The 71,417-nt window shown below is 48.5% G+C and overlaps 1 long non-coding RNA gene across 3 annotated transcripts; it reads left to right on the top strand.

Moving 5' to 3' along the window:
• The first annotated feature begins 14,907 nt into the window (after nt 1-14,907).
• LOC106006858 lies at nt 14,908-28,450 on the top strand. 3 transcript variants are annotated; one of them, XR_006606360.1, is made up of 3 exons: nt 14,908-15,054; nt 20,337-20,515; nt 28,012-28,450. It is a non-coding gene; the product is annotated as an uncharacterized LOC106006858 (long non-coding RNA). The 3 variants fall into 3 exon arrangements; XR_001181168.2 differs by having other exon boundaries at nt 28,296-28,443; XR_001181167.2 differs by having other exon boundaries at nt 28,292-28,436.
• The last annotated feature ends 42,967 nt before the right edge of the window (nt 28,451-71,417 follow it).

Here is a 71,417-nt window from a genome sequence, read left to right on the forward strand (position 1 = left end):
TTAGAAGAAGAGGAAGAGACGTGGGAGGACATGGGGATGAGGCAGCCATCTTTGTCAGTTTCTCCACTATCAAGTTACTCTTTTTTTTTTTGATGTAGTCTTTTTTTTTTTTTTAAGATTTTATTTATTTATTTAACAGACAAGTAGGCAAAGAGGCAGGCAGAGTCAGGGAGAGGAGGAAACAGGCTCCCCACTGAGCAGAGAGCCCGATGCGGGGCTCTATCCCAGGACCCTGAGATCATGACCTGAGCTGAAGGCAGAGGCTTTAACCCACTGAGCCACGCAGGCGCCTCTGTCAAGTTACTCTTTTCCCCCATTTGGGTTGCTGCGCTCTCTGGAAGGAAGTCACTATGCATAGCCCATACTTAGAAAGTGGCGGGGGGGTTATGTTCCCCTCTTCTTGAGAGAGAATTGTCTGTATAAATCACTTGGAATTCTTCTTTAAGAGAGATTTTTCTCTTTTTCCCCATTTATGTATTTATTCATGTATTTATATCATATATATTTATGTCTGTGTGGATTCATGGCGATTTTACATTTTGGAGTAGAAAGCATTACTGCTTTACTTCATGGCTCAAATTTTTCCAGCTTTGTCCATTGGGAGCTCTTTTAGTTGGTTCCTGTGTCCCTTTGACATACCCCTATTAATGCGGGTTTAAAAAAATATTTTAGAAATATATTTTTAATACTTCCTTATTTTTTGGCCTTATAAGATGTTCCAGGTTCATAATATGTGTGTGTGTGTGTGTGTGGTGTGTGTGTATTGCTGCAGTCCTAGAATTAGCAAGTTATCCAAGGAGCCCAGCTTCCTTGTGTTGGAGAATGATACTAGAAATCAAGATCTGGGTGTTAGGTGTGCTTGTGGCCACTAGTGTGTCAAGAAGGACTTTTAATTCACTGAAAGCATTCAAGATGCCTATATTTTCATTCTCTTCCTCTTAACCCTGATAATGCCTGTCAAAGACAACTGGTGACCTCACAGTTTCCTCAAAAGATCTTGGGGACTCCTCCTCGCTCTTCCTTCCCTCCTCCCTCCCTCTTTTCCTCCCTTTCTTTCTTCATTTATTTATTTATTTTTAAAGAATTTTTTTTCTTTAAAGATTTTATTTATTTGACAGAGAGAGATCACAAGTAGGCAGAGAGGCAGGCAGAGAGAGAGAGAGGAGGGAGCAGGCTCCCTGCTGAGCAGAGAGCCCGATGCGGGACTCGATCCCAGGATCCTGAGATCATGACCTGAGCCGAAGGCAGAGGCTTAACCCACTGAGCCACCCAGGCACCCCAAGCATTTATTTTTGAGTAATCTTTACACCCAATACGTGGCTCAATCTCACCAGCCCAAGATCAAGAATCACACTCTCTACTAACTGAGCCAGCCAGGAGGACCTCTTTCTTCATTTGAATTGTGACCGACGCTTTGCCTAAATCCTTCCCATCCTTCATGCCTTAGTCCTCCCTTGGCCACCCCAGCTTCCTTTCTGACATGCCTGTCTTGTTTCCTGTTGCAGGAGGCTTGGAAAACTCAAATTCAACAGAAGCCCAAATTACTCTTGGAAAGCAAATTCCACGGAACCCAGGCAGGTTTAACTTAGTTTTGTGGTTTGTACCCATATAGCTCAGCTGTCTGTGCTTTATTTGGGTTTCTCTGCCTTTCTGAGGTTCTGATACAGGCATCAGGGTTGAGTTTTGTGATTCAGAGGCTGAGCTGCCTAGTGCAGCACTGGTGCCAAAGCAGTGAAGGTAAGCGGGGCTTCGAGATCACTTCTTCCAGCTTCTCCAGGGGAGACAGGGAAACTGAGACTCAGGGAGGAAAAAAATCTCACCCAGGGCTATAAAACTCATTAAAAGGGAGAGCTGCGTCTAGAACAAGTTTTGATCACTGGTCCAATGACCTTCCTGTTGTTGCGTATGGGCTCAGTTAAGATTTTTCTTCATGGAGTGGCTGGGTGGCTCAGTTGGTAAAGCTGCTGACTCTTGATTTTGGCTCAGGTCATGATCACAGGGTCGTGAGATCGAGTCCTGTGTCAAGCTCTGTGCTGGGCATGGAACCTGTCTCTGGTTCTGTCTCCCTTCCCCACTCCCCACCCCCCGCTTTCCCTTTCCCCCTAGAGAAGATTTTTGTTCTCTAAGAATTATGTCCTAACATCCTAACATCCCCATCCTGCATCCATTGAGACTGCCAACTGCCCTCTGTTGGAGGGGGGCAGCCCTGTTCTTTGAAGCTACTCAGGTTTTGGAACCAGTAAGATCTGCGCTGAAAGCCTGACCTCACCTCTTAACAGCTGCTTAATCTCAGGCCTCCTCTCAGACTATCGGTTTCCTTAACTGGAAAATGCGTCTAAGGATGCTTGGTCCACAGGAGTGTGTAAGTAAAAGCATGGGTACCAAAGCACCTGGAACATGCCAGAGAGATAATGGGCTCTCAGCATTTGCCCAAGGTGTCTGAATTTGCTGGACTGTTCTATACCTTCCCAACTAATACATTTTGTATCCTGAAACAAATGGAAAGCTTCTCTGTTACTTTTACTTCCTCTATGCCCTACAGAACTGGACACATGATGCTCAAAAATTCTTGCTGAATGAAGGAATGTCATAGAGAGCAAAATCTGCTCTTTGGAACTCATCCCTCAGGGGAAAACGGAAGGACAAATGGTGTCGCAGAATTTTCTGGAGTGTTTATGCATTCTGAAGGGGAGGGCCTGCTTCCTGCAGATGTGTGGGGCAGGTGGGAAAGAGAGCAGCCCAGATACCCTGTCATCTTACAGGTGTGGAGACTGAGGTCCAGGGCAGGAGGGAATTGCCTGAGGTCCCCCCGGGAGGGCTCTACGGATGGGCATCTGCCGGCTGGCCAGGCGGGAGGCCTGATGAAGCATCGTGGGGAATGGGGCCCTTGTGCTTTCATGCGTTCTAGCCTGCCTGTCCCTGCTTGGGGCCCGGGCATGTTCATCGCCAAACAAGATGTGGCAGGAAACCATGAATCAAGGGGAGGGGGTGTGTGTGAAGGCATTAATGACGTCGAGCTGACTTCTGGGTCTAAATCCCTTTCCCTCTCCTTCAAGCTTGCTCTGACCTGTCCTTGCCTGGTGGAGTCTGGAGGCTGTCCTCAGCGCTGCCTTGCAAATCGCACCCCAAGCCAAGCGATGGCTGTGAGACCCCACAGCTGGCTTAGGATGCACAGGGGAAGTCAGAATCCGAGACCAAGCTGGACTGTTGCAGGGATGGGTGCCTTTCTGGAGCACAACTCTTACGAAAGGGGCATTTCCTTTGCAGGAAGTTTATCTGTAAGAGGCAGCATGGCATTGAGCAGGGCTCGGCAAACTTCTTCTGTAAAGAGCCGGGTAGTAAATATGTTAGGCTTTGAGGGCCACACAATCCCTCCTGCAAATATTGCAACTCTTCTGTTACAGTGCAAACGTGGCCGGACAAGACACACATGAACAGACGTAGCTGCCTTCCAGTAAAGCTTTATTTATAGATGCTGAAATTTGAGTTTCACCTAATTTTTGCACATCACAAACTCTTAGTTTCCCTTTGATGTTTTTCTCCCAACTATTTAAGAGTGTAAAAACCCTTCTTAGCTTGATGGCCCATACAGAAACAGGCACCAGGCAAACGATGAGGGAGTTTTCGGAGTCTATGGACTTGGGAGTCAGACAGCACGAGGTCTGAACCCCAGCTCCGTGGCACACTTGACATCTGCTCTCTTGCCGGGTGACAGGCTCTCTGAGCCTCAGTGCCCCCATTCGTAAATAGGGATAACAGTGTCTATCTCATAGGGTTTTCGTAGGCATCAAAAGAGACTGCGAGAGAAAGAACCTGACATGCGCGATGTGAGGTCCTTGAGAGATGGAGGTGGCTCGTGCTGCCTTGGTCAGCGGTGGGAGAACTTGTAATGGGGCCGACAGTGATTCCCTGCGCTCTATTTCTACTCCGAGCCTCTGAGATCTACTGGGAAAGGCAGTCACCACATGCCTTTTACAAAGGCGGTAACCCTCTTCTCCTGCTTGCATCAAAATCCCGTTTGTGTGCAACTGAACACACGCTCACGAGGCACTTGCTTCGTGTGGGGCTTAGGGTGCAGGGATGTGGAAAGACGAACATGGCCCAGTTCCTGCCAACAAGATAGGTACCTCCTCTGGAGGGGCGGTCAGATGCAAACCCAAATAGCCATAAATCGGAACAGCACGCAGAAGAAGCCCTCCCAGGGAATTGATCCGGGCTCCCATTTATGGAGTGCCAGGCGCTGTGCTAAATTCTTAATGTCCATATGTTAATCTCATTTATATAACCCCGAAAGGAGACAGTGATGATGAACCTCATTTGATAAGTGGGAAAATGGTGACAGGGAGACCATGAAGGTACTCGTGTGGAGATTTATAGCCAGGCTGACTGGTGTGGGAGCCAGGGCTTATCCGTGGGAGCCCGGACAGCCATTCTGGCTGCGATGGTCCGGTCGCGTCACAGAGAGGAGCTGGGAAGGTTTCTCCAGGTGTTGATTGGGGAGCAAGGGCGGGGATGGGGAAGGATTCAGGCAGAGAGAACAGCAGCGCAAATGTCCATTGCCGGGACTATGGAATGCTCTAGGCATGTTTGGGGAACAGCAAGTGGCCTGTTGAACCTGGGGAGAGCATTCCGTACAAGGGTCCTGTCCCCTCATGGATCTCTCTGTGCCTTCAAGCGGTGCTGGGGAAGGAGCAAGGCCACTCGGACTGCCCTGGGTTCAGAGAAATAGGAACTTCCTTGCAACAAAGGAAGACCTTCTCACGGTAAAACACCTGCCATGCAATGTGTTCAGTTCTTCACACTTGCTTTTTCACCCATCGTTCCCCTGCCCCTGTCCAGACATAACTATCCTAGGGTGAAGAAGAGGCGAATAGGGACTCCAGCGCTGGCCTGGACTCAGGTGTCTCAGCGGATGCCACATGACCCTGGGGGGTGGTCACAAGCCTGCTCCTGTCTCAATTCCCTCAAACATGACATTAAGGGTTAGGTGATCTCTAGGTCCTTTCCAGTTCTAACCTTCCACACTACAGCACAGTATCCCTGCACCAGTAAGGGAAGTAAGTAGCTTTGGGGGCTGGGGTGGTGTAGGTGGGGTTTTGGGGGGCAACGTGAGGTGACTGACAGCAGCTGCTCCCTGGGCAACAGGGGGCACTCCCAGCCTTCGTGTCGTCCCTGTGCCGCTTAGTTAACCCACCCCTACTGAATTCATGTCACTCCGTCTGGACTTCTGGAGGTTTCCATATCCCTGTCCTTCATCCATCTGTCCACCAGTACATCAGCTTTTTAATTTATTTAATTTATTCATTTATTCACAACTAGCCTCTGGAGCCGGAGTTGCAATCCAGATCTGCCAGCTCCCGGACCCGGGGTGCGTTACAAAACTTCCCTGTGCCTTAGTGTCCTCCTCTGTGAAGATAATGGTGGAATTTGCCTTACGGGGTGGTGAAGGATTAAATTAGTCATCCACACGAGGTGCTGAAAATCATCCTGGCAACCTTTACGTGCTCACGATCATCATCATTATTATTTTAACTAAGCGCTACGCCCAATATGGGGCTTGAACTCACAACCCTGAGACGGAACGTTGCGTGCTCCACCGACGGAGCCAGCCAGGTGACACTACTCTTTGTATTATTATTTAAACCATCTCTCGAGTGGATATTGTGTGCCAGGAAGGGTGTTAGGAGCTTTTCCTCTGTGACATGTTCACCTCCCCTACAGCCCTACAAAGGAGGCATTACTGAGCCTTCTTTCCCCAGGAAGGAACCAGGGTCTAAAGAGGACGTGACTTGCCCACAATGGGCTTCTGCCCCGCAGGGCAGCAGAGGACACGTCAGTGGGGCTGAGAAAGAGACGGCAGGGAAGGGCGGGCAGGTCACCTCCTGCCCCTTTCCCTGAACACCCATCTCAGGGTGCCTCCCCCTACACGGTGTGGTTCTTTGCTCAGACCTGGACTCCTGCTGCTGTCTTGTCTTGAACTGTACAACCTGTCAACACCTGAGAATCATTTGCAGTGACTGGGGGGTAAATGTGATTTAGGAGCCAGAGGGGCCGGGGGTGGGGGAGAGCGGGAGACAGGGAGAGGCTCCAGGAGATTGGTTCACACTGGAGCTGCCTCCCGGCCAGAGCAAACGGGAAACCTCCAGCCTGGGACCAGTCAGGATGTTAATACTTAGGTGAGTGAAGACACACGTCTCAGCTCTTATCCCAGGCATATCAGACTGATCCTGCTGCGCCACAGAGCAGCTTCCTCTCAGGTCTTCTTTCTCTGGCCCGATGCTGGGCAGATGGTGTGCTCTGCTTACTGGAACTAAGTGTGGAAATGATAAAATAGAAACACGAGACATGTGAATGTCGCTGGAACGGAAACTCGACACTATAGGTCTGATTGAAAATCCAGCAGGCCTCTCTCCTGACCCTTTGTCCCTGCTCCCCCTTCCCATGGCCGAGGCTTGCAGGCGACACCCCCAGCCCCAGCTCTCCCCAAATCCCACTGTTGTTAGCTCTGGCTTCATTAGCCCTACTCCTCACAGATATCTGGTGAGGTAACCCCCTCATGCAAGTCCATGACCCCCGCAGGTGTGCACACGAACACACACCCCACTCCTGTGCCACTGGGGCTCCCCTCCCAGCTTTAAAATTTCATTGAAGACTTCCTGCCTGCTGTCCACTGAACCTTCTGGAGTTTCTCTCTTACACTTTTCATGGGGAAAAGCAGCTTCCTCGCTGCTTTGGGGTCCATCTCCTTCCCCCTTCGGGGCCCAGCTTATGTAGCACCTGCTTCAGAGAGTCTCAGACCCCTGTCTTTAGCCTTTGGCTAGCCTTCTCTTTGTTCCTGTAACCTGAACCTATTTCAAAGTCTGCTCTCCACACAGAAGTCCAGCTGTCTTAAAGTTTTAGGATGCCCCCTCTGCGTGCCCCCGTTTCCAGACCCCACTGTTGGCAACCTGGAGCCCACACTCATCTGTACTTCTGGTGATTTCCATGTGGACTTCAGATTCTAGGGGTGACTTGGGTCTCCACAGGACCCACATCAGGGGCTGACCGGAACTCTCGAAACTCTCTTTCCCCTCCAATCTCTGACTAGACCAGTTTTGATTGCCCATGACTTCAGACTCCATTTTTGCCTTTTCCTTTAAAGTCTTTATTAAAGATTTTATTTATTTATTTGACACAAAGAGAGAGATCACCAGTAGGCAAAGAGGCAGGCAGAGAAAGAGGGGGAAGCAGATTCCCTGCTGAGCAGAGAGCCTGATGTGGGACTCGATCCCAGGACCCTGAGATCATGACCTGAGCTGAAGACAGAGGCTTAACCCACTGAGCCACCCAGGCATCCTAAAGATTTTTTTTTTTAAAGATTTTTTAAATTCATTTGTCAGAGAAAGAGAGAGAGAGAGCGCGAAAGCAAGCACAGGCAGACAGAGTGGCAGGCTGAGGCAGAGGGAGAAGCAGGCTCCCTGCCGAGCAAGGAGCCCGATGTGGGACTTGATCCCAGGACGCTGGGACCATGACCTGAGCCGAAGGCAGCTGCTTAACAACTGAGGCACCCAGGCATCCCTAAAGATTTTTTTTAAAGGAATTTCTACCCTCAACATGAAGCTCAAACCCACAACCCCGAGATCAAGGGTCACATGCTCCACTGGCTGAGCCTGCCAGGTGCCCCATTGCCTTTTCCTTTAATGATGAACTTGCTTTGAGGAATCCAGGAGCCTGGATGTATTGACGACAGACCCAGTTACTGACCCATCCTAAAGATGTCTCTCATGAGGTCCATCCTTCAGGCTCCAACACACTTCATGTTTTGGGCACCAGTTTTCCTTCTCAACCCCAGTCCAAGTACTGATCTGCCTCCTTGACCCCACAATCTCACAGAGGTTTGCTGTATAAAGGCCTCTAGAGTGGAAAGATTATGATGGCTTTGCTTTGTTACAGGTTTCATGTTTTATTTTAATCTCTTCAGACCCCCGTTTTGGGTCCTATTGATGCCAAGCCCTCATCCTGGGAAGGGAGAAGCCATCAATTGCCCTACTCTGCACAGCTCCAAACCATCTGGGCACGCCCAGAGCCGGGGAGGCTGAAGGGTCCTCAGGTTCCCCACAGCCAAGGATGAGGCAACAGTGGTGAGTTCCTCTGTGTGAGCACGCCACATGCCTGTCCCCGACTTGCTTCTCCCAGCTTCTCCGAGGCGCTTCTGGGCCACTGCTCCCCGAGTCAGTCCCTCCGGGCCATCATAATAGTGCCATAGCTCTGGGGACTCAAGCAACAGAAATCCCTGGCTTTCAGTTCCAGAAGCTGGAACCCCAAGTTTAAAGTGTTGGCTTCTTTTGAAGATTCTTGCCTGGGCTTCTCCCTGAGTCTTCCTATGGTTCTCCTCTGCACCTGTCTGCAACCAATTTTTCTCTTATTAGGACCCAGGAATGTTGGATTAAGCCCACCCGAATGACCTCATTGTAACTTAATACCCTCTTTACACTCTGTCTCCAAATACGGCCACATTCTGAGCTACCCGGAGTTAGAACTTCAGCTTACGAATTTTTTCAGGAGCCTAAATGAAGGTCCAAGAGGTCCTAAAACCAGGCAGTGGGTATTTAAAAATGGAAAGTGTTAGGGGCTGATAATTCAGCCCCTACCACTTTATTATTTATTTGTTTGAGAGAGAACACTCCAACAGGAGGAGAGCCAGAGGGAGAGGGAAAGAAGCGAACTCCTCCCGAGCACGGAGCCCTACCTGGGGCTCAATCTCATGACCTTGAGATCCCAACCTGAGCCGAAACCAAGAGTCTGTTGATTAGCCAACCGAGCCACCCAGGGGCCCCTATTTTGCTCATTTCTTTGCAAAAGAGGCTGCCCGGTGGCTGCTCAGCTCCCCAAGTTCAGGCCCAAGGCACTCTGCACTCCTACTCTGAGGACCTTGAAGTGTTCCAGCAGGAGGAGACACCAGGCCTGCCCCAGCTCTCCCATCTCCTGGGTAACCTGGAGGCCCTGGGGCTCCCTTCACCACAGCTCACTCCGGTGTCTGTTTTTGACCTTGGCACCTTCCCCTGAGCTGTGCCAGGTGCCTGGGTGCCTGCCAGCTCTCCCAGCCTGACAAGCTGACTCTCTTCTATCACTCAAGTTACCTGGGAAATCCCAGCTCCCCTCCAGCAATCCAGCAAGAGCAATCCCAGGGAAGGGGCTCCCGTGTGAGGACTCGGGCCTACCACCCTCCCCTACACACGCGAGGCTTGGCTTGCACTCCCAGTCCCTGCTCAGAAAGGCTTTCTGCTCAAGACTTTCTGTTTACATGCCTTCTAGCGTCCATCTCTCTCAATGGTTTTTTTTTTTTTTTTAAATCTTGAATTGGAGCGCTGGGTCTCATTTCGTTCTCTGTCCGAGGTATCAGGCATGCATGGACATGCTGGTTAGGGAGGCAAGGTCTCCCCAGTTTACAGAGCAGTCACACGTGAGCTCTTGTTCCTCTCTCCACCCTGCTTCTGGCTCCTGTGCTTTAGTCTCTGCTAGTTCCCCTCTGCCTGGAAGCATGTCCTCTGCCTTGTACCCTAGTGGCTGCCTGTCTTCAGTCAGGCCCGGGGCAAGGCTTTGGAGATGCATCGCTGACCTTCCCCAGCAGAGCCGAGGCCCCATCCCAGGTGGCTCCAAGGGACCTCTGGTGGCTTCTTGGCCATACTTGCCATCCTGTACTGGGATGGGCTCTTTGTGCAGCCTCCCCAACTGGACCGGTGGCTCCACGAGGGCAGGCATGACAATTTACTGGACTCGGCAGCCCCAGTGCCCAGCACGGTGCCTGGATGCGGATGAATGGAGCCTGCGAGGAGGGTTCTAAGCCCTGGCAGTGCTGGGCAGGGCCTTTCATGGCATTTTCCGTTTGGCCTCACCTCTTCCTTTGTCCTGTTTTTAGCCTAATTCCTTTCAAGGAGCTGGCATGGGACTCTGAGCTCATTTTCATGATTGCTTTAAATATTTGGGGCTGTTGGCATGCCAACACGAGGACCCACGCTAAGGAGGGAGAGGAATTCTCCAGCTCTCTGGGTTCTGCCCAAACACAAGGAATGTGCCAGAGACAGGGGAGGATCTAAGAAAGTGCCAGATAGGCTCGAACTAAACCGATTTTCTACCTGACTGAAGGAGCCAGGAATTTTGGCAGGAGATAAAAAGTAAGAGGACACAGAGATCGGGGGAGGGGGGCGGCAAGGGAGGGACAGCATTCCCGGAAGCCCAGGGAGAGCCCTAGATGGCAGTGAAGGAAGGGGTGGCAGCAGCACCCATCTGGAGATGGAGTGTCCATGCCCCGAAACAGGGAGGACCCCCCTGGAGCAAATGCGTGGACGCCCGAACTGTCCCAGGAGCCTGTTTTGAAAATCAGAAGATAGGAGGAGATGGAAGGAAAGTCTTCTCATGGAAGAACTTGAGAGCCCCCCAAAAGAAGCTCACGAACATCAGCATGAGAAGGGGCCTCCGAGCACAGCCCTAATGCCATATGGATCAGGAAACGGAAGCTCAGAGAGGAATGGGATGACGGAGAGTACACGGTTTAGGGTAGAAGTGCTAGTACTGGGACCCAGATCTCCTCCTTCTCTTTCCAAGACTCCCACCTGCTCAAGGGCTGATGGGGAGTTGGAATTAGGTTCTTCAGGTTTTCCCTAATAATTGTTACATATAGGCTAGAAAGCCTCGATTCTGTCTGGCGAGCTCTTGTTACCTGCCAGGCATCGTCCTAATTGGGTCCCATGTTTGATCAGAGCAGCCTGACAGACATTCATAACTCCATTTTAAAGATGGGGAAACCAGGTGTAGAGGCTAAGGGATTTGCATAGATTAACCAGCTACTGAGCATCGAAGTCCAGGTTTTAACCCAGAGACTGCCTGATTCTGGAAGGTGTGCTTTTAATAGCTACTCTCTAACACCTTCCCCGCCCAACTCTGACAGATGCCAAGAGACTGGGTCAAAGGAAAGCTAGCCTAGAGCTTCTGGATGAAAATGCGACATCACAGCCCTCCTGAAAGTGAGATTTGAGGTGGATAGATGTGGGCATCTGAAGGAGTCTTTCCTAAGGACACCTCAGTCCAAATGGAATATTATGCAGCCACGAAGAGGACGAGACCTTGCCATTTGAAACAACATGGATGGATCTAGAGGGTATCATGCAAAGTGATATAAGTCAGAAAAGACAGATTTCATATGAGTTCACTTACATGTGGAGTTTTAAAAAACAAAACAAACGAATGAACAAATCAGCAGATAAAAAGCTACATCAGACCTATAATCCAGAGGGAAAATGGATGGTTGCTAGAGGGGGAAGGGAGTGGGGAAGACCCAGGCTTCCAGTTATGGAATGAGCGAGTCATGGGAATACAAGGTTGAGCATGGGGAGCACAGTCAATGGTCTAAGAGTGCTGTGTGAGGTGCCTGGGTGGCTCAATGGGTTAAAGCCTCTGCCTTCAGTTCAGGTCATGATCCCAGGGTTCTGGGATGGAGCCCCGCATCGGGCTCTCTGCTCAACAGGGAGCCTGCTTCCTCCTCTCTCTCTCTCTGCCTGCCTCTCTGCCTACTTGTGATTTCTGTCTGTCAAATAAATAAATAAAATCTTTAAAAAAAATTTAAAAATTAAAAATTATGAGTGCTGTGTGGTGACACATGAGCGCAGCATAACATACAGGCTTGCTGAATCACATTGTTGTACCCCAAAACTAATGTGTCACCATGTGTCAACGATACTCAAACATGTCTTTCAAAAAGAAAGAGAACTAAAACAAAGACTCCTCAAAGAGCCCTGCCACCACAAAGGTAGAGATGGACAGAGGGCCCCCAGTGGGGCTACTGATCCAGGAGCAAGAGGGGGGAATGAGACAAGAGAGCCCAACAGAGCAGCTGTGTGGATGGAGACCGATTCCTGACTCACTTCCCAAGTTGGCTGCTGAATCCATGCCTCAGAGCGTGGATTTGTCAAAGAGGACAACAGCCCTCTGGAATTCACTCACTTCCCATTGCTAGAGCAACTTCAAGCTCACGAAGTGCTCTCTCTCACAGATTCTCATTGGATTCTTACAACAAGGCAGAGTAATTATTTCCACTTTAAAGATGAACACACTGGCCCAGAGAAGTTCAGTGACTTTCTCAGAATCACCAGCTAGCTAACAGCAGTGCACAGACCAGAACCCCAGGTCTTTTGAACTCTACGTGGAAATCCTTTATTTTGGGACCACTTCTGGTGGACTAAGGAGCCAGTAGAGATACCGCTGGAAGCTGCGCTGTTGTCTCAGAGGACGATGACTCCATTCCCATCTCTACGCTTGCCCTGATCAGGCTACAGAAAATCCTCTTTCTTTTGCCGTTAGTAGCTTCAAGGATGGTCACGTGACATGACTCTAGCTCATGAGGCAGGAATGGGGCTCTGCCAGGAGCCTATGGGAAAACTTCTCTTGCTCCTACAGGCCATGGGAAGGGGCAGCTTCTTTATGCCTCTGGTTGCTGTTATGCCTTGTAACATGATGGCTGGGACCAACTTGCTGCTTGGAAGCAGCCAGCACATGGAAGAGGAATGAGAAAGAGAGGAGAGAGCCTGGTCCTTGATGACATCATTCAGTCAACACTGAAGCCCACTGGCCTCGGGCTGCACATCCCAGATATCAGACTTTGGATATGGCACACTGGAGAAAATCAGAGTCCAGAAACTTTTTGTTTCCTTCTGAAGGGTTAGCATAATCTCCCAGAAGGTCCCTAGCAGCCTGCCCTCATGACTTTTTGACAAATGCTCTGGGAATGGCATGACTGTCTTATGAGTTGGGGTAAAAATAGCAAGCTCTCTACAATATAACTTTTATCGTGTACCAGGCACGCTCCTAAGTGCTGTATCAAAATGCCCGAGAAGAGATATTATTATTATTCTCATTTTAGATAGGAAGAAATGAAATAAAGAGTTCAGATAATTTCCCCAGGGACCACATAGCTAGGAAGTAGCAGAGCTAAGTTTTGAACTCAGGGAACAGCACTTGTGTCCCTAACCATTAACTCAAGTTGCGAATGTGGGCAGCCTCCCTGGAGCACGTGGTTGTGTGAAGCAGAGGTGAGATTTGAAAAAATTTAAGTTCTGTTGGGAAAGAGGGACAGACAAATAGATGTTGGTTAGCAAGAGTGTTTGCTACCGTTGACCCTGTTGGCTACTCTTCCTATAGGTTTCCTTTGAAAGGAGCCTGCAAATATCCTTGTGGTTGAAACTACTTTGAGTGTTTCTCAAACCATTACCTGTAGCTCAGCTGTCCTGACTAAGATGAGTTATCATTGTAGGCTCGAACGGAAAAGCTGAGAATGATTTAAGGATGGATAGGATTTAAAGCAAATGGACATTCCAGGCAAAGAGAATTGCAAAGGAAAATGTGTAGAGGACACAGCTGTAAGTATACAGTACGGTGAGGTCTTTGAAGTCCTTGAATGCCAAGTGGAGGAGCGTGGGCTTTATTCAGGCCGTGAGGACTGCAGGGGATGTTTGAGCAGGGATGCAGCTGGGCATCTAGAGAGATCCATTCCAAGGCTGGGCAAAGGAAGGAGTGTGGAGAGGAGAGAGTTGGTTGACAAGAGGACCTGCCTTATAACAAAAGTTTGAATGAGAGAGAAAGTGTTGGAAATGGCAAGGGAGAGACACTCTAGGAGCACTAAACAATGGTTTGATCTGATGGCTGGTTAGGTGTTTGAGGAGGAGGAATCCACGGTATCTTTGAAGCTTCAAGCTTTGGAGGCAGGAAGAAGGAAATCAAGAACTTGCCTGGCAGAGGGGGATGACAGGCAGCAGGATGGGGCAGATTTGGTGTTGGGCTTGGAGATTTTGAGACGATGGACACCCCCATGGCAATGTGGGATTGGGACATTCATGATGAGTGAGAACAAGACATGTCAGTTAGCACGCTGAGGGCGTGGGTGGAGGGAACGAGAGCTCCAAGGAAGAGCGTGTGGAGAGTGAAGTGAGGGCCCGGACCTGAGGAAACCCCCAGCACTGCCTGGTCCCAGGGGAGTGCACACAACAACAAACATGGAGGCAGATCAGAGGCCTTGAAGGAAGACCCAGCAAGCCTAGAGAGAGAAGTGGGCATTAGAGGGCTTTGGGAAAGAGTGGTCAGTAGTGCTCAATCCTAGAGCTACAGAGAAGTCCAGGTTGGTGGAGCAAACATCTTAGGTAAATCAAAAGAAGAGATTCGGAAGACCGTGGACAATCCAACTTCTTTACAAGCTGCCGGTGGGGATATAAATTGGTAGAATCCTTCAGAAGGCCCATTAGGCAAGATGTTTTAAAAATCACAAAAGGGCTTTAAAAATGTATAAAATTGCTGATCCAGAAATTCTTCTTCAAGGAACATAACCCCAACGGCATTAACGATTAAAGCTTGAGTACCTTCTCAACCCATGACACTGTGTCAAGGAGGGCATTGTTTTCAGGCCTTTATATTTAATAACTAACTTAATGATCAGGACAACCCCGTAAAGTAAGTAGTATTCGTACTTTTCGTGGGCGAATCGTCATTTTGCAAACAAAGGAGGCCAAGAGAGGTTATGTGATTTGAGCTAAGGGGTCGAGATCCGGGGTGAACAGCTGCAAGGCCCTTGGTCTTCACCACCAGTCCATCCTACTTCTTGAGAAGAAGAGGAATGAGCACCGCACTGCACCCCAAGCGTGTTCCGCTTAGTATTATAACAGGAAACACTGACTGCTTAACAGCTTGAGGTTGGCTAAATAAAGTCTGACTTCCAAACGAGAGCACGGCGCTATATAGATGTGAAAAATCATGTTGTAAAAGAACACTCAGTGACATGGGGAAAAGGTTGATGATACATTTTTAAGTGAGAAAAGCTGTTTTCAAAACAGTATGATCTCAAAGTTGAAGAAAGGAAGATGTTTGTTATCACTCACAGGTGTGTACGTGGCAGACGGATCTGGCCTGTGCCCCCACCAGGTGCCTTCCTTCACCCACCCTGCCCGGCCCAAGAGCCCGGACCCACGCTCCAGTCACTGGGCGGGGTCATCCTCATGCCTCTGGATTGGAGCGCTGTGTATTTTAACAAAGGTAAGAGGGATGCGTGGCAGAGTTTGATGCCCCGCAATGTCATTGTTTCCCCTCGGGTCACTCCTGGGATACTTTTTCGATGAGGCAGGATCCCCGGGAGTGTTGACCATTGGAGATGGTTGAGTGGAGCTCACAGGAAGAATATTTCAGATCTATGGGACCTCTTTGAAGTGGTGTAGAGGAGAAGATATGTCCCTCCAACGTAAGAGATGCTGGAAAGTACCTGAGAATAGGGTGTCCTGATTCTTGGACTAGGGAAGGTGGGCCCATCCCCTACCCCTGGAGTCACCAGCTTTCTGTTGTGGGCAACTGAGCTCCAAGATGATTCAGAAACCCCACTCAGAGTCCTCTTGGCTTTCTGTCCTCTGCTTCACCTCAGCCCCACAGCCATGTTCAAGCAAAGCCCAGAACTGACAGCTTAGAAAAATATTTAATTGAGATTCCTCCTACAGTGCTTATTTCTGTCTCAATAAGGCCTTGGCATGTCATGGGTAGCTAAATATATTGGCTGTTTCCTCTCCAATGCCAGCCTAGTTTTTTAAAATGTTCCCAAGTACATCTGCCCAGTTTTCTCTTAGAGAGAATTTACAGCATTAGCCCTCTGTAACCCAGAATGAGGGTGGGGGCGGGGGGACAAACTATGGAGGAGGTTAACTTAGAGAAGAGAAGCCAGGGCAGTTATGTCTGTGCAGGATAAGCATCCATTCGTTCCTTCATTTGTTCATTCAGGAACCATCTGTTGAGCTTCTCCTGAGTTACTGGCACTGTGCTTAATATGGAGACCGAACAGATGTATGGAATTAGACCTGGTTCCTGCCCTCAAGGTGTTCACGGTCCAGATCAACCAGTGACACAGAGTGTTAATGATGGAGGATGAACACAACAGAGCTGAAGGCAGGCTTTATGGTGCCCCAGAGTGAGGATACACAGAGGACATTTCTAAATAGCACCTCTACCTGTCCTAGCAGGGCTTAGGAATTGGAAGGGGGAAGAGCTCAGCAAGCATATAAGGATACACAGGATTTAGGTGCACATCACATTAGTTTGGGGTCAACAGCATTAGGCTCTTTTCTCAACAGAATTCCTCCACTGGGCTTGGCATTTGATACTAAAGAAGACTTGAGTACAATTCATTTTTCCTCTCTAAACTTTGGTTTCTTTATCTATAAATATATTATTTCCAGGCAGATGTTTCAGAAACATTTTGAGAAGCCCAGGATCCCTTTTGTAAACAAAAGCATATATGGAACCCTAGGAGATCAGACAGGTAATATCAGAACTGCTGTGGTTGAGGCAAGGGTAGGGGACCCAAAACTAATCCTGACCTACCCCTGTTCTCCATCAAAATACCTTATCAGGACTCCAGAGTTCCCTAGGCTGCAGTGCAAACTAACACACGAGTTAAGATGATGTTCCAGGCTTTTCTGGCTCTAAGACAGCCCTCCATGTTCTTTCTTCACCTCCATTTGAGCATGAGGCTGGTCCTGCCTCCTGGGGAGTCTGCACCTGCTACCTGGGAGCTCTGATGGAGGGTGGTGGGAAGTGGTCTTGGAGGACTTGGGATCACCCAGTTCTGGGAATGGTCAAGTCATGGTTCCTTTGGTGAAGGAAATAAGCTATCATCTGAAAGCAGGAAGGGTGTTGGCTGTTGGAAGGATAAGGACAGTCTGCGAGTGTTATAGATGGCGCTGGCCCCATTTATTCACCTAAGTCTTCTGGAAGATGACCTAGGGGTGAAGGGTCCTTTTGATATGTCAAGGTCTTTAGTATCTAGACTGGGTTTTACTCTCTGTGATAGCAATGATGCAAGATGGAGAATGTTTTCCCCCATATTACAGATGGGGAGGAGGCTAGTGTGATTGTCTTTTCAAAGAAAGAACATCAAGATTCCCTTTGGAGGGTGGGGTCTATACGTCACACCTTGTTAGACTTCTGAGAAGCGCTTTCTATTCTCTAATCTTTACTCATTTCATCAATGTGCATTACTTCCCCTGCATTTATCTGTTTCCTTCTATTTCAGAAAAGCCTGAAGTTTGGTTTTTTGGGGTTCTTCTTGACATCGCCTAGAAAGTCATAGAAATATGAGGGTGTTTTGAATGAATGACCTGGAAGAGTTGTGGCAGATTTCCATCTCTGATCGTGGGACACTGCTTGGCAGGAGGCTGGAGTGTGGACATGAGAATTTTAGGGTGAGGGTGATTTCCATCCTGGGGAGCCTGTAATTCCTCAGATCTTATTAATATAAGGACTAAATACCAGACGTTCCTTTGGGTCTGTGTGCCGATGCTCTCAGCCATTCCTAGCAGACTTTCTCCACTGGTCTGGAACCTTTTAGGGCATTCCAAGCCGCGGCTCCTCTCCCCCCGCCCTGGGGCTGGCCTGCAGTCAAGCATCTTCACACTCTGCTGCTTCCATCTGGAACTCTCTTCCTTGATTCTCGATGCTAGCTGCATCTAGGCCTGTTCGCTGTTCCAGTGCCCAGAATCCCACAGAGCAACGGTAGTCGAGCAGCAGATACGGGTGGGTTTCCCCGGGGGGAGAAGGCCTGGGCAAGAGGATGCCTCCCAGGGACCTCTGACTACTCATCAAAGGGTATCTTACAGAAAGAGAAACAACACAGTCCCCGCTGGGTGGAGAGATCAGGAGTACACATAACTGATGAAGGATATTATCAAGAACATGGAAAAGAACATCTCCAAATTACCTTTGGATTCTAAGATTCTCTATAGCATTTGATTCTCCATAAGACATGAGACTTGCCCTGATGTGGCGTCTCCAGAAACTCTTATGTTTCTGCTGCAAAAGGGAGGGAGTCTGAGCCCTTTAGGGCCCACTAGCGGACTATTTCAGGGACTCAAGTAAGACTCGGGAAACACAGGTGTGAAACACGCTCTGGCTTCCTCTGGACACTTGCATAATATCCTTTGTCCAGGTAGACCCAGTTAGGAAGTCTGTTGAGGTTTTAGGGAACAAAATGCTGGAATAAAGTGCGAGGAGGGGTAGAGTGAAGTAGATGCTGGAAGGAAGCAGCCCCCCCCCCCTCCAGCGGTTGTGCAGTCCCTGGGACCAGACCACCTGCCTCACCGCAAACCTGCCCCACGCTGACCACGTAGCTTTCTTCTTCAGTCAATCCCCTTGTCCGAGGACATCTCCATCTCTAGATTGACAGCAAACTTCCCTTTCTATCCTGACCCGAACCAGGGCTCCCCCGCGATTCCTCTCCCCTTGTGTCCCTCACTTCCGAGGCCCTGGAGAACCTCACCCTTCCCTCCCTTGTTTGTGATCCTCCGCTCGCTCTCTCCTCCTTCGGGGCCTCATGTCTGGGGAGGGAGGAGGCCTTCAGCATTCCATGCCATAAAACTCTGATCTCATGATAGCAGACTCTGCAATTAAGCTCATTTCTGATGAACTCATGACCACCTGCCTCGCCTGGCTTCTCAATGTCTCCACCCCTCGCCCTGCACCTTCCCTGCGGGAGGATTTTGTGTGGCTCCCCTCCGTGGCTTCTCCTCCCTGGTCAGTCTCGTCCTGTCTTCCTGCTCTCTTCCTCCCTCCACAGCTGGGCCTGATCACCAGCCTTAGCTCTGCTCCCAACCCCCAATTCTTGGAAGCCCATCTTCTCAGGCAGGCGGTCCTAAGGGGGGCCAGCCCCTTTATGACCTGACATTTTACGTGTTGATTATCTCCAGCCTCCCACCAATTTGGCCGTTTACTATACATTACTCAGTGTGCTCTTCTCAACAGGGTTGTAATCTTGATTGTAAGGATGTGGGGATACCTGTTTGAATGATCTCTCTGCTGCACCCAAAGCAAGGATGTGGGAGTGAGGGAAATTAGCATTTAGCAAAGGCTTTAAGACATTATCTCATTGAATCCTTTCAACCCTAAGAGCTAGATATTTTTTGTCTGTGTTTTGTAGATAAACCCAAAGCTCTACAGTATTTTGACATCTACAGCTGGTGAGTGGCTGAGTCAGGGTTTGAAACCGGGGTTGCTTGATAACAAAGCATTTTTCACGACTCCCTGTGTTTATCCTAAGGTGGGGCAGAGGGCTCCCAGAAATGCACTGAATCAGAAAAACAGTGGGACACCGGAAGCTGAGGCATGTTTAAAATCATCGCTAGTGCTGAACATTCTACCTGTGTTTCTTTTCTTCCCCACCTGAAAACTTGAGCCCCGGATCAATCTACCCCAGTGCTTATTTTTTCCAAAGATGCTAAGAGCGTGTTTTATGATCGATGTCTTTAAAAGTGTCCTCTCTATTTTTCCAGAACATGGTTCTTCTAAAATTTTTGCTTGGCCAGAAATGGGCCTGGGGATGTGTGATGTGGCCTCTAACTGAACACCCAGGCAGGAAGCTCTGATAGCTGCTAGTTGTCTCTCTCAAGGCTAGTGTCCCAGCAGAAGGTGCTCCTGCACTTGCATGGGATTAGGGTATCAGTGGAAGAACAGGGTGAAGGTGAAACATTCTTGAGATAGAGCTCAGACAAAGGTGAAACATTCTTGAGATAGAGCTCAGACAAAGACATACACCTTGGCCACGCTGCCAGATGTCAGAAATTCCCCACGGAGCCCCAAAGAAAAGTATTGAATTGAATGAATTAGATTGTGAAGAAATGAGAGAGGGAGAGGGATGGGGGGAGGGGGAAAAGGAGAGAGGGAGAGGAGGAGGGAGAGAGAGAAAGGTGAGGGGGAGCGGGAGAGAGAGGCAGAGATCGTACAAGCACTCAAACACTGATGAGGATGCCGAAAACAAGCAAAGGAAGAACAGGAGCGATGAAGGAGGTTGGATGGAAGCTTGGTGAAAGCTTTTTCCCTATGAAGTGAACAGAAAAAAATACCTTGACTCTTTAGAATGGAAGGGAAAACAATTTTTGTATTACGTGACAACCCTCTTCAAATCCTTTTTCACATCCCAGTGGGATGAAGATAAGGCCTGGTGCTTTGGGATCTTGGCTGAATTAAAGCGACGTGACTTCAGCCTGTGCTGCTCTCTGCTCACGATGCGGGAACTTTCTGACTGAATAGGTCAAGGCCTGGGCTCTGCTTGACCATCCTCTGGGCTTCCCTGGGGACACAAGGAAGGATGAGGTTGACTAATCCCACCTCAGGTACTCTGTGGTTCCCTGACCTTGATTCTCCAGGATCTTCAGTACAGAAAACAAACGTTTCCGGAGCATTACCACAGAACAGACGCAGAGCTCTCTGCGCTTCTAAACATGGCAGCATGCTCTCTGTTTCTCTGACGCTACCCCTGTGATGCTCTTCGTTTGCCTCCTCAGCCCTCCTTTGGCTCCAAAAGACGGGATTCGAAGGCCCAGAAATCTGGAGGAGGGGAGGTTGCGGCCTGTCGAGGAGTCCTATTTCTCTCTGTTCCAGCCTCTGGGTACCTCATGGTTACTCACACCACAGCCCTTCTGGAGCCTGGGGGAGAAGGCAGAGGCAAGGGATCAGCGCACAGGTAAGAGCGAGTCTCTGTTGTCTGCACGGTCAGGGCTGATCCCAAAGGGCAAACATTTGCCATGGTTTGTCCAATGCCCAGACCTTAGGCCATCGGGTCCCATTCAGTCACTGCTTAGATGAAAGTGCTTCCATTCTAGAAAAGGAAAAAACCCGTTATACAAAAGGCAACAAACCATAGGGGAGACAGAATGGGGTGTGGAATCATATGGCCCTGGGTTCAAATCCCAGTTTCACCATTAACAATCTGTGATCTGGTGACTTCTGTGTGTGCACAGAGGGTGGTTCTTCTTCTTCTTTTTTAAAAAGATTTTATTTATTTGACAGAGAGAGATCACAAGTAGGCAGAGAGGCAGGCAGAGAGAGGAGGAAGCAGGCTCCCTGCTGAGCAGAGAGCCCGATGAGGGACTCGATCCCAGGACCCTGAGATCATGACCTGAGCTGAAGACAGAGGCTTAACCCACTGAGCCACCCAGGCGCCCTAGAGGGTGGTTCTGAGGACAGAGTAGGACAGACACCAGACTCACAGTCAGTCTTCCTAAGCTTTCTGCCAGCATGGGGAGAGCAGGAGACCTTTGAGGTCTCCCCAGGTTCATTTCCTACTCCCCCTCCCTATCCCAGCACCAGTCCAGCCTCCAGCCATGCCCTCCCCACCAGGGGTGAGGGTGGTGATGCTCCATGCCTCGTCGTCTTGGGTCTTGCTGTCACCAGTTCTCCTTGTGGCTCCTTTACTCAGGTCTCTCCTTCCCAGAACATCACCTCTGCAAGGTCTTCCCAGATTCCGTGGTTGCAAGCAGTCTGTCCAGCCGTCTTCAGCCCTTCCTTACTCTCCTGTCCTCGAGAGCTCACCGCCCCCGACTCGATGTTGTCTCCTCCCTGAGATCACTAGCTTCACAGGGGCAGGCATTTGGTTTGCCTGGTTTTTCACTCCCTTCCCAGGGTCTGTAATAGTTCCAGGCACATACCTGATAGCCAATAAGTATTTGTTAAGTGATCCTCCACCAGAACTGTCCAGAGGACAGGCTCTCAGTGCGGGTGGGGAAAGGCGAGGGGCATGGGATCCCCGTGGCCCACAGGGCAGGTCCAGGCAAGTCAGCCCCATGCAGAATGTCAGCCTTCCCTTGCTCCTTCCTCTGGGGCCCCAAGGCAGGTTCCGACTTGCACAGCCATGTGGGTGACCTGGCGGGGTGTGCTGAATAGCCGTGAGAGAACTCTAACCCTCCCAGCTCACGGGCCCAGAACCCTGCACTCAGGGGCCTCTTCTCCCTGGGCTTGATCCTGAAGTGAGAATGCAAAACCTGACCTGGGATTCTGGGGCGCGGCTTCTTCCCCTCTCCCCACAACCCTGGAGAGGGGCGTGGGGGCTGCTGTGGGTGACAGAGAAGGGCACTGGAAGCCGCCTGTAAGCCCACAGCTTCCCATGGCACGCTTTCCACCCAGCGGGAATTTATGCAAAACGTTATTGTAATCGGTTGTCAGGTGGTATTGTAGAATGTACCTACAGTCCCTGCCTTTACAGACAATGGCACTGGGGACTTCAGGGCAGCTTTGCTTTGGGAGGGGCTGAGTTGGCTGCTAATCATGGGATGCAGGCCAGGGAACCCAGGCTCTGCAGGTTGCTCAGCTGCTGGCTTCTTTAGAGGAAATGGGTAGGTGCCCTGGCAGGGGGTTCTGGGCTAGAAACATGTTCTCATCAGAGATGAGCTCCTCCTCACAGTGTGAGCTCCAGAGGAAGGAGGGAACAGATATGCCCTGGGCTGGTACGGGGTACCCTGGGTTTGGGGGTAGGAGAACTGAGTACTAGGCCCTCTCTTTCCAGGCCAGCTTCTTTCTTGCTCTGAGCTTCAGTGTCTTGTTCTGAGAAGGAAGGGCTGCACTCCAACCGTGAGGTCATTTCTCAGTGGCTTAGGGAATCACTGTCCCACAAGAAGGGCAGTCCAACAGGGCCGTGTCCCACAGGGCCGCACCAAGCACAGCTAGCTTCCTCGTCCCCTTCATTATTTGCTTGGAGAGAAGTGGCCTGATTCTCCCGCCACCTGGCTTCTAGCATATTCTGAGGAGTCACAGCACACTCCCTTGGTTCACACAGGCCCTGAGGACCATCAGGGACCGGAGGTGGGTCAGCGATGTTAGGGACAGAGGGGACAGAAGGAGAAGAGCCTAGAGGCTGGAGGGATCCATTCTGTGGGTCCCCTGGGAGGTGGGCAAAAGAGAGATACCAGGTTTCCTGTTCCCTGCCTGAGCAGGCAGCTTCTCTATGGATGTGTTGTAATGTGGCTCATTCCACAAACTTCTCACCCCATCCATCCTGCATGAGTGCCATGATGCTGGAAACAGCTTGGCCTGAAGGAACCACCCCCTTTGCCAAGAAAAGATCTTGTCTGTGCCCCTGTGGTAGTTTCAAAACATGGCCTCCAAATTTTTTGATCCAACTTCCCCTTGACAAGGGGGATGTCTCCCCCTCCCTTAAATCTGGCCTTGTGACTGTCTGACAAATGAACAGAGTACACGAGGTGCTGGGCCAATATCTGGGTCCCGGCCTTCAGACGCTGGCAGCTTCCACTTCCTGTCTCTTGGGATGCTTGCTCTTGGAACCCAGCCCATGCTGCGAGAAGCCAAAGTCGCCTGTGGGGGGAAGGAGCCCATGTGGAGAGGGATTGATGCTCCCAGGCCTCGGCCCTGGCCGAGCGCCCAGTGCCAACATGCCAGCCGTGTGAGGGAACCATCCTGGGGCTCCCGGTCCAGAGGCCCAGCTGACAGCACGTGGACCAGAAGCACGCTGTCCCCAGCACGCCCTGCCTGACCGGCAGGTGCGTCATCACAACAGACACGTGGGGCTCTTGGGCGACACTAAGTCACCAGCTGTTATTGGACTAGAGAGGACCGGTCTAGCAGGTGCTGGGGACCAAGAACCCTTGTGTCCTCCCACGCCTGTAAGTCACTTATATATTTTTCTTTCCTTTTTTAAATAAGATTTTATTTATTTATTTGACACACACAGAGAGCGCAAGCAGGGGGAATGGCAGGCAGAGGGACAGGGAGAAGCAGACTCCCCATGGAGCAGGGAGCCTGACGCGGGGCTCGATCCCAGGACCCTGGGATCATGACCTGAGTCGAAGACAGACGCTAAACTTACTGATCCCCCCAGATGCCTCTCCTTCTATTTTTCTTAAAACAGCACCCCCCCTGCCATCCCATAGACTAATTTCTCTGGCAAAGACTTCCAGCTCTTCTCTCTGAATGAAGATGATGATTAGCAGGAATTGAATTCCCAGAAGTCTGTTCCTCTCCCTCCAGCAGATTCCTTCTTCCTGCACGGCCCCCAGGGGACGTCACTGCATGCCTTGGTAAAATCTCAGGGTGTGCCCAAGTGCATGCGTGTGAACATCTGTGTACACGGGTGTGGGAGGTGTACGCAGAGGCTAGTGTTCAAACACTAGAGGTGGGCAGCAGCTAGCAGAGGAGCTGACCGTTTCCATGTTCTTGCTGAGGCCACTGGAAACCAAACTTTTTTTTCTTTTTTTTTAAAGATTTTATTTATTTATTTGAAAGACAGAGATCACAAGTAGGCAGAGAGGCAGGCAGAGAGAGAGAGAGGGAAGCAGGCTCCCCGCTGAGCAGAGAGCCAGATGCGGGGCTCAATCCCAGGACCCTGGGGATCATGACCTGAGCCGAAGGCAGATATTTTAACCCACTGAGCCACTCAGGCGCCCCCCCAAACATTTTTCTACTAAAATATTTTAAAAATGAAGACAATCTTTTCTGGTTATACCATTTTGCATATTTCAAATTTTCTGCAATGGACATGGATTACTTTTGTAATGAAGGAAACAAAACCCACTTCCAATTCCAACACTCAGAATTGAACAGAATTCCCATTCTGGTGAATTTCCTTCCAGCCTTCCCTCTGTACTCAAACATCTGTTGGATATTTGAGATCATGCCATAAATACAGTTCTGTGCCTTGATTATTCACTGTATTCAATATTTTAAGACTCTCTCTCTAAATTGTTTCCCAAGCCTAATTTTTTTTTTCCAAGCCTAATTTTTAAATGGTCTGATAGTATACTAGAATGAATAGATATTTGTTTAACTTGTCCGGCATTATTTATTTGACATTTTGGTGTCAATGTATTACACATTATTACTATAGTATTTATATGATTATAATATTATATATCATATATAAAATATATAATATGCATTGTATATTATTATATTATAATCTATGTCACCATAACATATACTATATATGTTGTACTCAATTATTATATATTATATATGTAATACCACACCTGGAATGTCAAATAAATATGTGCGTCAAACATGTGTGTGTATCTCAAGTCCTTGTACCTTTAATCTTCCTAGAAATGGAAGCTTCAGGCGAAACACTGAACGTTGGGGGCTCCTAATATGAACAAAGTTCAAAATGGCAGACCCCACCCCATCTGAGATGTCTGCTTGGCTTCAGGAACCATCTCCTGACTGGGCATCTCTTGCTGCTCTGGTCCTGGGGAGGGGGTGACCAGAGATGGGGAACCCAAGGGGAGAAAAGACCAGGTGAAGTCGTGTGAGGAAGTCTGCCGCAGCCAGGAGGAACCCCTGAAGTGACTTTACGCAGACCCGGACTGCTGGGGAAGTAGTTTTTGCTCCCTTGTGTGACTTGCTATGATGAAGGAAGAGAAGAGTTCTGACACTCGTCACAGGGGGACATGCCTTGCCTCCGCTACTTCATCTGATGCGTCTAGGGCCTCAGTGTGATGGTGATTTCTATCTTACAGACGAGGAGGCTGGACTCTGAGAGGTTAGGTAAGCTGTCCGGAGTCACACAGCTGGTGAAAGGGAAGAACCGGGTTGCGCACCAGGGCTGTCCAGCTCCAGAGCTGGCGGGATGAGCTGCCGTCCACATTCCCACAGCAATGCAGGAGAAGGGCCATGGGCTTCGTCCCCTCGCCCCCCTGCCTCCCTCTCTCCCTGTCCTACTTTGCTCTTCCTCTCTTCGAACTTGAGGGCCTGAGGTGAAGACCAGGAACCCTTCCCCCGGTCATAAGCCACAGGACACCCTGGGAAGGTATCAAGCCTCCTTCCCTGCAAATTGCCCATTGCTGAAAGCCTCCTGCCTTGGACCCTGATGGGGTGGCCTCTGGAGGACCCTGCAGGGCAGAGGGTTTGGTGGGTTGCTGGGGAGCGCTCTGTGGCGGCTCTGGCCTGCACGCTCCCAGCATGTGTTGTCTGGGAGCATAAGCCCTTGGCGTGTGCAACGAGGGGACGGAGGACACCGCCAGGATGGAGGACGGAAGGTCAAGGAGTATTAATAACGTGACCGCTGGCTACCGGATACTGGGCTGGCCCTCCAAGTCTGTCACAGGAGAGGGGCTCAGGGGGGCAGCGGAGGGCAAAGAGATGTGGGAGGCGCCTGAACCCTGTGTTTAAACCCCAGGACGCCGCGGGAGGACCCTTAATCAGAGCTTTGGTCCAAACCCTCACTCTCCGAGCCACTAAATTGCATCTCTTACCCCTCTGGAGTTCCTCTGCAGGATCTGTCCTCTGGGGAGCCACCCAAATGGACCCCATGTGGTTCTGTTTAGACACTTTATTCCACATGGGGAGCTTCAGCTAGAGGTGACTTCCAAACGTTAAAAACAGTGAGAGTGAGGGGCGCCTGGGCGGCTCAGTCGGTTAATCCTCAGACTCTTGACTTCAGCTCAGGTCATGAGCTCAGGGTCCTGAGAGGGAGCCCTGCGGACCCCGTGCTCAGTGTGGCTGCACTCGCCCTCGGCCCCGCCCCCAGCTCCTGCTCTCCGTCTTGTGTGCTCTCTCTCTAAAATAAATAAATAAATCTTAGAAAAAGAAAAAACAAAACAGAACAAAACCAAAAACCAGCCTGTAAGAATGGATTCAGTCCTAGACCATTGGTAACAGCCAACTCTGAAGGCAGGAACAAGCTACTAGAGGCCTCTTCCAGGGCAAGTGTTAACTGTTTAATTGCTGGACTCGGGGGAGAGACCGGGGCGGCCAGGGGCACTCCCAGGGTTCAGGGCAGTGGCTATTTACCAAGTGGTACCGATGTTTTCAGTATTTTGAGAACTGGTTGGCTGTATCTGTGCACGGGTGTAGCTGGGCTCTGGGGAGGTGGCGAAGAAATGGAGGCCTGCCCCTGGTTTCTTAGGATTATTATAACTGAGTCTTTCCTGACCCCTCTGGACAAAGAGCACGGGTCCCCCTCCTCTAGCTCTCCACACAGAGCCTCACGCTGGTTTCTCGCTCCGTGTTCCTACAGCTGCCTCCTTCTAGCTCATCAGAGATGAGCTTCCGGCGGCCAGAAGCCCATTCCCAGGTCCACACAGAAGTGGTCCTCCCTCTTTAGTACCAACCCCCCCCATAGTGAACGCACTCCCTGATGTCTCCCTCATGGTCCACACCCCATAAAAGCTTTGGTTTGTGGGCTACCTTTGAGGATTTGCGTGAAGACCCCCAGTTCTCCGGGCAGGTGACCAACCAGCAGAGCAGCCTCTCTCCCCAGCAGCTTGGACTGGCCCTCTTCTGGCAGGCACAAGACTGCCTGCGAGTCCGGGTGAGGCTGGGAGAGAATTTCCCTTCCCTGGGCCTAAGCTTCCTCCTCTACAAAACAAATCTGGAAAAGCTCATCTCTCAGGGCCACTCAGTTTCTAGAGTGCTTTTATTCCATTGTTCCTTTTCATTGCCACAGGGATGGAGCATTCATCATGGATCACAAAGGAGACTGGGGAGCCAGATGGTCTGGGTTCCAATGCAGATTCCGCCGCTCTCCAACTATTTTTTTTTTAATTTTTAATTAATTTTTAATTTTTTATAAACATATATTTTTATCCCCCGGGGTACAGGTCTGTGAATCACCAGGTTTACACACTTCACAGCACTCACCAAAGCACATACCCTCCCCAATGTCCATAATCCCACCCCCTTCTCCCAAACCCCCTCCCCCCAGCAACCCTCAGTTTGTTTTGTGAGATTAAGAGTCACTTATGGTTTGTGTCCCTCCCAATCCCATCTTGTTTCATTTATTCTTCTCATACCCACTTAAGCCCCCATGTTGCATCATCACTTCCTCATATCAGGGAGATCATATGATAGTTGTCTTTCTCTGCTTGACTTACTTCGCTAAGCATGATATGCTCTAGTTCCATCCATGTTGTCGCAAATGGCAAGATTGCAGCCATCAAAAGAAATGAAATCTTGCCATTCGCTCTCCAACTATTAACTTGGAATAATGGTAGGACAGTAGTACGCATTCGATCATGCTGATAAAGCGTTTAGAACACTTGGTCCTTAGCGAACCCTTGATAGACATCATCTGTTTTTGCTGCCTCTGGTAGGTTTCCTATTAACTGATAACCCCAGTTGCCACATTCTGATTCTTAGTTGAGTGACTGGGCAGGTTAGCACAGGCCCTCTGTCCTCTATCAGAAGCAGCAGAGCTACCATCCCGACTCACTACCAGACACTTTCTCATTTCAGGTAAGGCTCACACCCTATCCTTTCACTCCTAAGGAAATGGAGGCCCCAGAAGATGGAAGCCACACCGTTCATAAATGGTGGGTTGTGGATTCAAGGCCAGGTCTGTGGGGCCTCAAGCCCACACCAATGTGAATGGAAGGGATTTCTCTGGAAAGACAATTCCGTACCAGTCCAGTCTGTTCCTGGGGCAGAAGGCTGACACCTGCGTGGAGAGAAGGAAGCCATCCTGTGGGCGGAGGGCTGAGCATTTCCCCTAATGCCTGCTCCCTCTTCTTTCAAGCCAGGCTCGAAGATCCAAACCACAAAAAAGATGAAGGAACCTTGTTGATGAAGTCCTCCACCCTGGGAAAAAGAAGATAAAAAAAGAGAGAAAGGAAGAAAAGAACAGAGAGAGAGTGAAGGAACAATCCTTGACAAATATTTTCTGTTAATAAATTCCATTTTGCCTCTACAATATTTGCCAACTATCTAAGCAGGAAAAATTTTTCACATACCAGGGCAAACCGTCGCCGAAACGCCTCTTCAGTTGGCCTGCCCACAGCCTCTGTTTCCATAACCTCCCGGGAGGCAGCCTGTCATGGACCTCTGTGGTCTTCCTCTGGGAAGACCTGCCTTTTCCATGAAGAAGATCCAGGCGCGCTCTCCTCCGAGCTTGGGGGAGAAGCGGCCTAGTAACCTTGTAGGTCTTCCTGCCTCCCCAGCTCTCCCCCTTCCCCTCCACTCCTTTCCCAGCCCCCCCCCCCACCGTCTGACTGAACCGGAGTGCAGAAAACTTTGCCTCTCCACTCTCCCGCTGCCTTTCCAGGGTCAGTCCCCTGTCCCCAGTCAGAAGCAGGTCTCTCCTAACCCCATTGCTCTTCGTCCTTCTTCTCCATCCTCCTCTCAAACTGGGTTGGTTTTATTGGCTTGGGAAAGGAAGAAGCTCCCAAATTCTTGCTGTAGTCTTCCCACACTTGTCACACTCTGTCTTCAGGCACTCATACACTCAAAAAGCACTGAGGGCCTATGGGTGGATTCCACTCTTGGAATATGCATCGGGCCTTGATATTGGGTTTGGAGAACCTTCTAGCTAGTGCCAAGGACTTGTTCACTTTGTTTTATTGAATTTGCTTAGGGGTAAGACCTCTTCATGATCCCATGGATATATTTGTGCCCAAACATACCATTCAGGGACTCCTGAAGCCAGCTGGGAAATACTTGGATGAAAAGGAAAGGTATCCATCAGCATCATTCTGTCAAGCTGGAGAGCAAATGTGGATCTAGTTAAAACTGAAATAAGCCCAGAGGGTTGATTATCTTCTCCCCTGACAGACCATCTTTCTTACTCCGGTTCAACTTTTCCCTTCCTGGAATAGAGAGAGATTGGCTTCCATGATACTGTTCTCATTCAGGCCAAGTGGAAGATTGGCACCTAGTACAGCTCCTTATCTCAGAAGGAAGCCTGTTCTCTCTCCTGCGGCCTGACCTTGGGATTCGAGTTACACTCGTTTTTCCCTCTGGTGTCCTTTGGAGACTTGTTAGAGGGCCTGATCTTTCTTATTCCATTAGGTCATAGAATCAGGGCCTTTGGGGGAGCACAGCTCCCATGGAGTCACTGTTGTACCCAAGGCCCAGTCTCTAGTCAACTCTTTCTTTCTCTCTCCCTCCCTTTCACAGCTGTCGTGGATGCTATGGTCTAGGCATGGGGCTGGATGCCAAGGATGCCAGGATGAATAAGATGGGCAGCTTCTTGCCTTGTTGGAACTTACTGTCTGTTGAAAGAGACAGATTTGAAATATCAGCGTGGGTTGGTTACCGTGGGGGAGCACAAGTAGCAAGAGCCATCTTCAATCTTTTAGCTACCATGTACGTCCCCTGCAGTTAAAACCTTCATTTTAGCATATGCTCTTTGACCCTGCAAGTCTACTTCTAGAAGTTATTCTTATTTACATGCGAAATGGCACCTGTCTGTGCTTATTTCTTCCAGGAATGTTTAGAATGGCAAATGAAAATCCCCAAAAATCCCAGAAAAACCCCCAAATCCATCAATACATACATGATCGATTAAATACATGATGGTATATCCATAGAATGGAATTCTATCCGAGGTTAAAAACCCCGAAAACAAGGAAGCTCTTTTTTATATAGACATGAAATAATCTCCAAGACACCTTATTAAGAGAAAACAGCAAGGTAACTAGCCGGGAGTTTGGTCTGTTGTTGTTTTTGTAAAGATAAGGGAGAAAGTGTGGTGTGTGTGTGTGTGTGTGTGTGTGTGTGCACTTGATTGTTTACAGAATATCCCTGGAAGCCTACAAGGGAGGGATAAGAGCTGAAATCTTGTTCACTGTCACCCATCTTGTCCCTTCTAACTTTTAAAGCAGTGGATAAGCACTTTTTCAAATATTTTAATTTCTCTGTAGAAAAGAACAACAGCAGGGCTGTGGACCCACTAGCGACCCAAAGCACAGATGCCCTTTTCAAGGCAAGAAGCAGGTAGGAAGTTTTAACCATTATTGGTGTTGGGGGATGTCAGTTTAATATTGCCAGAGCTTCTGATTTTTCAAAATAAGCTGGAAAAAATAACGTGCCTAAGGGGTATTCTGATTTCAAATGCTTGGCTCAAATATTTAAAAAATCCGGCTGAAATAAGACAGGCCCGTTGAGTTATGTCCAGCATAAGCCCATTGCTGCGGGATCCTGTGGGAGGGACTCCAGGGTCCCTCAGGAAGCTACCGTCTTTGTTTGGGAGAGATGTCACAAGGCCACCTAGGTCAGGGGCAAAGGACAGATGGAATGGAGTCTTGGGGGAGTGAGGGGTGAGTAAAACAGCAGGATCTGGTGACCCTTATTTGTGGGGAATGAAGGAGAAGAGAAGGGAAAAAAGACTGAATTGTCAAGCTCAAGTGGTTTGTCAGGTGGAGGCATTTCTGCAAATAGGGAATGAGAATGGCTCTGAAATCGGGGGGACCTGCGATCTCACCCCTTCTCTACCATTTGAGGTCATCGTTGGGTGTTCTTACAGTTAGATGTAGATAATAGGGTCTACAACTCACAAGGTTGGTGCTAAATAAAAGAAGGCACTTAGAAGTGTCTACAGTGCTCAAAATCTGAGTTGTCACGGACACGTGCTATTTTGGGTCGCTATCATTCCTTCTCTCTAGTTCCTGTGTAATAGCCCATTTTCCTTCCAGCCCACATGGTCCCGGGGAGCTGACTCCACCCCCAAGAGGGAGCATCGGGGGAAACGCGGGTCTAGCCAGTGGGTGAATCATGTCTTCCTGGCGTGGGGAATAGGTTGGGGCATAGTCATCCGCCCCAGTGCAGGCCAGTTGGAGCCCACGAGGCCAGTCGGTCACTTCGGTTGGAACCGGGCTGGGTGGGAGCCTAGACTGCTGTGACTGTCCTGCTGCCCAGCGGAGAGCAAGTGTGGATATGCCACCCGCAGTTAGCATAGCCGAGAGATGCGGGGCGAGGAACCAAGGTGCCGGGGAGAGAATTAGTGTCACTCCATTGTGCCTCAGCTCCATGCCCAGTCTCTGTTTACACCTGAGCCTGCCCATTCTTTTGTCTAAAATATAGATACCCGAACAAACAAACAGATGTCAGTGTCCACAGACCGACCTTGGGGAACAGCCAAGCAGGCCCCTTGCTCTGTGGCATCCTTGTGTCCTGGGCCTCACCGGTTAACTTGATCCCCTGGAGACTTTGTGGAGGGTGGGGGGTGGGGGAGGAGGTAAGGCGATTGGTAACTGCTGACGGTCCACCATTCCTTCTAACCACAGCCTGGTAACCGCGTCATGGAGGCTTCCAGATCAGTGAGAACTTAGACCTAGAGGGAGGGGTGAGACCCTGGGGACAGGGCAGAGACAAAGCAGGAATGATGGTGTGTGTTGGGGGAGGAGGGAGTTGTTGAAGCTGCTTCTAGACTCCTATGTAGGGGAGCTTCTTGGGGAGGCATGGGATTTCTTGGCAATGGATGGGGCAGGCCATGTGGTCCTGAGGACATTAAAGCGACACTGCCCCCCCCCCCCCAACCTCAGGATGTGGCACCTGCAGAGCAACAGCATAGGCCTGAAGAGTTCAGGCCAGAGAAGGCGAGGCCTTCCTGCAAGCTTGAAACTGTTGCACCCCACTCCCCAACCGAAGGACCTGGTGTGTCTGCCTTAGAACTGTGTGAATGTCTGTCTCCCGTCCAAACCGTCCAAGTAGAGGACAGGGCCTTTTCTTCTCAGTAACCTGCAGAAGACCCCACACAGTGCCTGGCACATAGAAAGACCTAGAAGAAAACGTTTTACCCAGAAACGAACTAGAAGACTTCAGCGACTACTACTCTTTCCAGAAAAGCGACCCCAAGCCAGTGGGGTAACCTTGGCACTGAGCTGTCAGGCGAACCCGGTGTGAGGAAGGGAGTGCGGGCTGAGCGTCTGCTGGAATATTCTGTCTGCCGGGAATGTTGATGGGGAATTAGGGTTAGTTCCCTTCACACAGGGTCTCTCCTTGCCAGGCTTCATTGGAATGGCAGGGCCAAGGGGGCAAGCCTGCAAGTTCCAAGGTCAGGTTTGGAGGAGGAAGGTAGCTGGGAGCATATTGGCATCTCAGCCCGGTTTCCCTGCCTTTAAGGACCAGCAGTTAGGAACTTCTCACCTGGAGGTTGCTGGGCCCTTTCGGTCCCTGCCAAATGAGAGCACTTCCAAATGATTTCCCACATCAGTGCTTCTAAATGATCTGCCCTGGTCTGCTTTGTCTCTCTCCCAGTAGGGCAGCTGGAGAGCAATCCCCGTGTCACAGTGGAATGGATGCAGGGGTGAGAAGGAACGAGTTGTTTTTCCATGCCTCAGACGTCCTTTTGGCAAAGAAGGAAATGCTCTCTGCCTCTAGACGAGTGTGGGAAAAGTGACTGCTGGATTGGCAGGGTTGGAGTTCTTATGGCTCCTTGGAGGAATTCAAACCCGCTCGGGCCCTCACAGCATCCCTGATTGGCAGCAGCTCTCAAGCAATCAAATCGATGTATCCATTCATTCAACAAACATTGAGAGATTACAATAGGAGGAAATAAACAAGCAGCCAAGACAATTACGTACATCCCAGGGTAGTACCTGGGATGCCTGGAGGGACCCCGTGCGATGGGACTCCAGCAGAGGGCCCCCTCCCGCAGGCGTGCTTCCTCAGCGGGGTATTAGGTATGTGGTACCAGATCAAAAAAGGAAGTGAAGGGGATTTGGATGTGCCTGCCCTGGCCACACATTGAGGAGGAACTTGGGCCCAGGTTGGACTTAAAGCAAATGCTGAGGGGTCGTTTTCAAACTCCAGTGTGCATCCACATTAGAACCCGATGGAGAGCTTCTTTTAATAAGTCGTTTCCTGGGCCCAAACTAAGGAATCCTGGTTCAGTAGGATTGGGGGAGGGCCTCCTCATCTTCATTTTTAAGAAGGACCTTGGGTTGATTCTGATGCAGATGACCCATACGCCACTCCCTAAAAGACTTTATTTAGAGTCCCTGATGGGGGACCAAACTTTCCCCAGACTGTCAGGTATGTAACCCAAGCAAGTACGAGTGTCTGTGATGCAGCCTGTGATTTGGGCTTCTCTGAGGCACAGGCTTGACCTTTTCTCCATGAGACCCACTAGTCACAATTGCCAAGTTGTATGTTTGATAGGCATGTCTATTCACATAGTTATTCTTTTTCTTTTTTTAATAAACATATAATGTATTTTTATCTCCAGGGGTACAGGTCTGTGAATCGCCAGGTTTACACACTCACCATAGCACATACCCTCCCCAATGTCCATAACTCCACCCCCCCTCTCCCGACCCCCCTCCCCCCAGCAACCCTCAGTTTGTTTTGTGAGATTAAGAGGCACTTATGGTTTGTCTCCCTCCCGATCCCATCTTGTTTCATTTATTCTTTTCCTACCCCCCTAACCCTCCACGTTGCATCTCCACTTCCTTGTATCAAGGAGATCATATGATAGTTGTCTTTCTCCAATTGAGTTATTTCACTAAGTATCACATAGTTATTCTTGATTTAGATGTTTTGGGAGAAACGGTGTGAAAATACAGTATGGAGTCTAATCAGTTCCCTCCATAAAACCACCTAGATATGCTAAGTATGAGAACAGCATAGGGGCACCTGGGGGGTGCTCAGCTGGTTAGGCACTGACTCTCGATTTGGGTTCAGGGTCTGACCTCAGGACCCTGGGTTTCAGGCCCTGCGTCAGGGCCCTGTGTTGGCTCCATGTTGGGCTCCATGCTCCGTGCTTAGCGGGGAGTCTGCTTGGGATTCTCTCTCTCCCTCTGCACCACCACCCCCCCTAAAATGAAGGAGTAAATATTTAAGAAAATTAAAAAAAAAGCACCATAGAGTATTAAGAGCACAGGCCAGTTTGCCAACCCTCAAATCGAAGCTTCTTTCCTTACCAGCCACTAGACCTTGGGCAAATGACTTTATCTACCTGCACCTCCATTTCCTTATCTGACATGAGACTGGCAGTAATACCTCAGCATTTCAAGGTTGTGACAGGAGTAAAATGAGATAATTGGGAGAAGAACCTAGCATAGCGCCGGGTGTTTATGAACAAGAAACGCTACTTGTTACTGACAAAGCTGAGTTTGCAAAAAATTCTCCAGGAGTCAGAAACCCCACAGGGAACTAAAAACTGGAAAAGTAATTTCAGGGACTGCCCTCTGCAGTTACCGCGGGGGTGCACAAGGGGTAACGATGTTAGAGCTGCCCTGACTTACACAGGCTTTGGGTTTTTAATACTCTTTGGGGATAAGAAATAAGAGGTTCAGTCCCTGGGAGGTGGAGTGTTGGCACTAAGGAATTCTGCGGCGACCCTGGAAGGACAACATCCTTTAAAAAATTGTGGCCCAGAAATAGTCAATCTCTAGCACAAGAAATGGGAAGAAATCTTGTTTATCTTGAACTGAGCTCTAGGTCAGGAGGGGAAAATGTCTCCCTTGAGAATTCAAAACCACTGGCATGAGCCTTTAGTGGCTTTGGGGTTTGAATAAATAGTTCCTGAACAACCTAGAAACCCCTAGGCTGAGAAATAGCATAAAATTTGGTTTGGGCCAGTGGTCATCTGTTAGAAGGAAACACTTTGACTGTACTGGCTTCACCAGGTTAAAGGCTGTTGCAGATGAGCTTACAATCTGAAATCACACAACACACACACACACACACACACACACACACACATGAGCAAGGGTCCACAGATCCAAAAAACCACACGACTAGATTTCCCAGAACCTTAGATTATAGAACCGTACCAGGAGACCAAAAACAGTGTGTTAAAATGACTACTAGCTTCAAAAACAATAAAGCTTCAAAAACACGGTAAGTAGAAAGTAAACATAATCAGGCAAATTAAAAAAAAAAAGAAAAAAAAGAGGGTCACCTGGTGGCTCAGTTGGTTAAGTGTCTGCCTTTGGCTCAGGTTATGAGCCTGCGGTCCTGGGATTGAGTCTTGCATCGGGCTCATTGACTAGCAGGGAGTCTGCTTCTCTCTCTCCTTCTGTCCTTTCCCCCACTTGTGTGTTCTCTCTCTCTCAAATAAATAAATACTATCTTTTAAAAAAATTTCCTCAATTTACGATTACAATAAACCCATTTTAAGTGGAAAATAGAACTCAAAAGTACATTTAATACACCTAACCTACCGAACATCTCAGCTTAGCCTAGCCCACCTTAAACATGCTCAGAACACTTACATTAGCCAACAGTACAGGGAAGAAACTCAACATAGAGCCTGTTTTATAATAAAGTGTTGACTATCTCATGTAATTTATTGAATGCTGACAGTGAAAACCAGAATGGTTGTAAACGTGTGGGCTGTTCGCTCTTGTGATTGTATGGCTGAGTGGGAGCTGCACGTTCTGCTGCTGCCCAGCACCAGGAGAAACTGTGGCACCACATATTGCTAGGAAATAGATCCAAAATCAAAATTAGAAATGTGGTTTTGACTGAATGCGTACTGCTTTTGTAAAGTCAAAAAAGCATAAGCCGAACCATTGTAAGTCAGGGACCATCTGTTGTACTTTTTCTTAGAAATTAAAAAAAAAAAGTACTCATTAAAATTTAAAACTCAATGAACAGACTGTGTAGTTGATGAGACACAGCTGAAAAAAGAATTCTTGAACTTGGAGGTAAATTGAAGAAATTATCTGAAGAGAGTCCAGGGATGGAAACTGTGAAAAGAGATAGCAGGAGACAAGGAAGTTAAGATGAAACAGTCTAACATGGATCCAACAGAAGTTCCAGAAAAGGAAAGAGAATGGGATGAAGGCAAGGTCCCTGAGAATCAATGAGAGATGAGAATGTTTAGATTTAGAAATTACAATGAACCCCAAACCAGAGAAGTAAAACCCAGTACTCTCTTAGATACACCACAGCGAAACTGCAGAACACCAAAGACAGAGAGACTCTGTGAAAGAAACCAGAGAGTCAAGACCAAGACCCATTCAAGTTGAGAATTCCATGGGAGAAGCTGTGCAGACCATGTGAGTGTCAGTGTTCCTGGGACCCGTGTCCTAGGAGCAGAGACCCCATCATGTGGGAACTCTGAATGTGGAAAAAGGGGTGGGGGGCCAAGGCAAGGGCTGGGATCAAGGATGACTTCAAAAGCAGGAAAAGGACTTGCATTTGCTATCAAAAGATGTGAGGAGCTGATGAGACATGTAAATATCTTGTTAACTAAAAAACATTTTCCAGAGGATTGTTTTGCAGTGACTGTGTGTGGAACTGAAACTATTCTGGGACTCTTTGTTCCCAAATCCAAACTGTTGTTTTTTTGTTTTGTTTTGTTTCTTTCTTTCTTTTTTTCCTCCTCCTCCTCCTCCTCCTCCTCCTCCTCCTCCTCCTCCTCCTCCTCCTCCTCCTCCTCCTCCTTCTCCTCCTCCTTCTTCTTTTTTAATAGCACAGAGAGGTGCCTAGAGAAAACCTTGTTGTTTCACTCAGGATTAACCATTCTGGGTTCAGTTTTGACATTCTCTTTTCTTTCTTTCTTTCTTTCTTTAAGATTTTATTTATTTATTTATTTGAGAGAGAGAGAGCGAGAGAGAGCATGAGTGGTAGTGGGGGCAGAAGGAGAGGGAGAAACAGGCTCTCTGCTGAATGTGGAGCCTGAAGCAGGGGTTATGGTCTAAAGAGAAAGTGGATGCTTAACTGAGTGAGCCACACAGGTATCCTGACAATTTCTGATGGAAATGATGTACATTACCCTCTTTCCTTTCCCCTCTTTATAGCTTGATTAAATTGGATGGACCCTGCTTGTAAAAACTCTGGCTTGGCCAAAAAAGGGTGTATGCTCTGGGCAGAGGGGATGTCCTTGAAAACCCTAATTTTACATCCAAATTGATAATTCTCTGTAGCCTCCAGCGTTCTGGGTTGTTGTTGATACATGCAAAATTGCTAGGCATTTGCCCAGGAAACCACCTTAAAGAATTGTGCACAACGAGCCAAGGAGTGTGAACGGATTAGAGAAGGCTGAGCCCAGGGGAATGAGGAGAGGGTCTGGGTACCACTCAACTCACCCCATCACCCACTCAGGAGCATTCATCATGCTGGCCTGTGACGTGAAGACACAGCTGTCCCCAGGAAAATTTGCTCTTTTGACACATTTTTATGGAGTGATGATTATGTGACAGTCACTGCATGCAGTGATTGGGGACACCACAGTGATCCAGACAAAAACCTTTCTCTCTCAGAGCTTAGAGTCTAGTGAGAGATGCAGGTAAGTAACTCTGATGTGCTTTAAGAATGTTGTATGAGCTAGGTGGGAGACATGGCAGCGGGGACACTTAGAACTGAAGCTTGAGAGGAACAGGAGTAGCTGAGGGAAGGAAAGAGCCACAGACATGTAAAGAAGGTCACATTGTTCCACTTTTCTGGAGCATCAGAAATGAGAGGTGAGGGGTGCCTGGCCGGCTCAGTTGGTTAAGCGTCCAACCTTGATCTCAGCTCAGGTCTCGATCTCAGGGTCTTGAGTTCAAGCCCTGTGTTAGGCTCCATGCTGGGTGTGGAGTCTACTTGAAAGAAAAAATGGAAGTGAACAGTGAGAAATATTCCTAGAAAGGCAGGCAGGCGTCCCCAGAAGGAGTCTGTCAGCCAGAGTCAGAATAAGCCTTGATCCTGAGGACCCTGGAGGCCATCAGAGGATTTAATGCAGGAAAGTAACCCGATTAGATTTTCATCTTAGAAAGAAAGAAAGAAGGAAAGAAAGGAAAAAATAAAGAAAAAGAAAAGAAAAGAAAAAACAAAACTGTTGTCTGGGGATTCCAGTAGAAGGAAGAGAGGGGTTCAGGGAATCTCAGGCAGCTGAACCAGATGGCACAGTGGAGATGGGAAGGGTGAGGATTCAAGTTGCTCTGAAGGAGAATTAACAGGGATTGGTACTAAATGTGGATTTTGAGGAACAGAAAAGATGTAGAATGATGTGCAGTGTCCTGGTTTGAACATCACGTAGATGATAGAAGGGGAGAGCTATTAAGATACCAGAGGGTGGAGAATGTGACCACTCTAGGGAGGCCTCAGAATGACCAGTGGGCCTCTTTGCCTTGGCTTGGGTCCCCTTTGTTAACAGGAAGTGGAGTCTTCAAGGACCTACTCTCTTGACAGCTTCTCCGTTAACTCCTGCTTGGACCTCTCAGGTGGACTTTGTCAGAGCTGGTGCTCAAATGTGATTTGCTCATGGATGCTCAGCTCCTCCTCTTTGCTCTGCCTTCAGCTTGCCCCTTTTTAGCATTTAGGAGTCACATCAGTCCCAAATCTCCAGGAGATGGAGAGTGACATTTCCCCCTGAACAACCACATAATTGTCATCAATAGAAATGAGGCTTTAACACCATTTCTGTCACTCACTGGATGACCTTGACCAAGTTGTTTCACCTCTCTGGGACTCAGCTGACCTGTGTGTAAAAGGAACATGATGGAGGGCAACAAGTTAGGTGATTTTCCAAGAAAGCCACCATAGAAACCCAGTATGTAAAAAGATGTAAATGGAGCAGCTGTGGTTAAATATAGGGAAAGATGGGAGAGGGATAACCTAGAGTCTCAAACTACCACTCACCTGTCCCCTTGCCCCACCAGCGCCCTTGAAACTGCAGAGTTTCTAGAAACATCAGGGTACTATGGAACACAATTCAAAAGTCTTTATCAGGTATGCCTTCTTCATTTTATAAACAGAAGGGCAAGGGGCTTGTTCAAGGTCATTCAAGAAGTCAGCGGTCATGATGGAATTAGGACCCAGGTCCCCTGACCTCTAGTTCAGTGCTCTTTCCCCTCATCGTTTTGCCCCAATCCTGTTGTGACCATTTTTTGTTTATTGAGTAGGAAACACCCTACCAGCCCAAACATGAGCTCTGCCCTTTGGAAATGGGAACAGCAGCCCACACACAAATCATTGCCACTGCCCGTGCAAGGGCACCCATACAGAGTGCCAGCAATATGATCCTGACTCTTGCAGGTTCTTTGGGTTTATAATGGAGTATGAGGTTTCTGAAGTCCCTAAAGCCTCTGAAAGAGATCTTTCAGGGATTTGGACGAGCCATCAGCTGAGTCTTGACCAATTTTAGCGTTTGATCTCTGCACCAGCAAAGCACTGAGTTATGCACAGTCCTGTATTCTTCAAGTCCAGTTCTTTCATGAGTATTGATCATCTCTCTCCAACTAGAGGCTCTATCCCATTAGAAGACAGTTCCTCCATGCCTCGGTTGGTGTTTAGTATGCCGCTGGTGCTTGGATAATAGTGCTGAGTCAATCAGGTGTCTTCTCAAGGCCGTTGGACCTATTTCTTCTTCTTCTTCTTCTTCTTTTTTTTTTTTTTAAGTAATCTCTCCACCCAACATGGGGCTTGAACTCATAACCCTGAGATCAGAGGTCATGTGTTCCACGAACTGAGCCAGCCAGGTGCCCCATTGGACCTATTTCTGTTCACAAAATGGGAAGAGGAACAGCATCAGAAGTGAGTTCTGGAGGCAGGCAACCTCTGAACCTATCAGAAAGGACATGGAGCTACTTTACTCAGCAGGGTGTAAGCAAGAAGGAACTAAGCTGGCGGCCAGTGAGAGCATAGTACAAATGATAGCTACTAGTTTGGAGGGTTTATTGTGTGATGGGTACCATGCTGAAAACTGGGGATGTATGACCTCCAGCAGTGCTAACGACAACCTTGAATGGACTCCTTCTTCATTAGGGAGTTGAGGCTCAGAGAGAGAAAGTCTACTTAGAGGAGGCTTTGGAACTACCAATAGAAACCAGCTCTAGCTGACTCCAAAGCCCAAGGTCATAATCTCCAGATCAAGATGACCAAGGGCAGTAGAATGAACTTTGAAAGATCCCATGGGTAGCGTGAAGAGCCTTTGTATCACATACTTTGATATCCCTCTGCTTGGTCTTTGCCCTTCTGCCCACCTTGCTGTCTTCCTGCCGCCTGCCAAAGAATTTAGACAGGACACCGGATGAAAACAGCTAGAGAATGTGGAGCCAGCAAGTTTGTAAACCAGACACATTAACATGGTTCTCTGGGGACAGAGGAGGAGGGGCCCTGGCTGAGACATCAACATGGTCAGAGATGGGGTAATGAATACAGAAAATCTGCAAAGTTTATCCCAAAGGTCTTTAAATCGGGAACATTGTGATCCTACCAAGCAGTCCCTCAGAGGCAGACATAAGAACTAAAGCTTTTCCAAAGTCCACTGGAGCCCTGAGAGGGTAATGGGTAGTTACTCAGTGATCTCAGAGTCAGACAGCCCTGGGTTTCAATCCCAGATCCAATCCAGATCCTTCACTTAATAGCTGAGGGATTTGGGGCAAGTTTCTTATGCCTTTAAACTTCAGCTTTCCTGCTGTATCTTGGGAATAATAATACATACTTCAGAGGGTTGCAAAAATTAAATGAGATTCCTGTTGAGTGCTTGGCATAGCATCTGACATATTGTAAGCATTCAAAAAAGAGTTATCACTATTGTGATTACTTATTAATATTCTCCATGTTCAGCTTCTCATCAAGTTCAATATAATTCTTTTGATAGCTGAAGTGACTAAACCTTCAAGTTCAGTCACACCCTTTGGTGTCACACACCCAAGCCCAGTGCTTGGCTCAGGCTCGAAGGCACGGATCAGCTCTTGCCCTCTGATTCACACCCCCTCTGCATTGTTTGAACATCTGGAGGCCAACTTGAAGCCCCCTGGTAAAAAAAGATCCTGATGAGGCTCTTTTCAATAGTCTGGGGGTCTGGGGGTGGAGCCTGGGTGGCTCATTTGGTAAAGCATCTGCATTCAGCTCATGTTGTGATCCCAGGGTCCTGGGATTGAGCTGGGATGGAGTGCATTGGTGAGCCATGAGCAGGGAGCCTGCTTCTCCCTCTCCCTCTGCCCTTTTCCCCTACTCATGCTCATGCTTGCTTGCGCGTTCTCTCTCTCTCTCAAACAAATAAATAAAATCTTTTTTAAAAAAATAAGAAGAAGAAGAAGAAGAATAGACTAGGTGGCAACTCAGAAGGAAACTTGTCCAGATCCCAGAATCCTTAACCTTCTTGAAAATTAGTGATGTTGCCAGGATATCCAAAACCATGAAATCTAATAGCCTTCCCATTGATTATATGGACTCAAAATATGAGAGCTAGACTCTTCTCTGGGAACTTAGAAGGCAAAGCCTCCAATTTCTTTATGTTCTAGATCAGAACACTGAGTCTTAGAGAGGAGATGAAACTTTGGCTGGAACCACAGATTATTGGAACTGCGAGATGACAAGCAGCACATGCAGGGCTGAGAATGAGAGGAAGGCCAGAGTTTCTCTGGGTGGGGTGATCTCTGGACACCAAGCCCGTGGCATTCTCATGACAGTTCAGGAAGTCTCTGGGCTCTCTCAGGGTCTTTCCATCTCTGTCAAGCCTCTTGGTGGACCCATCTCTCTGACATGCCTGATTGTGTAACTGGTTCTGGCAGGGATTCATGGGCAGAATAAAGCCAGCCACTTTTCTGTCTTCTTGTGCTTGTTGGGCTCAGTGTCCCTTGAAAAGTTAAGCAGCTTCCTCAGGTAAAAAAAAAAAAAAAAAAAAAAAAACAAGGGTGCTTTCTTCCTACGTCAGTTCTCATGATTCTGGCAGAAGTATGCAGTAGGGAGAGGCTAAAGAAATAAAATTAATGAGAACGAGAAATGAGAAAACAGAGACCCAAACCAAGGAGCTGGTCCTTGGTTTGGGTCTGTGAGGAAAGGAGGAATAGAGGCAAGGACCCTATCTGCTTTGCCCACTCTGGTGTCTGCAGTGATCACATCTGACGCTCAGTGAATATACTGAATAAATGAATGGATGAATGAATTGAGGTGGAGAAGGAGACAGAGATATGCAGCTTATCAGTTCACTTGGAGGACCAGGCCAGGAAAGGTAACCTGGTAAATGGGCCATTTAGGCATGTGCAAGAAAGGTGCAAGAAACTGATGTCCACGGAGCCTCCGAAGAGTACCAGACCCTGATCTTGGCCCTTCCATGTGGCATACCCTAGAATCCTCATCACCACCTCATGACACAGGCACTGCCCTTTCAGAGTCAGGAGTACCGAGACTCAGAGCAACTTCTGGGTTTGGGCTGTGGGAAAGCCTTCTTGGCTAGAGTCCACACTGATGAACTCTTCTCTAAATATCTTGTGTGACTGATTAACCTCCATTTGCCCTCACCACTCGACAGAGGCATCATTGCCCTTCCTGTTCTGCTCCACGCCATGGGAGGCTGACCTCGATGCACGACGTCATCCAGACTCCTCTGCTCTGGCCTTCTCTTTGGGTTTAACCCATAGAGGCACTGACTAGAGATTAGACAGCAGGAAAAGAGAGAGAGAAATGGGAACGTTTACTGCCTTGCGCTCTCTCTGCCTTGCAATCCTCTCTGGCTATAGCTCTTGCCAGACAGTCTCCCTCTGGTCTTCCAGGCTCTGCCTGGGCTCTGGCAACAGCATTCCCTCCCTGAGCCCTCATGGTGTATCACCACTTCCCCATCGTCACTAAGCCCTGGGTCCTTCACTACTGGTGGTTTTTGTTTTGTTTTGTTTTCTGGTTTTTTGCTTCTCTTTTCTTCTTCTCTGTTTCATCTCTAATTTCTGTTCAAAAAATCTTAGAATATAATTGTTCTAACACATCTTACTGCCTAAGGACCAACACAAGGAAAGCGATAAAGACCAAGAAGACTTTCTGAGTTGTTCATCAACTGGTGGCCCGTCTTTAGTCCAACAGACAGAAGGACAGAGTGCCGACATTTACGACTGTGGCATGACTCCTGGTCAATTACTATTTTTTCATAGTGCATACTGCATTTTGTATATTCAAGGTATATAGTAATATACATTTTCTTCCCTGTTCACCCTCACCTTTACATTTAATTCATTAGTATTGTCAAAAGCATTTTTGTTAAGTACTTAAATATAGAGTCTCCCAGACCAGGTCTCTTTCTCTCGGACAGTGGTTCTCCACTGGGGATGATTTTGTTCCCCACCCCTGCCTGGGGACATTTGTCAATGTCTATAGCATTTTGTGTTGTCATGATGGAGGAGAGATCTATCAGCATCTACTGGGCAGTAGCCAGGGATGTTGTTAAATGCGCCACGAAACACAGGGCAGTCCCCACAACAAAGAATTATCTGATCCAAATGTCAATAGAGCTGCTGTTGAGAAACCCTGCTCGGGGAGTTTACCATGATGACATCAGGGCTGGCCTGTTCTACATCCAATGAAAACAGTATTGCAGATTTCTATTTAAGGCATTATAGTTGGTTTTTTTTTTTTCATTCAAATGTGTTTTAAAATATTTAGAAGAAAAGAGACATGGGAGCACACTTCTGGTATGGGTTATGTTATGAAATATATAGTTTAGAAGAGATTATTTTCCATAGTGATCAAGCTTTCATCACAAAGGAGGGACAACTGAAGAAGTTAGAACATCATTGCCAGGTAAATATTTTCCTGACTCCAAAGAGATGTTATGAGCTTACTCATGGATGGGATCGTTTAGGTGAGCGGCTATTTTTCCTTCATTTTTCTGATTCTGATCTGGAGGTGGATGCAGCAACCACTGATGCAGAATCAAGGGTTTTGAGTCCCTTCCCCGTTATTAATAGGACACTAGCCTATTCCCCAGAGGGGCCTGGACTGTGGGGTGAGACAGATCAAGGCCTGTACCGGCCGGTGACTGAAGTGTGTAGCTCTGGAGTCAAGGGCCCCCTGCCAGGGTCTGTCCGAGGTCTAGGCCCAGGAGAGCCTGGCTAGGTATTTCTGTGGCCAGCAGCACGAACTGTAATGGCGGCAAGTGAATATCTTGTCTCCATTGTGTGGACCAAGGGACTGAGGCTCAGGGAATTTACATAATGTACCTAACAGTGCACAGTTGGTAAGGATTGAAACCAGACTCGGAGCCCCATCTTTTCCCTTCTAGACTAGGGCACTTTTGGACAGACTCCATAGGTTGGAAAGAGGACCGAAGAGAAGTCAAAAATGTTATCCAGTTTTCTGTGGCTTTGGGCAAGTGTTTAATACCTCCATACCTCAGTTTTCTCTTCTGTAAGTTGGGTGAGCAATAATGTCTGGTGTGTCCATAGCCCCTTGCAATTTCCATAATCTTGTTGCATCTAGACCTCTCTCACCAGGCTTTTGAGAATTCCAGTCTCTCCTGTCCACGCAGGCGAGGAGTGGCCGTGGGAGGAGAAAAGGCCACTGAAAGTTCCAGGGATTGGGATGACGACATGATCTGGGGGCCATTTTCAGCCTACCATACCACTCCATTCTACACACGGGAAAACGGAGGCTCTGCAAGGTGAAGCGGCTTGCCCGACATTATGGAGGGAACCGAGGCAGAGGCATGTTTCCAAACACCGGGGTCTGAACTCCATCCACGGCTCCTCCCAGTCCAGCAAGCTGTGCCCCAGACAAAAGCAGGATGAGAGAAGAGACCTGCTGAGGAAAGTACCCTCCGCGAGAGGCTCCCCTTCGAAGAAGATGAGCACAGCAACTCCGCGAGGACCCTGTGGTGGGAGAGCCCCGCTGTCCTCAATCCGGAGGAGACCGGAGGCGCGTGCTTGTGGGCAGGCAGATTCCTGGAAGCAAGGAATCTGATAGGAGCCTCAGATCCAGAGAAACTACATTGACTGGAAAACGTCTGGAGTGCAAAGGGCCGTGGTTGCTGGAGGAACTCTGTGGTGATTCCGTTTGGCAGGTCGAGGCTGGACATGATGTTTATTCTCTTCAGGAATGAAACAGGGGTCACGGAAGAACTTGCCGCGTCTTGTTCAGAGAGGTGCTGGGAGGCAGTCAGACTCCCTGAGCATGGCAGCCTCGGCTGCGGTTTGGCTCCGGATGTGGGAAGAGAGGATAGGGTCGGGCCTCTGGCAGGTGCTTTTCTGTCTGAAGAAGCAGATGCTTGCTGCACACACAAGAAGGGAGGGGACCGGCTCACGCTGCTTTGCTGGGTACTCTCCCCATTCTACCTCCACGAAACCCCTTAGTCCTGGGCGGAGAGGGACAGCTGGTCCCCCGTGCTGTAGCATTTGTTGGAGTCTCACGGGTGCCCCTCCAGGTGGCAAGACGCAGGCCACAGCTCTGTCTCCTCCGGGAAGGGAGAGGGCCTGTCTCTGCAGATCGCCCCCAAACAGGCCTTATAAAAAGAGGCATTTGCTAGATCTGAGCTGGGCTGCTCTAACAGAGACTCCAAGCAACAATGGCTTTAACATAATGGAACGTGATTGTCTTCTACTTCCTAGCTTGGGCTCACACAGCGCAGAGCCCGTGGGCAGCTCCATAGAGTGGCGGGATCCCGTTCCTTCCGTCTTGCGCCTCCATCCTCACTCCGGTGTTGCCCTTGTTCCCAGGAGCTACCAGGTTCATGTCCCTCACTGTGCCCTGCCCAGCTTCTCAGCTGTCCCATCTGTCGTGTAAACAATTCCTTAGAATATACTGCCACGATGGCTCAGTGTCGAAAGAGGTTCCCTTTCTCTTGATTGGATGCGGACTGATACAGTCTGTGATCTGAAAATTTTAAGAGCCACAGGGAGAATGGACAAGGGGATGCCATAGACACCTCCCCCCCCCCCATTGCATCTTGAAAAGGGAGACGAGATAGACGAGCAGAGACATTTAGTGCCTAGATCCGCAATGGGAGAAATGTCTGGCATGTGTTGTCAGTGAGTAGGGAGTTTGGCCTCATGAAGCTGCAGAGCTCCAACTTGGGCGGAGGCTGTGTCCCTGGGCTCCTGAGTGGAGGATCCAACGACGGGAGTGGACTCCACGAGAGTGGGCAGGACTACACAGGGGTAAGGAGGACCGGTGGAACTCAGTAGGCCGGCTGGAGGAAGCAGGAGGTGATGCGAGGGCCGGGCGGTGGGGCACTCGGGAAAACTGGCCTGGATGTCTAGGACATGTGACAGAAGAGGGAGGCCAGTAGAGTCAGCAAAGAGAGATGACAAGAAACTCCTGGATAATGAGGTAGATCAGCAGGAGTCATCAGATTCATTATGTTGAAGCCCTATTACTTCAGAATATGATTGTATTTGGGGATAGGGTCTTTAAAAGAGGTAGTTAGGGTATGAGGTCATTTGGGTGGGCCCTGGTCCAATCTGACCTGTGTCCTTGTAAGAAGAAGAAATTAAGATACAGGCACACACAGAGGAAGACCACGTGCAGACACGGGGAGGTGGCAGCCATCTGCAAGCCTCAGAGGAATCCAAGTCTGCTGGCACCTTGATCTTGGACTTTCAGCCTCTGAAACCATGAGACAATGCATTTCTGTTGGTTAAGCTACCCAGTTGGTGATTTTTGTTATAGGAGCCCTAGCAGACTAATACAGTCCCTTAGTTACCAAAGCATTTTGATCTTTCCCTGCAACCTTCTCTGGGAGCATTTTACCTGATTAAACATTTTTCCTTTCTTTCCTTCCTTTCCTCTTTTTCTTTCTTTTAAATTTTAAGAAAATTAAAAAACACGTAAAAGTCTGGAGAACGCCAAATAATCACACCCTTATTATACAGAATTAGCAACTATAACGTGGTTCTCTATTTCAAACATTTTTGATAAAATAATTAGAATGTTCTGATGTGGTTAAAGTCCCTTTACCAACAACCCTTTCCTCTTCTCTTGCTCCTCAGAAGAGATCACGGTTAGGGGCCTGATGTGAATTCTTTCAGTCCACGTGTCCATGAAAAACATTTGGAATTGCTTTGTGCAGGTTTTTAGTTTTTCGCATTCAGACTGCATTTCTTGGGAATCTTAGCTCCACTACTTCCTAACCTCGTGTTTAAGATTTCTCAACATGTAGCAGGCAAAGCAATGCAAAAGAGTTCTCGATAACTTGTACAAGGACCAGCCAGACACAGCATGATATGGAATGGAATAGTAACAAAATTATTCCTTGTAAGTTAAGTCCAAGAGAAATCTCAGGGTAGGGCTGAGTCTCTAATACTTCCTAATTTCCCTCTTTCGCAAGTTAGGGTACAGGCTCTAAGTGTTCAGTAAGCAAAGGTATCTGGCTAGATTTTCATACTGTTGTCATTTTCCATGGATTTATTTTTCTGACTGCCTTCTATTTAAGATGAGCAATATTGGTCTGCCATGTATGACAGTAAAATGAAGTAACCCTATAAAATGAAATTGGAAGTGTAAGAAAGTAGAGAGATTTAAATTTTAAAAAAATTGGGCCAATAACGGTACTGATAGAATGTGACAACTGAAAATTGGTGTAACTGTTCATGAATAGAATTTTGGGAGAAGCTGACTACCCCTGTCGGGCACACGAACAGTTCTGTGTATGGGACACTCTGACTGCCCCCGGCATGATGGAATGTGTTCTATCCATTCTTTGCTGTGATCCCACAAGAACCCTGCAGAATAACCTTCACCCCTCTGAGGCCTGGCCCATATTTGAGCTTTCTAACTCCAGAACTCACGTATTTAAGCTGTGCCTTGTGGTCTTGCCTTTGCCTGTAAAATAAGTCTTAAGACGGTCAACCTGATTGTTTTAAAGGGCCATCTGTGGTCAGGTAAGGATGTGAATGTGCTTTGCAAGCAGTGACAGGCTGGCAGGGCCCTTCATGGGCGTGTGATTGGTGCAGAAGGACCCACACCTAGTTTGATGCCCTTGTGTCCACCATATTGAGATTCTTAATACTGGCATCTTCGATTGTGTGTGCGGACTGAGGAGGAAGTCCAATGGGACAATGGAGCAGAGGTCTGGAACCTCTGGGGTCCACCTCCCAGGCCCCCACTGGCCTTCTCTCTCCAGCCCCAAACCATAACAGCTGCTGCCCTCTGCCCGGCCTGATGGTGGGCCATGTTCCACTGTTCATCCACCCCTGGCCTGGGCTTGGGCACACGGACTGTAAGAGTCAGTGTGTTACGTGCCTTCCCAGGCTCTCGGTAGCACGGTCTGTTCACTGTCCACTTGCACATGGACCTCTCACCCAACCTCCAGTGGGGCCCCAGGGTACCCTGGCACCAAGCCCACGATCCCTGGGGGGCTGACCCGAAGAAGGGGAGATCACCTTTCCCACCCCCTGCTGGGCCCCACATTTTGTAAAAAAATCTTGCTCTGGGCACCACAAATTATGCAGTTAGCCCTGAATATTGTGTAAACATAAGGGAGTACTTCATGTGTGTGTGCCCATGCAGGAAAGCCAGAATCCAAAGGGAAAACCCAGGAGGGAGGGAAAGTGTTGAGGGAAGACTCAAGAGGTAGAAAATGCACATAGATAAGGCAGAGAGCAAATGAGACAGACCCCTGACCCCATCCCAGTGGAACTCCTTAGGACCTGCGTAGGTATCTGTGACATGAGGAGGCTTGGCCCCAGGAGGGTCCAGGGAACAAAATGGGAATCTATGGAGTGTCTCCCCTGGTGGATGCCCAGGCCCTCAGCATTTTGCATGAAACTTAAGAGCATCACAGCTTCCCCGGAAGCCCACGGATGGACCACAAGGAAAACCAACCAGGGATTACAATTCCTGGACCGGAAGTTCTCTTAAACTCCTCCAGCACCCAAACCCAGCAGTAAAGGGCAGCTGTGAAGCAGGCCAAGGGCGTGGGAGGCTGGCTGAAATGTTCGGGCCTCAAATGGGACTGAAAGGGAAAACTTGAAAAATGCCCGTGAGACAGCCGTGGATAGGGGCAGAATGTGTGAGGCTCCTGGGTGGGTTAAAAAAAAAAGGTGGGGAGAAGAGAAACAAAGAGAGTCGCCACTCCTAGAGCAGAGACTTGATGGCTGAGGAGATAATGCCACGGACCAGGCTTCGGGAGACTTCAGGAAATGGGAGAATTCTGTGAGTTAGAGCTGACTCATGACATGTTTGTGCTAACGGGCCCCCGGGGAACTTACCTAAATTCCACGGCGGGAGTGACAGCAGCTCCCCGTGGTCTCTGATGGGCCACCGATTGATTTCAGGGGCCAGCTGGCCCCGGCTCTGGAAAGAAAGAGTGGGTAGACACTGTTTCCAAAGAAAGCAACTCGGGGGCCTTGGGGAAAAGTAAAGAGAGAGGAGGAGAGCAGGCATTTGAAGTGAGGACAGCAGTAAAACAATGCTTTCAGTTCTGAAATGAAGACCAGGGTCTGGGGAAGAGCCAAGAAATGGCCGTGGCAGGGTGGTGGGGAAGGGGGGGCGACCTGGAAAAGGTCTCACCCGAAAATGGCGCTTTTTGATGTCCGTGATATGTGAGAGATGGCTGGGTTTGTTGGCCTGAGGGGACGTGCCTATTTGAGTCACACATTTCATCATTTCATTGCATGATTTGTTAAAAAAAAAATAAATAATTCTTTTGGTAGAATTTGTAAAAAAAAAAAAAAAAAAATTAACAACATGCACAAAACCCAACCCAGTGTTATTCCTGGACACCTGGGTGAAAAAAAAAAAAAAAGAAGGTTCTGCTTTGACCAGGCCGGCCGAACACATGGGTGGGATTTTTTTTGTCCCAGAGCATAGGCCCCCTGAGAGCCAGAACCACAACTCAAAAATCTGCACTCTGCCACGTTTAACTCTGTGATTGCTGTTATTTCGGTCCTTCAAATTGCAGTTTGATTATTCATGAAAGGACAAGGTAATATTTGTCATGCCTCTGCACTGGGTGGTTTACAAGCTCTATGGAAAAAATGTGTGCATAATAGCTTTGTAAACAGTAAATTGCTTCAAATGTAAGACACTGTTTCTCTGCTCACTTATTTGTTCATTACCAATTCAAGGACTCCCATTATCCCAGCTAAACAAAAAGCGTTTGCCCAAAGTTAAACAGTCAAAATGCTATAATAACTCAGCCCGCTTTGTCCTGCGTTTTATTCCCGTTGTCAGTGAAATCGGGGCTGGAAGGGGCTTTATCCCCTCATTCGTTCACTTCTTTCTCCCTTTGTTGGGTCCATCCATCATTCATTCTGTTGGAGGGCCAGACATCCCGCAAGCCACCAGGGGATCAAATGCGACACTTTCTGTCTTGGGCAGCTCTTAGCTTCATGGGGGTTTTATGTCCCAACCATAGATGGAGAAGGAACCTTCCCCACTTCCCTTTACCTCCATTCATAGGAACTCCTCTATGTTTAGTACTTGACAAGCCAAAGCAGGTTCTAGAGATGAATTTAGCGTCTACCCTAGGCCACTGTTGGCTTTCCTCATTTTCATTTTCCTGAGACCTGGCTCAGTTTTCTGCTAACTGTGTAAATTAACCCCATCCTTGGAAAGGCCACTACCCCCCACCCCCGTCAATTTGTCACAGCTATAGAATATGACACCCTCTCCTTGAGCTTCAGACTCCTTAAGGACAAAAGCTCCTTTCTCCCAAATTAACTTAGACTGTAAATCCCGGCTCAAAATATGTCGTAGTGTTGGCCATCATCTCTGGGAGAACACAGTCCACAGGAAGGATGCATTCACATTGCTGCTTAATCCTGCTCCTTCCTCTGGTGCCTTCCAAAGCCAGAGCTGGGAACATGGAGAACCGAGCAAGAACCATGACCATGCCCTTTGGACATTGGTCACAGCCAGATGGGGAAGGTCACAGGTCACTGTGAAGAAGTGGGCGAGTGAGAGCATCTGTCCTTGTGAGACATGAGAACTGTCCCATGCGAAGGCACCACAGGCTTTGTATAAACACACACTGCAGAGTACGTAGGAGACAATACCTTTTTTTTTTTTAAAGATTTTATTTATTTATCTGGCAGACAGAGATCACAAGTAGGCAGAGAGAGAGGCGGAAGCAGGATCCCTGAGCAGAGAGCCTGATGTGGGGCTTGATCCCAGGACCCTGAGATCATGATGTGGGATGAAGGCAGAGGCTTAGCTCACTGAGCCACCCAGGCGCCCCTGAGACAAATATTAATCATCAAGTCTTGACACTTGTTCCAAGCTTGCAACTATTTGTTTTAAAAAAGAATGCATTGGTCCCATCTCCCATGCCAGGTCCCGCCCTTTCCCCCCAGCACACATCTCTTCTGACTCCTACTCATCTCTGCTCTGCTCCCTAGCTTGTCGCTCCTCTCCCCAATCCCATGCAGGGATGTTTTGCCTTTTGCAAAAACTGTCCGGCATCTGGTACCTTTTCCAAGCATGCTCTGGCCCAGCTCTGCGACAGCTGACCCCGGCTTCTCTCAGATGCTCTGCTCTTCTTCCCCTGACGACTCCAACTTCTCCTGAGACAGGGGGATAGCTGGCCTCTGGCTTCTGGCTCCTCTCTAGTTTGTGTTCTGTATTGTCATTCTGCCGCCACGAACTAAATGCTTTGCTCTTTGTTGTTTATTGTGGTAAAGTACATGTAACAAAGTTTACCATTTGCCCATTTTTTTAATGGGGGTATAATAACAATTGACATATAACATTGTACTAGTTTCAGATATATGGCATAATGATTCAATTTTTTTAAAAGATTTTATTTATTTGAGACAGCGAGGTGAGAGCACAAGCAGGGGGAGCTGGAGGCAGAGGGAGAGGGAGAAGCAGGCTCCCGGCTGAGCAGGGAGCCCGATGCGGGACTCCATCCCAGGACCCCGGGATCATGACCTGAGATCAAGGTGGACGCTTAACTGACTGAGGCACCCAGGCGTCCCATGACTTGGTGTTTGTATATATTGAGAAATGATCGCCCCAATCCATCTGGTTAGCACCTGTCACCATAAACAGTGACAAAAACTTTCTTGTGATGAGAGCTTTTAAGATCTCTGCCTATTTTTGATTGAGTTGCTTTTATTGAGTTATAGTCCTTTTTATAAACTAGGTAATAATTTTGTATTAATAATTCCAATTTATTCCCAATAATTCATCATTTCTAATTAGTTCCTTTTAATTTCAATGCAATCCAATTTATCTAGTTTTTCGTTTCCTGTGTTTTTAGTATCAAATCCAAGAGATCGTCACCAAATCCAATATTATGTAGATTTTCCATCTATTTCTTCCTAAGAGTTTTATAGGGTTAGCCTTACTTTTAGGTTTTGGATTTGTTTTGCGTTCACATTCGTGTGTGTTATTGTGAAGTCAGGGTCCGACTTCATCCTTTCACGTGTGGCTGTCCAGTTTTCCCAGCACACTTCTTGAAAAGACTGGACTTTCCCCCATTGTATGGTCTTCGAACACTGGCTGAAACCCAGCTGTTGATGCTAAATACCTCTACTCTGGAAGTCTCGCCTCATCCACCTTTCCTACCCTGGTGCTCTCATCGCAGAACCAGCGACAATCCAGGGTGGCAGCCGGGGGTCCCGCTTCTGTTAGGAGGCTCCTCCTGTTTTGCTGCCGGTTACTCCGGATGCCTTTGCCCGTGCAGAGGACTCCCAGTCACCTCAGACAATGCCTTCCCGAAAAACCAAAAGGCGGCCTCCCGAGGATCCCAGACATGAAATTGCAAAAAGCCTTTCAACTTGGGTTAAGGGATGCTCACGTGACGACATGTCACAGAGACCACAGGCGGGAGACCGACGGGGGCAACCGGGACTGAGGTTCCCCACCCTCAGCGTGCAGACCCAGCTGGTGCATCATTTCCAAGCATGTCATCTGTGGTAGCTCCTCACTCTGTCTGCATCCCTAAGGACTCCCCCACCCTGAGTGAGGGGCAGATTTTTCAGAGAGTAAGACCTGTGTCGTCTTCTCCTGCGCTAACATGAAGTGCAGGAACTTGTGGAGAAGGTGCATGGGCTTCTAAGGTCCCGTGAAACTGAGCAGCTCAGCTTTCGAGACTCCTGGGCTTTAGACTTATTCTCAAAGTATGACCTTCAGGGGCGCCTGGGTGGCTCAGTGGGTTAAAGCCTCTGCCTTCAGCTCAGGTCATGATCTCAGAGTCTTGGGATAGAGCCCCACATCGGGCTCTCTGCTCAGCAGGGAGCCTGCTTCCCCCTCTCTCTCAGCCTGCCTCTCTGCCTACTTGTGATCTCTCTGTGTGTATGTGTGTCAAATAAATAAATTAATTAAATCTTTAAAAAAAAATCTTTTTAAAAAAATACCTCCCCCAAATGTAAGAGAAAACAGTTCTTTTTGCAAAGACAGTTGTGAGATACATTCACAAGATTGTCTTTCCTACCAGACTGCTCCCACCCTCCTCCACGAAAGTGCTAGGGCTTCGGCTACCCTGACAGCAGACACACGCATGCTAGCTCCTTCTACTGAAGGCCACAACTTTGCCCGATGGTCACTTCCAGGCACTTCCTCCAGCTCCAACGATGCTATGATTAAACTTTCTTCAACCACTTGCTTCCCTCCTTTCTGCTGATTTGACCTTTCATAATCATTGGAATCTGGCCCAGGGGAAAACAGCCCAAGAAGGGTTGTCATTCTGGCACGGAAATTCACTAGCTACTGCGTGTCCCCCCAGTTCCCCTCTCTGTCCCCTTCAGCTCCTTATCAGAAGAATGAGGGCAGTGGAACCAATTTCCAATTTCCAATTTTCCATTTCCAGCTCTTCAGGTTCATGATGGCGTTTACTTCTATATCCTCAATATCATGTTGGGATGAAGCAACAATCAGCCCATTGCTGGGTCTCCAGGACTTGGAATGTTTGCATCCCCTGACCTTCTGCTATTCCTTTTTTCTTGCCATAGCTCATCCCGTCCAACTGCGGTCCCCAGTCTCACCTCTCAGATGGTGAAGTGTTTCTAGAATCAGATTGGGTCCCACGTGTTGCTTCATTAGATCCTTACAGATCCACACGCTTTAATCTGAGCTGTCTCTACTGTTGCTAGACCCCCCTTCACCGTATCTCCAAAGAATCATTATTACGCACCTCACCTGGTTCTATTTCAAATTTTTTTTATTCCCCAAAGTTCCTATCTCTAACAGACACTTTTGGTGCAGGATCTCTGTCTTCTCAGCTGGTACCCTTTCCAGGAATGCTTCCAGCTGTCTGCACCTGGCTGCCAGAGCGCATGCCCTTTCTTCCGACATGCATGGCGCTGTCCACTCCTGTGTCTGCAGGACGTTTCTGTCGGAAGCAGCCCTCCAACAGTGCCTGGAGGATAAATTCCCTGGCTCCCTCACCTCTTTTAGGAGAAGTCCGAGGAGTGTGTTCCATGCTGGTTCCCAGAGCTCTCCACTGGGTGAAGCGCCCACAGTGGTCCCTGGGCTGAAAGGGCATCTTACCGCCTACCTTCCCTTCCCAGTCCCACCTGCTTGTTCCTGTACTTCTGCTGCTTCCTAGAACCAGCTCCCCAGGAAACGACTCATCTCAGTCTGCTTCTGGGCATACCCAAACCCAAACAGCTGTCTTCCATCCAGCTCCCTCACAGCTGACAACTGAATATCCCATTTCGTGGAGAACACTGAAGCCAGCTGGGTTTACGGGGACAGCTGGAGAGCCTCATCCAGCTGCCCCTATAGGCAAACTGTAAAACTGTCAAGCATGTCCATTTATCTTAGCTTTGGAAAGAAAGAGAAGAGGGAGGGCCAGGCAGCCTCTATCTTTTCTTGGGAAAGGTATCTTGCTCTCCTTCTTCTCACTGCCTTCCTCCTGTCTCCCTATAGACATTTTCCTTTTTGTCTTTAACCTGCTGGGGGAAAGAGGCAACTTTCCTTAAACCTGTCCCATAACCTATAGACCTTCCGTTCACTTGAAGCTTCTCTGGAGAACTGTTAGGCACTTCATTTTCATCTCAGCACGGCCGACCGCTTCCTCCCTCTTTGGTGAGCTGGTTTCACCCTGGTCACCCGGGGAATGCCATTGCAAGGTCATCAACAGTGCCTTATTTCCCAAATCCAGACATCTTTGCTCTTTGTCATGCTTGGCTCCAGGTAATACTGTAAAGCCCTGTTATGATCACATTACTCTCGTGCTCAAAATTCTTCAAGGATAAAAAGATAAAAACATGTCTTTGGTTCTTGCATTTCAAGTACGCCACGACTGGCCTCCAACTTTCCAGCATATCTTGTTGGCCCTCTGCTACAGACAACTGGTCTACTAACGAGCCTCAAAATACATCCATTCATGCCCTCCGTCACCTTCCAGAACTCTCTCAGTCCAAGATGCCCTTCCTTCCTCTTCCTCTTACACGAACGGCTTCTCGAGTCCCCATCCAGGGCCCTTCCATCCTCATGTACAGTCAGTCTTTCCCATGTTCTCCCAGCCCTGCTTCCAAATCGAAACTCCCGTGGGCCTTGGTCTCGGCTTCCATACTGGACTTTTTCTTTCAGGAGTCCGCCTTGTCTCTCCAGTGAGGTAGGGGTTGTGTAGAACCTCAGAACCCGATGAACGGCATTCCATGCACATTTGCGGGTCTTGCTGAAGAGGAGATAGAAAGTCCCAGTCAGTTCTGGGACACATACTGGCCTCGCTGGCGGGTGAAGATTGAAGACCCCTTTCTCACACAGACAGCGGGCACACAGTTTGTGGTGGTGCAGTGTGTGTGTGTAGGCTCCCACCTCGGTTTATTCCAGGAGAGTCTGCCCTCAGCCTATTTTCTAGAACATTCCTCTGGAGTCTTTGGGAAGGGTGAGCCCTCTATTATCTTTGGACAGATAAGGGCAGAAAGGCCCCAAGGGGAAAAGCTGTTTGTCCCAGGCTGCTGGGCCGATAAGTGGCAGAGTCAGGATGAGAAGTCACGTCTCCAGCGTGTCTCAATCCAGGGAGTTTTCTTGCCGGCCTGGATGGAAATTCAACTTTATCTCACACAGGAGGAAATGGGAGAGACCACAGTCTCTAGAAAAACAGCACAGTTTGGGAGGTACCCGGTCTGCCAGTTACAAACTCTTCGACCTTGGGCAAATAGTTTCTTGAACATCGGTTTCCTCGTGCATAAAAATAGGCATAATAATGTCTCCCTCAAACAGGAGACTTTGAGAATTAAATCAGATGACATGTAGAATATTACTCTGGGAGCAGACCTAGTGTGGTGCCAAGAGCACAGGCTTGATTTTGAGTCTGACTCTGTGAGGATTGGTGGTATCACCTAGAGGAGTGACCTGACCTCTGTGGGGAAGACCTTGATCTCTCTATAGGTAAAAGAGAGGCAATAATTGCACTCTTTTCATGGAATTAAAGAAGAAAAGGCGTATATGGCTCTCAGCACATTGTCTGGCACATACCAGACACCCAAGGATCCTTAGTTTCCTTCACAAGCAAATACTGTAAACACAATAATGGGAACCACATTGTAACTATTAGAGAGAGAGAGAGAGAGAGAGAGAGAGAGAGATGTTTTCTGGGACGTTAGAACATTTTAGGCAACCACTGTTACTAATTACCAGTTCTGTGCTGTTAATTGCGTTAGTGTTTCTCTCCTGCACTAACCAGCGAGAGCCGCCCCACTGCGGGTTCATTTCTATTCATCTTTGTTTTCCCAGCGACGGAGGGCAGTACTGGGTGCACAGTGATCAAAAAAGTTTGCTCATCATTGTCATAAGTCGGCTCTTTAGGAAGGAAAAAAAAAAAAGGAAGGAAAAGGTAATACAAAGCAGCATGAATATTTACTTGTTGGAACCGAAGTATGAATGATAAAATCCTGGAATGTGTTCTGTGTCTCAGGTACTGTCCTGAATACATGATGATGTGTTTAATGCTCGCTACAAAGCCTATGAAGCATGTACTATTATCATACCCATTTTATGGAGCAAGAAACCGAGGCACAGAGAGGTTAAGAAACTTACTGGAGGTCATGGAACTATGGAGTAGTAAAACCAGGATTGGAGTACAGGCAGTTGAGCCATATAGAGCCTGGTCTTTTGTCCCCTGTACTATTATTCTTCCCTTCCCTCTGGACAAGCCTCAGGGGTGAGGATTAAATGAATGTAAAAACCCAATGCCCCCTACAGAGCGGACACCGGAAATCATTAGCTCCTTCCAGAAAGTCCTACCTACTCTCAGGTCGATCAATCCCCCAGAGATCTGCACTTGGTGAGCTAGGAAGGCAAGCAAGATTAGTTTTGTCAGGAGTGTTTGCAGTAATAATAGAATTTCCTTTAAAAAAGAGCGTTTGTGCTGATGAATTAACTGAACTCCCCTTGTCTTCCCACCTCCAGCCTGGTTTTTGCACCAGTCCCAGTCTCTCCGATGCTCAGATGAGCTGCTGGAGAGGAGGCTGACTGGATCGTGTCTCAGTAATCTTTCCATTTCCTGCCGTGCCTAGGACAGTGCTTGGCATGGATGAAGCGTTCCATAAATAGTTGCAGAGTTTTTGACCTAAATTAAATCTTCGCAGTGGAAAAACAAGAATGAAGTAGCCCATGAAAAATCAGAAAGCAATCTGTAACATCGCGATGCCCATGATTTAAGAGATGCTACGCCTCCTTTTCATTAGGCAAAGAATACACGTTCCTGGCGGAAAAATGAGAAAATACAGATAAGCAAGGAGAAAAATGTTGACATTGCGTATGGTTCCACGATTAACATTTTGTTTCCTTCTGCTTCTCTTTTTTTGCTTTGTCTCTGCCCACTGCTGGTCGCACACTCTGTTCAGTGAAAAATGCCCAGGACCTATTTCCTGGCCATTGTTTCCCTTAACTTGAGTTTATATAGCTTTACTTTGCCCTCACCTGAGTAATGGGGCATTTTTGCTATTAATGTTTATTGTAGAAAATTTGGAAAATTAAAAACTTGGGAATAAAAACACAGGAATAAAACTTAATCCCAGCACCCAATTAATGTCTGAACCTCTCTCTGTCTCTCTCTCTCTCTCATGCACACACACACACACCACAAAATTGTAACTATATACATAGTTTTCTATCCTGCTTGTTAAGGAAAAAAGTTTCTCACATTTATTCAGTGAGGATTTGTTTTCTGATGTTTTCCAGCATTCTGCAAAAGTAGGACTCTCCACGCTTGCTGTTCCATTAGCTGGATGCTTACCATATGCATTCTTTAAGTGCTATAGGCTGTTTTGTGGCAGGCAAACTCTTAAAAGCTCAAGGTTCAAAGGATGATTCCCTTATGGGCAAACATTTTCTTCTTTTTTAAACAATTTTACTGAAGGAGGATTCACATACCGTGCTGCTCACCCCCTCGTAAGTCTGGTGACTTAGTAAATGTATACAGTTGTGCAGTCTTCTCCGCAACTTTTCAAATAATTTCATGTCCCCTAGTGGGAACATGGAATTTTGATAAGCACTTTCAATAGGCTGAAGAGTAGAGTGGTGTGGGGACTAGAACCATCTTTGTGCAAACCCAGACCCCACGGACGGTCACCTCTTCTCCCCAGCAAGTTAGGGCAGCCTGTGCCAAGGCTGGGAGGCAGGAACCCTGGTTACCTCCTTCATTTTCCAGAGTCCCAGTCAGGAAGGCAGAACTTCCCTTGCCTTGATTTGTCAGATACTTTTAATTTTTGCAACCACCATTCATTTCCTCTCCTCTTTCTTGTCTCCACCATCTCCCTCCCCCGTCCACGGACGCTGGTAGGTTGCAGCAGCGCATCAATCTGGCATCTCTGAGCATCTGACCATTTAGACATCAGCTGCCTTTTCTCTTGCCTCCATGCAGTCTGGTCTTCACTTTGCCACCAGAGGGATCCTGGTCCAAACCTAATTAGAGCTGGTCACTCCCCCGCTCAAAACCTTCGCTGGTTTTTCATCACACCTGGAATAAAATGCAGACTCCTTGGCCTGGCCTTTAGGATACCTGCCCAGTCTGATCACGCTTCTCAGCCACACTGGTCTTGCTGGTCCTAGAACATACCATACTTCTTCTACCCCAGGGCCTTTGTACTCGCTGCTCCTGCTACCTCATTTCCTTACTTTCTCCTTTTATTTGGTCCTTGTTCGAATGCTACCTCCTTTGAGAAGCCTTCTCTGCTTGCTTTGTATTAAAATAGCCTGACCCTTCTCCCCACCATCACTCCCTACCATTCTACCTTGCTTGCAGTGTTCCCTCTTTGTAGTAGCATGACTCACAGTTCTAGTTTAAGGGCAAAGATCCGTCGCATGAGTGAATGATAAATGAACACACAATTTGCTTTGACTTACGGAGTCATACCGTGAAAAACAGCATCTAGGGGATCTGAATAAGTGATGGAGTGTGTACAAAGAAGACTGTGAATCCTTGTGGGGAGAAGGTGGTCTCTGGTGTCTTGGAGTCTGGCTCCAAATCCACACCTATTAGCTATTTTCATCTGTCATTAGGGGCTATTAATAATGCCTACCTCTGGGGCTTTGTGAAGACTCAAGGCCCTAAGGTAGGTAAAATACCACATGTAGGACACATTTTAAGAAACTGGCTATTAACTTTTTTTAAACTGCATTTTTTTTTTTTAAGTAAGCTCTAGGCCCAGTGTGGGACTTGAACTCATGACCCTGAGATCAAGAGCTACATGCTCCACTGACTGAGCCAGGCACCCCAGCTGTTAGCTTCTATTTTCTTTTTTTAAGATTTTATTCATTTATTTGGGGGTGTGGGGAGCAAGTCTGAGTGGGAGAGGGGGTGCAGAGGGAGAGAGAGAAGCAGGCTCCTCACCAGGCAGGGGGCTCCATGCCCTGAGGATCACGACCTGAGCTGAAGGCAGACACTCAACCAACGGATCCACCCAGGTGCTCCCCAACTCTTTATCATCATCATCATCATCACCATCATCTCCATCACTAGACTTGCTAAGTGAAGGATCTAGAATCTTGAAAATGCCTCATGAGAAGCTGCTTTGGCATCACGCAAAGAGTCATGTGGGACCACGGTGGTATGCCTCTATAGTGCAGGACAGTGGTTCTCAAAGTCCGTTCCCTGGGTCAGCCTCACTGGCATCAGCTGGTAGCATGTCAGAAGCAATAGTCCCTCAGGGGCCCCTGGCTGGCTCAGTCCATGGAGCGTGTGACTCTTGCTCTTAGGCTACTGAGTTCAAGTACCTTAAGTACCCAAGAGCTCAGGGCTGAGTTTTTTTTTTTTTTCCAGTGTTCCAAGATTTATTATTTATGCACCTCATCCAGTGCTCCATGCAATCCATGCCCTCCTTAATACCCACACCACGCCCTCCCAACCCCCATCCCCCTCCCTTCCAAAACCTTCACTTTGTCTCTCAGAGTCCACAGTCTCTCATAGTTTGTCTCCCCTTCCAATTTCCCCCAACTCCCTTCTCCTCTCCATCTCCCAATGTCCTCCGTGATATTCCTTATGCTCCTCAAGTAAGTGAAACCATATGATAATTGACTCTCTGCTTGACTTATTTCACTCAGCATAATCTCCTCCAGTCCCGTCCATGCTGATACAAAAGTTGGGTATTCATCCTTTCTGATGAAGGCATAATATTCCATAGTGTATATGGACCATATCTTCTTTATCCATTCATCCGTTGAAGGGCATCTTGGCTCTTTCCACAGTTTGGTGACTGTGGCCATTGCTGCTATGAACTTTGGGGTACAGATGGCCCTTCTTCTCACTACATCTGTATCTTTGGGGTAAATACCCAGTAGTGCAATTGCATGGTCATAGGGAAGCTCTATTTTTAATTTCTTAAGGAATCTCCACACTGTTTTCCAAAGTAGCTGTGCCAATCATGGCTGAGTTCTAAGCCATGTTAGGCTTATAGCTTACTGGAAAAAAGAAAAAGAAATGCAGTTCCTCAGTCCACAGTCCAGACTTACAGACTCAGCAACTCTGGGCTGAAGCCCGGCAACCTGTGTCTTCATAAGCCCTTTGTGGGGGATTTGGAAGCCCTCTTAAGTCTGAGAGCCTCTTGGAGGAGGCAGAAAACCTGCCGAGACGGGGTTGAGTCAGGCGTGCAGAGGTTCTTGCTTGGCGCGTGTGATGGTAGAATATTTTGAAATTAGTTGTCAGCATTTAATATTTGGGAGATTTCACACACAATCTCAGATCTCCAGCTTCTCTGTGGGCAGGAGTGGAATAGCAGCTGCCTTTTGAGACAAAGAGAGCGTCCTACTCCTTGGCACACCCGCAACCCCCCCCCCCCCCCGTACCTGTCTGGCCCCTGGCAACACCTGTACGGGCACCAAATATCTGTAAAGGGTGTTAGACGCCGCTCAGTGGAAGGGCCACCTTGTAGAGGTAAGCAAGCAGAACCCCGGAAGGGACGTGGCATGGGTGCCCATCCTCACCGAGCCCAGAGGGCAGGATGAGAGGACGCTGGCTCACATGGGCTTTCTGGGCTGGAGAATGGAATCTGACCAGGAAGTTCCCCTCCCCCATCCCCCAACCCATCCCAGACCTGTCCCAGGTCTGAGGCTCAGATGCTTCCCAGGGGCAGACTCCGGATGATACAGACCCTTTCCGGGGTTTCAGTGTGGGGAGAGAGTAGGAGAGAGTGGGAGAGCTGTGGAGCAGGTCTGTGGGCTTTCTCAGCTCTCCGTCGGGGGGGGGGAGCACGGGTGGGAGGGAGGGGGGTCCACGAAGGGTTTGCAGAGACCCCGCTCGCACACCAGGCTTTAGCCTGCCTGAGAGGCCCACGCAGGAAGGAGCAAAGCCCGGGGAGCCACGGCCCTGGTCAGGCAGGCTGCAGCCACCCAGAGTATGTACTTCACTGAGGAAGGCCGGCGGTGGCTCCCAGGCGTCCAACGTAAGCCCTCCTGCGGACTCTGCGGGGGCCTGGCGGGCCCAGAGATCTGGCACCCAAGAGGCCAGGCTTCCGGCATTTTCCAGCTCTTCTCAGACCTACCCCTCCTCAGACCTCCTGCCCTCAAGTTTGCCTTGGCAGGGTACCTCTTTAACTCCTAATGGTCTCGGGGACCCTTTCTGCCCTGTTTTCTTTACAGTTCTTTCCATCCTCTTGATCCTGCCTCCAGATGAACCCCACTCACTGCCCCTGAGAAGTGGCCCCAGACCACTACCTTTACTCCTCTCTGCCTCCTTCAGTTTCCCTTCCAGCCCCTGATTATACAAAGGCCAAACCTCCATCACCGCCCCTTCCCCCTCCCACCCAGGGGCTGCCAATACATCTTCCACCCATCAGTCCCCCAAAGCACCTTTCGGGAACCTGCATCGGGGAGGGACTTGGGAGGGGACAACAGGGAACACTGAGGGAGCAGGGAGGGAGAGGAATTTTTCTGGGATGCTGAGGAGGCAGGGGAGGGAAAGGAGGGGTGAATGTGTTTGTGGAGGAGAGAGTGCGTGGCCTTCATTAGGGGGTTGGGTCGAAAGGAGCAAGGGTGTTCAACAGCATGAAGGGTATTATGAGAGATGATGATTTACCCTAAAACAGAGGTTTCGAATTTTTTGACCATGAGAGATTCATTTTACATCACAACATAGCCCCCGAGGCTTTGCCCCCCCCCCCCACCCACAAGTGAGAGTCTGACTTCTGGGAAAAATGCTTACCCTCAGCATGTGTGATACACTAATAGTTTCTATTCCTTTCCTCCTTTTTGCCTACATGCTTGTCTTTTGTTGTGTAATTAGCATAAATATTTCTTTAACCCGTATCGTAGTATACCCATCAAGTGACCTCACCCCCTGTTAGTGGTTCGGAACCTGTAGGCTAAGAAGCAGTGACCGGAAGAGAGGTGAGCGTGAACGTGTTCCTGGTTGTAAGTTTGTCAAATGTGATTAGTAAATACTGGTGATAAGGAACGATGGCTAATAGGCATGTTTCCCGGCAGTACCTTACTCAGCCTGACAAATCCAGGAAGTCCTGTTGTGATTTCCATTTTACACGTGAACAGAGCGTTTGTAGAACTTGGTTCAAGCGGGTCCCCGTTGGAGTCACCCTGGCAGCTTGACACCAGAACCGTGTTCAGAGGTCACCAGACATGAAGCCGAGGAATGTCAGGAGGACAGAACAGGAGGAATCACAGAGCAAAGACAGAGAGCACAGAGGCCAGATGCTCACTGCACAATGAAGACCCAAGGCGCAGGGAGCCACAGAACTGGGGGCAGAGCTTGGTGGGAACCCAGGAGTTCTGGGCAACGACACCTGTTCTCTTCCTCCAGTGAGGTTATGCGAATCCCAGACAGGTAGACACGCATCGGTGATGGCCTTCTGCAGATTCTTGTGATCGACATCATGAGTTCCTGGAGAAGGGGGCATGTGTCCAGTTCTGCTCTGCTGTCCCCCAGCTTCAAGGACCAGGCTGTCCACATTATCCATCCACGGTCGGTGTCACCTAGACCACCCATGTCCTGTTCATCACCAGCTGCCTTGTCATTTCTCTGCTAGTCTTCTCTAGTTTCTTTCTATCTTGGGTCTCAGCTCATTCTCATTGCCTTTTATACATTGCCTGACCCACTAGACCGTAAGCCCCCGAAGAACGTGAAGTTGTCTGCCGCGCTTACGGCCCTGCACTCGGCTGTTGTGGATTGTGCCTCTCTCATAAGCTGACATCGGATAAAGGACATGAATAGACAGTGGGGACCCAGCTGCAAGACGGGAACCAGACCCTCCACTTCCCAGCTGAAGCACGCCTCCTCGATTCCCAGCTCGGGGACACTCACAAACGTGCCCTTGTCTGCTGCCTTAACAGCAAAGCAGTAACTCCGGGCCCCTGGAGGGCCCGCGGATCAGCGGGGGGAGAGCAAGGACCTCAGACTGCTGGCCTGATGGAGGTGTGGGGCTCCCTTGCAGCAGATTATAATGAGATCAGCGTTGTTGGGCCTGGCCCATCCAGCCTTCTTGGGGCATTTAAAATAACTGCACGTTTGCTCTCAATTCTTCCCTCGCCCTTGCATTTCTGAGGCTCCTAAACCCACCAGCTTCTAGGAGTTTTGGCTTTTGGGAGAAACTGGTGGGTCACTGGGGTGGGGGGGTGGGCAAGCCGGACCATTTCTCTTCTCTCGCATCCCCTTCGGCCCGCAGCTCCCGCAGCAGCTGGTAAGTCTCCTCTGTGGGCCTCCCCCAGCTGCACCCCCTCCTTCTGGGCAGTCCCCTGGGTCATTTGAACTCCTGCTGGGTGTAGGGTGGCCAGATTCAATAAAGGGCACCGGCTAAATGTGAATTCCAGATAAACTGAATACAATTCTATATTCAATTGTTTCTATTATGGAAAAATACATGTAATACGCAATGTACCACTTTAATCATGTTGAAGTGTAGGGTTCTGTGGCATTTCATACATTAGAGACCATCATTTTTGTACCCTGAATTATTTATTGATCAGAAATTGGAATTGAAGTAGCGTCTTGCGTTTTGTGCGGCAACTCTCTCCACTCCTCATGCTCCCTCTGGCCCCAAGAGGCTTTCTAGCACCTCTGTAACCAATTTCCTCCTTTCAAGTCTCTGAATGGAAGACCCAGAGTGGCCTCCTCCCTGCCCTACTGATAGACTGTGAGAAATAGCCACTGCCCAGTCCCCAAGGGATCAAAGTAAAGTCCCGGGGATGAGGGTAGGGGTGGGGGTGGGGGCAGCTGAGCTGTTCTGAGTGCTGTCCGGTCTCCCCAGTCCTGCTCTATCATCCGCTCCATTTTCCTCAGCAGCTCTTAGTCCTCCTCTGTTCCAGAAACGGCCAGGTGTTTTTTAATTCCCAGGTGCAGGATCACCCCACTGCTGTGGGTAATTGGTTCCATGTGTCTGTCTGCCTTTGTCCCCCCGCCCTTCCCCCCACCCCTCCCCCCTGCCGTCAGCCCGCCATCCGCCCACCTGCCTTCCTTCCCCGCAGTCCTCCTCTGCTGAGCCCTTCCTGTTGCACGTCTGGCACGTCCCCTGCGTCTGCAGGCTCTCCTGCTCCCTCCCTGCCCCCTTTCAGGACATGACAAAGGAAAGAAAAGGGTGGCTCTTGGTGCATTCACGACTTTTATTAATGAATGCGTGAACAGAAACAGCTGGTCCTGCAGACATTTCTGCTGAGCTGGGGTGTTGTAAAAAGAGATGGAATCCTCGCTAGCATTTTGGCTTGGGAGGACACCTTTGGAGCTAACTAATACCCCTCCTGTACAATACAGGGGACCTCTCCCTAAGTCACCCCAACCAGGAACCCAGAGCCAAGTGTCTCATGAATTCTTAATGCTGGGCCAAATGGTGGAGATTCACAATTCAGCCTTTGGAATCCAGACAAGTGATTTTTTTTTTTTTTTCCCTGCGCCCGGCTCAGTCTTTCACCTCCTCAGCACACCAGTAAGTGTATAGTGAGGTGGATTAGCACTGCTCAAAGTGTGCATACCCCGCGCTGCTCAGAGCTGTGAAGAGATCGAGGTAGAAACCCAGAGGAAGCATCAGAAACTCCCAGAGCAATTTGCCATGGCTGCACTATCCAAACATGTGACCGTTTTCCCAGTAATTCATTTTATTACTGGTATTTTACAGAAGTGTCAGTCTCTGATGAAGTGGGGACAGCTGGTCTTTTGCCAGAGGCAACTTGTGGAAGCCCTATTATGGAGCACAAACTCTGGAGCAGAAGTCTGGAAAGGACCACAAGCTCTAAGGCGTGGGACTTAACCTCTCCGTGTGAATCTCAGCTTCTCCTCTGTCAAGGCCGCACAAGAATGGCGCCTATCTTGTGGGACTGTTGGGAAAATTCTGTGAGTTCTAGCCTGGGAGTGTCTGGCCCATGGGTAGCCTGGCACGTGTGGCAGCTGTTCCTCGTTCTTGGATACTTCTTGGTTTGAGCTGAGTTAAACCACCACGATCACTGGTCACCGACCCCCTTTCTAGAGATCTCTGAGGACCTATCTCTATTCCCACTCTTTGTTTGCTCTTACAGTAATTACTGAACTTAGAGTTCTCTTCCTAGATATGGGAACGTTTCTGTCCTTACCCTAGATCACAGGATGACACATAACACCGGGGCCTGGGGGTCAGATGGGAGCAGGCGGTCCGTAACCGGGGATGGTCGGGGAGACGGGGATCTCACACTTGACTTCCCAGCTACATCAAACACTAGCTAGTCCCACAGTGCCCTAAGCTGTGTCTACCTCCCTGCCTTTCCATATATGGTACCAATGGTCTGGAAATCTTTTCCCAACCTAATGGACTCTTATCTGCCTCTAGACTCAGTTCCCGAGTCTTACCACCTCCAAGCAGCCCTTCCCATGCTTAGGCATGTGCCCTGCCACGTTGGCCTGGAGATCTTTAGCATTCCTCCCACCCCTCATCCCACAAAGCCTTCCTGCTTTGTTAGTGTGGCAGGACTTTAAAGGACAAGAACTGCATGAGTCCCGTTCATTTTCATATGCCCAGAGCTTGTTTTTGGAGTCTAATCCGTGCATGATGAGGAGGCAAATAAGAGAAGGAATGCTTCTTACGTCTTCCATGAGCAAGTGACTTCTGCAGCCAGACCTGTGCTTTTCTAAGGACAAGGAGAGGAGGTAGCTGGGACAGAGCCCTCAGGTACACCGCTCCCAGCTTTGTGAGGTTGGAGGGTTTCTGCTCAGCAGCTTTTCTAGAGATGCGCTTGGTAGTGGCTCACCTTGCTCATCTCTTCTCTGGACTTCGCATTGTCACGGCTTCTGTTTCTCATCACAGGTGCAGTGACCATCTGATCTGGACTGTCTGAGGGCAAACATTCTGTCTTGTCCCAAAACGATGTGAGATCGTTGAGCCCAACAGTCAAGAAAGAATTCTGGAGACATTTAACGGTGTGAGAAGGTGTTCGTTAACACAGGGACAGGACCCGGGTGCAGCAAGAGCTGCATTGTGATTGTGACGAGTGACTTATTACATAGGGGGTTTCCATCCTCTGGAGGAGAAGGTGATGTCAGGGCTTCGGGAAATTGAGTCTGTAGGTTTCTGGAGGTTTGGTTATTGTTAAGATTGTGTTTTTCTTGGAAATCATGAAGACAGTGACACAGTCAAGTGGAGTTTTGTGTCCTACATGAGTGCGATCTTTATCCGTTGACCATTTGTAGTCCCCCCACCCCCACTTAGGCTGTCACTGGTGCCTGAGGAGGTTCCAGGTACACAGTCCACCTTAAGGCAGGTTGTGGTTTGCAGGTGTCAGCTCTGTGTCTTGCCCTCAGCGTGCCTTTTGCTCTCTCATCCCCCCCCCTAACTGTGAACAATCCTGACCCTTAAATTTTAAAGGTTATTGACATCAGAAGCTTTCATTTTCTGTAGCTTCTTCCTGCTGACTAGAGGTGTAGAGATGTCCTTACCTGTGGGTCAGCGTTGGTCAGTTGGGGAGCACCTATGGGAGTGACGCAAGGTGGAGGCAGCTGAGTCTAATGTGGGCAGCAAAGAAGTGTCTCCACGTGATAAGTACCATCTTTACCGTCATTCAGTGGGGACGTTGAGATCTTCAATAGGTTCACAAGAGGAAGAAGTCATGTTAGTTTGCTCATGGGTTTCCTGTGAAGGAGGTACAGGTTTTGTTCTGGATATATGAGTCCAGGAAGAGGGTCACTCTGATTTTACTTTGGTGGGAGTATATAATATGACGTGATATGGACCTTTCCATTTTGGATTTAAGTCTCCCGTTGTGCTGGATTTCCAGTCTTTTAAATAAACCATGTCTCCGGGGCTCTTGTGGGGTCGACTTTCAGTTATCCTTGGGTTGGCATTTGGGAGCATGTGATCATTCTATTCATTAAGTGACTTATGAATTAAATGAGCTTCGAGTGAATCACTTCATCAAGTATTATAATCTTCATCCAATAACAGGTCCTCTGTAAGAAATGGGCTGAGTCCTAGAGGTTGTGCTAGAGTTGTCCTGACCCTGAGAAGTCCTACTGGCAAGAGAGTGACCCAGTTTTCCTGGGCCTCTAGGACTAAGTGTAATAAGGTGTCATTTTAAATTGTGAGTGACTTTCTCTACCTTTCCAGAGGATTGTGGGCGCCAGGCTGAATGTAGAAAATATTTAATTCTCAAAGCATGTGCTATTTGTTGAGTGCTGTGAAAGAAGGACCCTTGTCACTTTGAAGGGATCGTCGAAGGCCAAACCTAGGAATAACTTCTAACAAGACTTTGGTTATTTCCATGGCTCTTTCATTTCTATGTGGAAGGACCTCGCTCCAGCTAGTGAAAGTATCCACAGATACTAGTAGGGACTTCTAACCTTTGCAAGGAGGCATTTGTGTGAAATCGAGCCACAGGTCCTCTCCTGGATGGATATGTTCCCTGCCTTTGGACTACTTTCAGAAGTGGGATTGTGGGTTGGGGAGGGGTTAGGGGACTGCACCTTCCAGATTTCTTGTGCACAAACAATGTAGGATCGGTGGAACAGTCTTACTGTAGTTGTTAAGTTCCTTCCACCAGATATATGTTTGATTAAATGTTTTAAAGCTTTTCTGCTCAAATGAGTAGCCTGGTGTATTAACTTCCATTGGATATTTTGAGGCATAAAGATTTCCCCTTCATCATTAAGAAGACAGTCCTGTGTATTTTTTGAATTTCCTCTTTCCTGGGCTGTGTGAATTTTGTGGTGTGAGTAGACTGGGGGAATGGACTTTACTGGAGTCAAGACTGGTATAAGACCCAATATTTGTTTATTTTTGGTGCTGCCTGCTTGGCGGCATGGTCTGCCAAATTGTTTCCCTTACATTCCGAGGTCATGTCCTTTGATGTCCTCTGAGGTGAGTGCCAGCTACCTCTGGAGGTCAGGCTTCAGCCTCAAGGAGAGCAACAATTTCAGGCCCATATTTAACTGGAGGCTTATGGCTTGATTGTAATCTCCTTTCTCTCCAAATTGCCCCATGGGTATGTGTCTGCAGGAAAGTGTATTTGGAGTCAGTATAAATATTAATTTTTAGGCCTTTTGTCAACCGAAGAGCACAGGTAAGTGCTATTAATTCAGCCTTGTGAGCAGAAGTATTTATTGGAAGTATTTATTGGAAGGGCTTTTGCCTCAATGATCTTAAACTAACTAGAGCATATCTTGCTTTTCTTTTTCCCGTATCCACGAAGCTACTGCTATCAGTAAACTAACTGTCATCTGCATTTTCTTTACAAAAAAGAAATTAATTAATTAGTTAATTTACAAGAGAGAGCATGTGTGAATGGGGGAGGAGCAGAGGGAAAAGGAATCCCAATTCAACTCAGGCAAAGCATGGAGCCTGATGCGGGGCTTGATCCCATGACCCCCAGACTACAACCTGAGCCGAAAGCAAGAGTCAGACGCTTAACTGACTAAACCACCCAGGCATCCCTTGTCTGCATTTTCAATAGGGGTATCTTTTAAGTCTGCTCCGCTAGAATAAATAAGATTGGTAATTTCTTTTTGTTGTTGTTGTTTATTTGACAGACAGAGATCACAAGTAGGCAGAGAGGCAGGCAGAGAGAGAGGGAAGCAGGCTCCCCGCTAGCAGAGAACCCAATGCGGGGCTCGATCCCAGGACCCTGAGATGATGACCTGAGCTGAAGGCAGTGGCTTTAACCCACTGAGCCACCCAGGCACCCCAAGATTGGTAATTTCTGAGCAGTCATGTTCTAACATGGATGTATGACGGTCAGGTCCAGGTATGAGGGAGCTGGGTTTAAAGTCTCACAGGCTTTAAGCATCATTTCAGTTGTGTTGAAAAGCATAGCCTGGTGTTGAGTAAGTCGGTCTCCTGTGATCCATTGGTGGCCTTTGGTCTCTAGGACACTTCGAACCTGACGTGGAGCCATCACTGTCAAAGATAGTCCCATAGTAAGTTTTGAAGCTTTTTTTTTCGACCTGGAGGATTGTGGCAGCCATGGCTCAAAAGGCTGGCCACTCCTGAGCTGTGCTATCAAGTGACTTTGAAAAATGGCCCACTGGAGTTGTTTCATTTCCTAATTTCCAGGTAAGAACTCCCAAAGCTGCTACATATAAAGTGAAAGGTTTTTCTGAATTTGGTAAAGTCAAGCCCGAGGCTAACAAAAGTTTAGCCTTTAATGTCTGAAAGGCTGTCTGCTGGGCTTTAGTTCAGAGTAAAGGTTCTTCATTGGGACCTTTAATTGAACCATAGAATGGTTTGGCTAAGAGCCCAAATCCAGGAATCCACAAAGGGAAACACCTGCCATACCTAGGAAAGTATGGACTTTTGTAGCTGGGGGTCTAAGATCTAATATAGCATTTTTCCCATCAAGAGATGGGGTACGGTGACCTGGTGTTAGCTCATATCCCAAATATTGCAATTTCTGTTTAGATATTTATACTTTTTTTTCCTTAAGAACACGTTTTTTAAAAAAGATTTTATTTATTCATTTGACGGGGGGAGAGAGAGAGAGAGATCACAAGCAGACAGAGAGGCAGGCAGAAAGAGGTGGGAAGCAGGCTCCCTGCTGAGCAGAGAGCCGGATGTGGGGCTTGATCCCAGGACCCTGAGATCATGACCTGAGTCAAAGGCAGAGACTTAACCCACTGAGCCACCCAGGTGCCCGATATTTACACCTTTTTAGGGGAAACATGATACCCTCTGACTGCCAAGAAATTAAGTAAAGTTATAGAATTACTATCAGACTTTTCTTTTGTGGGACCACAGATTAAAATGTCACCCACGTACTGAATTATAGTCCCCCGAGGCCAGAAGATATCACAGAGGTGTTTACCAAGTGCAGCCGGAACAGGTAAGGACTGTCTGTAAATTTCAGGGGAAGGTTGTCCAAGTTCAGTGAGAAGCTCGTGGACTTGAAGGTGAGGCCCATTCGAAAGCAAACAACGGGTGGGTTTCTTCGCTTGGAGGGATGCAAAAGGAGGCATGATTTAAATCAAGTACTGAAAGCCAGTTGGCATGGCCAGGGGCCTGGGTGAGAGGAGTATATGGATTAGGGGCGATGGGGTAAAGGGACACTCTTGCCTCCTTCCTAGAATCTTGTTCCACCTGATATTCTCCATTTGGCTTGTTTACCGGTAAAATTAGAGTGTTATAAAGAGATTGACAAGATTTTTAAAATTTATTTTTATTTTTTAAAATAAACATATAATGTATTATTTGTTTCAGGGGTACAAGTCTGTGATTCATCAGCACAACACCCAGTGCTCACCACAACATGTACCCTGTACCCTCCCCAGTGTCCATCCCCAGCCACCCCATCTCCCAGCCTGCCTCCCCTCCAGCAGCCCTCAGTTTGTTTCCTGTGATTAAGAGTCTTTTATGGTTTGTCTCCCTTTCTGGTTTCATCTTGTTTCATTTTTCCTGTCTTCCCCTATGGTCTTCTGCCTTGTTTCTTAAGTTTTGCATATCAGTGAAATCATATGATAATTGTCTCTCTTTGATTGACTTATTTCGCTTGGCATAATA

This window comes from Mustela putorius, unplaced genomic scaffold (genome assembly GCF_011764305.1).
Source record: "Mustela putorius furo isolate JIRA1106 unplaced genomic scaffold, ASM1176430v1.1 tig00000275_pilon_pilon_pilon, whole genome shotgun sequence".
Taxonomy (NCBI): Eukaryota; Metazoa; Chordata; class Mammalia; order Carnivora; family Mustelidae; genus Mustela; species Mustela putorius.